Here is a 72,089-nt window from a genome sequence, read left to right on the forward strand (position 1 = left end):
CGGCAATTAGAGCAACAGCAAGGGAAAAATCACCTTTCTTTTCTACTGATTTGGAGTATTGTCACTAAGGGGAATTTAAAAACAGCCTTGCACAGGCACTTTAGGCTCAGACTCCACATTAGCAGAGTCCCACAATTCTTTCCCATCCTTTTTTTTTTAACCCAAAAGCATTCCTACAAATGAGCCAAGTAAAGTAAGCCAGACTCTCTGGCCCAGTTCATTTTTTTTTAAATAATATTTATTAAACTTTCCAATAAAAACATACAAATACAAAACAACCACAATAAAAACAAACACAAACAAAAAACAACAAGTATAATTCCAAAACTTATTTTCTCAACCTATTTCCCCCGACTTCCTCATACCTCACCGTTTTGTATTCTAATTTCATTATCCCATCAGCAACTCCATTCCCTTATTTCCCAAAAGTTTTTTACAAATTCCATTCCTTTTCTTACTCTAATGTCTCTGAAAACCACAATATTTTTAAGTCCATGTCAATCTAACATTCTTTAATCTTATAGTATTTGTTGAGATAGTCCTTAAATTTCTTCCAATCTTCTTCCACTGTCTCTTTCTCCTGGTCTCGGATTCTGCCCGTCATCTCTGCAAGTCCCATGTAGTCTGTCATCTTCATCTGCCATTCTTCCAGAGTGGGTAGGTCTGATGTCTTCCAATACTTTGCAATAAGGATCCTTGCTGCTGTTGTGGCATATAAAAACAAGGTTCTGTCCTTCTTTAACACCACATGGCTGACCATACCCAGGAGAAAAGCCTCTGGTTTCTTCAAGAAAGTGTATTTAAACATCTTTTTCATTTCATTATATATCATTTCCCAGAAAGCCTTAATCCTTGGGCACGTCCACCAGAGGTGAAAGAATGAGCCTTCATTTTCTTTACACTTCCAACATTTGTTATCTGGCAAGTGGTAAATTTTTGCAAGCTTGACTGGGGTCATGTACCACCTATAGATCATTTTCATAATATTTTCTCTCAAGGCGTTACACGCCGTAAATTTCATGCCGGTGGTCCACAACCTTTCCCAGTCAGCAAACATAATGTTATGACCAATATCTTGCGCCCACTTCATCATAGCTGATTTAACTGTTTCATCCTGCGTATTCCATTTCAGCAGCAAGTTATACATTTTTGATAAATTCTTAGTATTGGGTTCTAACAGTTCTGTTTCCAATTTAGATTTCTCCACCTGGAAGCCAATTTTCTTATCCATCTTGTAGACCTCCATTATTTGGTAATAGTGGAGCCAATCTCTCACTTTATCCTTTAATTTCTCAAAACTCTGCAATTTTAAGTTACTACCCCCCTGTTCTAATATTTCCCAATATTTCGGCCATATACATTCCATATTAAGTTTTTTCACAGCTTTTGCCTCCATTGGTGAGAGCCACCTTGGAGTTTTGTTCTCCAGTAGGTCTTTATATCTGATCCAAACATTGTACAATGCTTTCCTGACAATATGATTTTAAAGCCTTTATGAACCTTAACTTTGTCATACCACAAATATGCATGCCACCCAAAAAAGTTGTTAAAACCTTCTAAATCTAAAATGTCTGTGTTCTTAAGGAGCAGCCAATCCTTCAACCAGCAGAAAGCTGCTGATTCATAGTAAAGTTTCAAGTCTGGCAGGGCAAATCCCCCCCTTTCCTTTGCATCAGTTAAAATCTTTAATTTTATTCTGGGTTTTTTGCCCTGCCAGATAAATTTAGAAATATCTCGCTGCCGTGCCTTAAAACACTCCATCTTGTCAACAATTTGCAGTGTTTGAAACAAAAATAACATTCTAGGCAATACATTCATCTTAATAGCTGCTATTCGACCAGACAAAGAAAGCTTCAAGTTTGACCAAATTTCTAAGTCTTTTTTCAATTGGTTCCAACATTTCTCATAATTGTCTTTAAATAAGTTCATATTTTTAGCTGTCATATTAATCCCCAAATATTTTACACTCTTAACCACAGTTAACCCTGTTTCATCCTGAAACCTCTCCTTCTCTCTTACTGTTAAGTTTTTCTCTAATACCTTAGTCTTTAATTTATTTAATTTAAATCCTGCCACTTGACCAAACTCTTGAATTAATTCTAAAACCCTTTTCGTACTGGATTCCGGCTCTTGCAATGTAAGTACCAAATCATCTGCAAATGCTCTCAATTTATATTGTCTCGCTCCGACCTGAACCCCTTTAACCAGCTGGTCTTTTCTTATCATGTTCAGCAAAACCTCCAGGACCAAAATAAAAAGTAGTGGGGAAATTGGGCACCCCTGACGTGTCCCTTTTTCTATCCTAAGTTCTTCTATAATAACATTATTTACAATTAGCTTTGCTTTTTGTTCAGAATAAATTGCGCCTATACCGTTTTCAAAACCTTGGCCTACCCCCATCCCAGTTCAAAACCCCATGTTGCATTTTCCCTTGCAGTGAAAGCACAGTAAGAGAGGATTGGGTTAAGCCAGGGGTCAGCAAACTTTTTCAGCAGGCGGGCCAGTCCACTGTCCCTCAGAACTTGTGGGGAGCTGGACTATAGTTTGAAAAAATAAATAAAAAATGAACAAATTCCTATGCCCTCAAAATAACCCAGAGATGCATTTTAAATAAAAGCACACATTCTACTCATGTAAAAACACGCTGATTCCTGAACCATTGGCGGGCCGGATTTAGAAGGTGATTGGGCCGCATCCAGCCCATGGGCCTTAGGTTGCCTACCCCTGCCCTACCAGGTTTGCTGCTCCTTCTCCTTTCTCCTCTGCATGTATCGGGTGCACGGGTGTGATAAAAAAGTTGGTTTTGCTGGACAAGTTGGAATAACAAGTGTTTCTTTTCTTTCTTTCTTTGCCTGCCAGCAAATGGTTAATGAACAGCAGCCTCTGATTGGCTGTGGTTCCAGGAGGGAGAGTTTAAAAGGAGAGCATCTGAGAGACGGTTGGTTGGTTGGTTGGTTGGTTGGTTGGTTGGTTGAGAGGGTTGGTTGAAGTGGGTTGGAATAGAGGTTGGAGAGGTCGGGAGATAGGTAGGGAGACAGGTTAGGAGATAGATTGAGGTAGAAAGAGTGAATGCGAGAAAGAGTTGGTTCTGGGGGAAAAACAAGTTCCCACTCTGAGTGTATTGTGAAGGACAGAGTGTGGGGTCCTGTAGGAGGAATAGACCGGAATTTTACTGGGAGGCAGAGGCTGAGCCAGGAGAAGTAGGAGCTGGAAAGGAACAGCCTACTTAGGACTCAAATCTAGTCTGGAGGGGAGAGATTCTTCTAAGGAAAAGAAGAAACTCCTAAACCCAGTGCAGGGAGGGGGTGTGGAGAGCCCTTGGGTCTATTGCTTAAGGTACCTCAGCAGCGGGATTGTTAAAGGGGGTGGATAACTGAAAGGATCACCGTATAAAGGAACCAAACCTATAATGCAAAAACAATTGAGGACGAATTAAAATGTAATCGTACTGTATGCCTGAAGTAACCTAAGTTTAATTCATTTGTGTTAAACACTATCTTGCCTTAAATAAATCTTTACTGTTTATGTAAAGAAAGCCTGTCTGAGACTCCAACTTACTAAATACCCCCTCACAAAGGTCCTCTGCAGGATACTCTGGGCTATAATTTTAAGAGGAAAGGGTTGTTCAGTGAGGTGGGGGCGATTTATCTAAATGAGAGCAGGCCCAACGGCGTGTGAGGAAAAAGTGCCATCACACCCTTCGCTGACTTGGGCCCCAGGTTATGGGTGCCCAATGGTGCCCGTGATGCAATGTAACGTCAAGATGTCACATTGCATCAGTGGTGCGGTGGCACTTCCAAGGCATCTTGGGGTCTTGAAGGTGATGTCTGAGGCCTTGCGAGACCTCCGATGCGACTTCCGATTTCTACTGGAAGTCATGTTCGGAGGCCTGACCTCTGAATGTTATCTGGGAGGTCATGTTGGAGCTCCAACATGACTTCCAGTTGAAACCGGAAGTTGCGTCAAAGCCCTGCGTTGTGGGTGCTTAGCTTTTTGTGGGTGCTCTGGCACTCAGGGCCCCCCCTGGATTTTGTGCCTATGATCCTGTGCAACATGTGAGCCGTATGCATGAAAGAGGCAAGTTGAGAACGATTTCTCCTTGCACTGCACTGTTCCATTCTGTTAAATGTACATTGGTACCCTATGGAGTGTGTTGTTTATTGCAGCACTAATTAAGTGCGCGCCATTCCAAGAAAGTGTTAACTAATGCAAGTAACATCTGCTCACAACGCGCACATCTGTCCCATCCCATCTTTTATCTTCTCCCTTGTGGGGGATTGCATGCAGGCTATGGTGATTCTATTTGGTAGAGCCGTTTGCTTCAAGTTTTTAAGTCTGTGTGTTTTCCTCTTCTCAATCCTTCTCCTTTGCGCCTTTGTTTTCAGACTCTTTCTCACCTGTCTTTCAGTAGCTAATATGCATGCTCAATGATATTATATGAAAAAAGAGAGAGTAAGATTGCAGCATGTCTCCGAACGCTACTTGCTAGGAATCACAAGTGGGGAGAGTGCTGTTGTGTCTGCTTCCTGTAGGCGTCTGTTGGCCATTGTGAGAATGGAATACTGAACTAGATGGGCCGTTGGCCTGTTCCAGCAGACTCCTCTTATGTACTTGGGATAAACACAACACCCAATCAATGCAGTTATCTTGACTCGTAAACAAGGCTTTGTCATTTGGTTCCTTTTATTATCTCTTACCCCCACCTCTTCACCATCTTTCCTCCCTGGGTGCCCAGAAAACAGTGGAACCTCGGTTGTCGAACATAATCCATTCTGGGAGACCGTTCAACTTCTGAAATGTTCAACAACCAAGGCGCAAAGGGAGAATGACAATTTCAGTGGTGAAAATTGAAAAACACGCTGCGGAAGCCATTCGACTTCCAAGGCGTGTTCGAAAACAGAAGCAATTACTTCTGACTTTTCAGCGTTCCAAAACCGAAACGTCCAGCTTCCGGGACACTCAAAAACTGAGGTTCTACTGTATTAATAAATGTATTCCTGGAACCACCTGACATCATCAAGCATGAAGGCTTACAACTCAAGTGTCACATTGTAGATCTAACACAATATATAGATAACATTTCACTAAATTGGTCTTAATGGAGGATTGTAAGTTAACTAACACAACATCCTAAAAGAGAGAGAGAAAGAGACTATCTCTTTGGGAAGCTAAAATCAGGACAAAAGTAGCCAAGTAGGTATTTATGGGAAGGAGGCTTTCTTTAATTGAGGTTCCTCAAATGAATAGTCATGTTTCTATCCAAACTCCTTCGAATGCTGAGAGGACCAGCATCAGTGCATGGAGGTTGCTGTGGTGAAGTGGTCCGTACAGTGCCTGTAGGGGGGCTGAGGAGCACCCCTGCTGGCCCCGCCCTAACGTTCCCTCTCCTTGCTTTATTCCACACCTGAGCTTCTTGCATTGAGATGGGTGGTCTGAAGGGGGCTTCTAAATGTATTCAGCTGAATGCTCCTAGACATCACCATGCAATGGAGAACATTGTGTTATTAGGGGTGATTATTTCTGGGAAGTTTTGAAGCATGATAATCTGCACACATTTTGAAGCCCCCTCCAGATTTTGCCACTTATTGTGGGAAGACTAGGGGTGTAGAGGATGGGACCAGCATGTGCAGGGATGTTGGGGACACGAGTCACTGTTGTTTCTGATAAATAGAAGACCAGCATTTGAAAACTCTTATTCACATTAGGTTAAAAAAAAATTCTTCGTACTGCTTACTGAGATACCCCCTTACATATATTTCAGCAATACAAAAGTCAGGGTGTGGATCTCGTAAAACAATTTTCTAACCCAAGAAACGAAGTTTAGATCCAAAGCAATTTTCACTGAACATACCCTTTTCACCTTCAGGAACGGAGAGGAAATTGTCTTCCTTGGGTTACTTCCAAGACTATTAATTTAATGTAATGTGCGAGAGTGAATATCTCCATTCTTTTGAGTGGCAATTTATATTTCATATAGCTTTGGCATTGTTCAAAAGTGTTTGTAATATCTTGGCAGCCATTGTCTGACTACAATACCATTATTAAGTCTATCGCCTAACTAATAATCTATTTTTCAGACAGCTTTTAGAGTCATCTATGTATTTATTCTTATGGGTCTACGCTGATAAATCTCTGCATCCAGTTTCTCACTTCAGATAATGGGTTGGCACCTATCACTTCATTGTCCTCATACAGATACTGAAACATGCAAGGCATGTAAGGCGAAACTGTGGCCCTTCAGATGTTGCTGGACTACACCTCCCATGATCCCTGAACATTGGTCATGATGGAAGCATAATGGAAGCAGCCTTTGGAGGGTCACAATTTCCCCAATCCTCCTTTGGTTGCTGGTAAAATTCTCCTGAGCCAGAAGTAGAAATGAACATAATGAACTTATAAAAGCCCATATCAAAATGAGAAGTCAGCTGTTAAAGCCCTTGAGTTCTTCTTTGGCTCAACTCAAAGTTTGCTTCCTTGCAGTCTGTGACCTTGGGTATTTCCCCCCTCCACGAGTTTCTGTACAGGAAGTGATGTTAGCTGGGAGGAATACACACAGGACAGCAGGTAGTGAGCATGGTGCCAGTTCAGCTTTCCTCACCTGTGTATCCCCTTTGCTCTTAAAAAGATTGACCTTGCACTCCCTACTTTATTGGTGATTGGAAAAGATGCCAGTTTAAAGAGACAGTTCTGTCCCTGTCACATCAAGTTTGGCCCTTAGCATTAGACAGCAAGCAAAGGAGAAAAACACTAGAGATTTTAATCACAAAAAGGAATTAGGCTACATGAAATTTCAGCCTGTGGTGTTCCCTCTCTCCAAGATGGTAATCCAGGATGACTTATCTCTGATTAGTCACAGCTCCTTGAATGGTTTATTCTTTCCCCCCACTTTGTATATTAATGATCTCCATTATCTGAGACATATCTGTTTAGAATTGCTGAATGTTGCAGGCAAATGGGCTGGGACCTTCTGCTTGGAATGCTGTGCTTCTTTCCATCCATCTATTATTTATTTTAACTCTCAGCATCTAAAAGAAAGAATACATGAGTAAAGTGTTGAACCTGGATTTATTTAAACCAATGATGCATTATATGCTTATAGCAGGGTCATAAAAAGAGGGGTTCTTAGCTTATGCTCTATGGCTATGCCATGTGTTGTGAAAGCAGACGTGTTCCCATCATTTTGGCATAATGGCTGTGTTAGCTTTTTGGGCTGAAGTTGAAACTGCTTGTGTGACTAAGCTTGGGGACATGCCATAGCTCAGTGGAAGGAATATATGACTGGTGGAATTCAAGAGGAAGATTACTCCCACATAAAGGATGCCACTACAGAAAGATAATTTTGGATTTCTAGGCATCCTGATAATCATATATAGGACAGGGAGAAAGCTTGTTCTTCTTCCTGTGCCAAATGAATGATTATTATTCACCATTTCTGAATAGGTGGGAAAGGGCTGCGGCAGCTGTTTGCTAATCCTTTTGGAGAAAGAGTGTAGGACAGACAGGAAGGTCCCCCTGTTGCAATTAGTCATAAGTTATTGCTCCAGCTTCACCTGCAATGTTCAGTGCTTACAGCTAAATATCTTTACTAATATGTCACAATATGAATGACTGAAGAATTACTTAGGGATAAATCATCACACCAACTAGAAGAATGGAACGCTACAATGATTAAATCTAAATTCATCATCTAATGTGTCAGTGGTGTAACTCCAAAGGCAGCTGAATTAGAATAACTCAATATCTCAGTGTAACTTTCCTGCAGCTTTAGCAAACTTTAATTATTTGTAGCTTTTAACTGCATCGTAAATATTTTAACTTTGACATCGTTATAGGGGAGGTATGTGGTCTATCTATTCCTACCATACCTGTAAAATCGATTGCACTTAAGTGCATGTCCTCATCAAACCTTTCAATGACCAAGGTTTATTAGCTGGTATGAATAAGAGTTTGAGAGGTAATACCCTGCATGGAAGATCCTATTGAAGCTGAAGTTTCAAGTAAAGGCATTCTGAGCAATGTCATTTCCAGGTTTGGGGGCACTTTGGATAAGATACCTTTCTTCCTTGATCTGGTCCACCTCCTTCTTGTTGCTTCATGGGTTCAAATCCCCACGAAGCTTATGAAGCTCACTGGGTGACCTTGGGCCAGTCACTGCCGTTCAGCCTAAAATACCGCACAGGATTGGGGGGGGGGATTAAATGAGGAGTAGAACCATGTATACCACCTTGTGCTTCTTGGAGAAAAAGGTGGAATATAAATTATATATATATAATTATATAAAAATACAAATATTTCCCCTTCTTGGGCAGGGTCCTGGAGTGTATGGTTGCAGGCCAGGGTTTTATCTATAAGATAAAATTATTATTATCATTGCATATTTATTTTTATCTTGCCTTTTCCCCTGACTCAAGGTGGCATACAGATAAAAATGAGAACTGCTAAAAACAAAGAATAATAATAATAATAATAGTAGAAACAAAACAATTAAATATTGATAGAATTCAATCTGTCTCTCTCTCTCTCCCTCTCTCCCTCCACACACACACACACATATATCTCACACAAATAATTACAATAAAAACAGCATGTTACCAGCCCTGCTGGTCAATTGTAGTCAATTCCCAAAACCATTGGAACAAAAAAGTCTTCATCCACTGGCAGAAGGACAACAAGGAGGGAACCAGTCCAATTTCTCTTGAGAAGTTCTTCCGGAGTCTGGGAGCTGATTTGCTAGATCTGGGTGGGAATTTGAACCATAGCCCCCTGGCAGATAAGGGATGCAGGTGGTGCTGTGGTCTAAACCACTGAGCCTAGGGCTTGCCGATCGGAAGGTTGGCAGCTTGAATCCCCGCGACAGGGTGAGCTCCCGTTGCTCGGTCCCAGCTCCTGCCAACCTAGCAGTTTGAAAGCACGTCAAAGTGCAAGTAGATAAATACTGTATGTACCTGTCTGGCGGGAAGGTAAATGGTGTTTCCGTGTGCTGCTCTGGTTTCATCAGAAGCAGCTTAATCATGCTGGCCACATGACCCAGAAAAACTGTCTGCGGACAAACATTGGCTCCCTTGGCCTGTAAAGCGAGATGAGCGCCACAACCCCAGAGTCATTCATGACTGGACTTAACTGTCGGGGGTCCTTTACCTTTACCCCCTGGCAGATGCAAGTTATTTTATTCTCAAAATGCTTTGGAAACATTTTACAGCAAGCCACTGCCAGCTTGACCAGTCTTTCAGGTTAGACAGTAAAATAGCTCATACTACACGCTACCCCCCCCCCAGAAAAACCTCCTCCTCTCTACCAGACTGCTGATTGTGGGCACAATGCAAGGTATGCCACCTTCAATGCCTTCCCTGCAACTGAGTAGGCATGATAATGAGCACTCCACTAGTGTTCTGCTGCATTTGTCTAGACTTTTCCTCCACTTGCATTCAAACTGTGTCCCAGCTTGTTTCATTGCCCTGAGCTGTAGTGTAAACCAAAGAGACTGCCAGACTCTATGGAAGAGGGTGCTCAGGGGTGATTATGTCAACAGCCTGGGCCTTCTGCAGATTTTACAGATGAGCCGAAGCTTCAGCAGGAGCTCCAGTTATAACAGTAAAAAAATATGGCAAGTGTGCTGTGTTATTAACGTGTTGCTGAAACTTTCTGCTGCTGGAGAACTGAGAAGAAACCCCAGAAAGTCTCAGGGGTTCGTAGTGGGCCCTCTGCACAGGCCTCGGCCACAACAGATGCCCAGTGTTGCTGACCCCTGATATTGATTCAGGGTCAAAGTTCATGCGTTTAACATCTTTGCCACAACAGCTGATTTCTTCCCCCTTCTTCTATGAAATGCAATCTTTCAACTTCCAGTTGTTCCCACAGCAGCAACAACAAAAATGAATGCAGTTATAAAATCCTGTGATGTGATTTAATGAGAATTTCAGGGTCCATCTGGAGCTTGCAGAGATCTCTGTGGGCGAAATCTGCAAGTCCCATTTCACACTTAACAACAGAAGTAGGGAAAGAATAATCAAAACTTTCTCAGTTATCTCCCAGACTCTTGCTAATGTATGAAAAACTCCGCCAGAAAAATAGTGAACAATTTTTTGGACCATGAGATCTGGAAAGGGAAATAATATCCCCAAAGGTATCATCTGAATTGCATGATTTAAAAACAACAGGAAAACATGTTGCATTTTTAAAACACACACACACACACACACACACCCCTGAGGGCTGGAATGTTTAATTAGTTAATCAACTAAATCTTTAGTTGACTCATCTACAGTGACAAATTTAACCCAAGAGGCCTATTTTGGCTCATGGTTTTAGAGCTGAACTAGACATGATGCTGTAGATCTATGTAAATGCAACCATGTGTTACTATGTTTTCTCCAGGACCCATTATGCTTGTCTGAAACTAGGGTTGCTCAACAACTTTTCTGTATGTATTTTCACTGTTTGAAATATGGCAACCCTACTGAAACTTACTTGCTCATACAGTATTTAGAGAATGGTAGTTTGTGTTTTGCCAACAAAGGTCCATATAGTTAAAGCTATGGTTTTCCCAGTAGTGATGTATGGAAGTGAGAGCTGGACCATAAAGAAGGCTGATCGCCGAAGAATTGATGCTTTTGAATTATGCTGGAAGAGACTCTTGAGAGTCCCATGGACTGCAAGAAGATCAAACCTCTTCATTCTGAAGGAAATCAGCCCTGAGTGCTCACTGGAAAGACAGATCGTGAAGCTGAGGCTGCAATACTTTGGTCACCTCATGAGAAGAGAAGACTCCCTGGAAAAGACCCTGATGTTGGGAAAGATGGAGGGCACAAGGAGAAGGGGATGACAGAGGACGAGATGGTTGGACAGTATTCTCGAAGCTACCAGCATGAGTTTGACCAAACTGCGGGAGGCAGTGGAAGACAGGAGTGCCTGGCATGCTCTGGTCCATGGGGTCACGAAGAGTCGGACACGACTAAACAACAAGAACAACAGTTTGTGTTTATTAAATTTCAAATACTCTCACCCTTCCTTCACTATCTGCACCTCAACATATAATATGGTAATGTTATGACACTAAAAATTTTCTTAGTTGGCTACATGAAACTGCTGGGGCCAAACTAGACAGTAAGTGAAACAGTTGTTGATAATGATGAAAACCAGCTGTTCTGAGTTATACAGATTGGTGAGCAGCGATTGGTCCCTGGGGTCAGCTGACTGAATGCTCAGATAAGCTGGCACTGCAGCCTAGGTGGGAGGCCTTGAAGTACAGATATCAATTTGCTGGGCTTCCAATGGAAAACAAGCACTTCCTTCAAAACGTGTAGGGCTCAGAAGTCTGTGAGGGTTTCATGTGGCTGGTGGCCAAAACAGAAAAAAGGGGGGGAACTTTCATTTTAATAAAGGATTATGCCTTTAACATTTTATATGGAATTCCTCTCCCACCATGAAATATTGGAAAGAGGAGATGCATCATTGTTTAATATATTGCAAAGACAGTGGCCATTATGGATCATCACGCCCATCAAACCCAGAACACAAATATGTTAACATCTTGCAGATAGATCATTATTTGGCTAAAAAAGAAACAGGGCAGATGCGTTGAAAGCAGCTAACATGGATGCCCCCCCCCCAATGCTTTTAGTCTCAGTAGATACTACATTTCAATGTCACAGGCAGGACGCAATATCAATAAATGAAAAATTAACCGTGAGGCGGTCAGGCATGCTAAGCTACACTTAAGGCATATGAAGTTGTTTTTCAGTAAGCAAATCATTGCTTCTTCTGGATTGCAAAGTCAAGTGTGGAGGTAACCTGGACTGCACAGTGTTTCAAATGCTTATTAAAGAATTGGCTGTAATGAAATTTTATTCGGAAAGCTTGAGGCTAGTTGAACTTTTTCTTTAATATAAAGGAATGTTCTTGGAGAACTCACAAGGGAGTGAATCTGTTGGGAATTATTAAAAAGAAGAAGAAGAGGTAACAGGAATAAGTATTTATATTTTCTGTATCTAGGATCTTTAAAGATAAAAAGCTATACGGAGAGATAAAAGGAAGTAATTCTGAAATAAACAATGGGTTAGTTTTGCTAAGGTGGTGCCAGAGATTCAAACAAATCCTGAATGAGGTGAGGTAGGATGGCTTGGAAGAATTTTGAACAGAAGAAAGCCCTGTAGTGCTTCATGGTGCCACAGTGATCTAGCCTTTAAAAAAAATAAAATAAAAAAAATGTTGCAGGAAATGTGGAGGGGTGGAGAGAGGAGCACCTTTATAAAACTGGGACTTATGCCTCCAAATTAAGGAAAACTCCATTTCCAATCATCTTTCAGGACCAAAAAGGTTTCACCTCCGTATATAATTGCCCTCATTCCCCGCCCCCCATTCTCAGTTGCCCTGTGCTTACCCACAGTGATTTCATCAGACTGTGTCCTCTGAGATTCCTGAACACTGTTTACCTTTGCTCATGCAAATATCCATAAAGGGTTAAGAAAATTGTTTTTAAAAAATTATTTCAGGAATTATTCACATTTTTCACAGAAAAAAAGCATCATGACTTGTGAAATGACATACTTCTCTGTAACTGGGAAGTCACAATTTGTCACAGCTCCTTGGTAGATGTTAATCATACGTTTGCAGCAGGATTGCAATATTTAATAGATGCTGGGTTCAACCTTTACTCTTCTTACCAACCCTATGGCTGGTATACCCAAAGTGAGAGTAAATTAGAAAACTCTTTGAATAAATACATTTTATCAGTAACCCAGACTAATCAATAAAGTTACATTGAATTACTTTAGCACATGTTTGGATCAAATTGGTAGGGACTGGAAGGCATCTTTACATTTAAATTGTGCTGATTAGCTGGTTTTACCTTAATAACTCTATGATAGTGACTGCCTTATCTTGCCCTTAATTTTAAAATTAATGAAGTAATCATTTATCCTGGTCTCTTTCTGTGTTCTGCCCAATTACTTTAGTGTTGAATGGTACTTTGCATTTTTGCTGGTCCATTAGTCCTCATATCATGCTCTTTCTGGACTTCTCTGCTCCACTAAGGAATAATTACACAGAGACTTTTAGCGTCTTTATAACCTTGGAACATAAATTTCCCTTTTTCAAATAGTTTAACCTGATATATAAATGTCACTTGGCTCAGTGACCAGCTTTTCTTTCATCTTGTTTGTTTTTTCTCCCTTTTCTATTCTAGTTGTCTCAATTTGTCAATGAACCAAATTTTACATAAGGGAATAATCCTGTCATCTCCTTAGCAAAATACTTTAGCCCATCAGACCAGACCGTTTGGAATAGTGAATAGTCTTCCTTATTCTGGCAGGCTCAAAAGTTTTTTATTTTATAGAGTGCATCCAATAATGCAAAAGCTTCACTATGATTTTCATTTTATAAAAGGGGTCAGTTTTGCCCTTTTGCCCTTCAGGACTTCTATCGCTGGTACAACGTTTTCTTGGGGTGCAGGCATGGATTGTAGTTGTAAATTCTAAATGAGAGATTGTCCTCTCATCTTTTTTTAAAATGTCATATCCTTGGTGGGCTAAAATCTTTTAGCAGCACTTGTTATTTGGAGCTTTTTGGCTGTGAATCTTATACCCAAAGGATATTTCTAAGCTGCCACATGTAGTGCATAAAGACTTAATGGTGGGATTGGAAGAATCTACTGGAAAACAAGCTTTGTACTTACGGACCCTTGTTACATTCTCTATCTAACACCTTCATCCCAGGTCTTCCACCTCTCTCTGTGCTTGCCTTGTTCCTTATTCTATTATTTCCTCTGCTACTGACGTCTGCCCCTACTCCTAGCATTGCCTATTATTGTTTCCATCCAGTTTAAGAGGTTTCTTTCATGAATTCCCTAGATCTTTGTCTTCTCCTTGGTGATAACCACTTGCCCAGTTCCTTGTGACTTGGTGTTTCAGACAGCCTAAACAAACTGTGTCTGCTAAAACCATGTCCCAACCCTAGGTTCCTCATTTAGACATCTATTGCCACAAAAATCCCTGTGTTCAACTTTCTGTTGAAAAACCTTGCCCAACCATTCTGTATGTTCTAAGCTTGACTTCTACTCATTCTGTCCTAACTGCTGCTAGTTATGAATCCGTGTTAGTGCCATGATTCCATGTCCCTGTAATTCACCCTGTAATTAATAAAAAAATCCATTGTCTATATAAATAAATACATATTAATGTGTCCATGTTATTCCAGTCCTTCTCTTATATCCTCCCTCTCACCCTGCCCCAGGCAGGTAAAATATCTGCTATCACAATGGGTGAAAGATATTGATTATCACATAACCTCCAACATTTCTCTGATGAAAATAGGCACATCCTATACCATAACAACAATAATAATAACAACGATAATTTGACAAAGCTACTCTGGGCAGTTTCCAGCATATAAGAAAACATTAAACATTAAAAAAACTTTCTTATACAGGGCTGCCTTCAGATGTCTTCTAAAGGTTGTGTATTTACTTATTTCTTTGGTTCAGGGGTTGCCTAACTTCATACCTCCAATGAAAACAGGGACCTCCTACCATACCTTTCAACATTTCTCTGATAAAAAAAGGGATATCCTAAGGAAAACTGCTTCCATAAAACCAGGACTGTACCTGGAAAATAGGGACACTTAGAGGGTCTGTTATCAGAGCTTTATGTTCTCCATTACTTTTGGGTTGTTGCAGATCCATAAGAAGACTATGTTAATTATCTGAGGTGGTTATTTATCCCAAAATTTAGGGGCCCACCTTATGAACTTTGGCACCATCCCTACCAATTGTATTTATTGGATGGATTTCTGTTCCAGAAATGGGACAAATAAGCAAAGTTTGGCAATTTCTACTTCAATTTTCTCTTTCTTTCTTTCTTTCTTTCTTTCTTTTTCTTTCTTTGGAATTCTCTGATATACCTACTCAGGGGCTTTAATGCTTTTGAAAATCGAATGGTAGCCAAATAGTTAAATGCAAAAGTAAATTCTGTGTGTTTCACCTGTGGGGGCTTTGTGAAATAAATAAGGAAGTAGTAAGTTGTTTGTCAGATGTTTCCTTTAAAGACCAACCTGTTGGACTTATTTAGGTGCTCACAGCATTTATAGATTGAATGAAAAACACATTTTAAAGCTAGGAGGCATTTAGTCTGAGCATTTTAGTCTGAGCTCTGGCAGGCTGCAGCAGAAGGACACCACTCAAGGGGGCAGGGAAATTAGTTCCTTTTTATAGGCTCTCCTCTTCTGCCACCAAAAAGCTTTCATTTGCTTTACTTTGTCTGAATTCCTTCTAGGCTCATTAGTGTCAATACTTGATGGGAAGATTGAAAGTCTGTAGATCAAGACAAGGCAACCTTCCTGCTCTGCAGAGGCAAAAGGTTAAGTAGATCAAAGGTGACAAGTGGACAAGGATTCTTATTAACAGAATCATTAAGCTCCTATATACATGCCACGGCTGTCTCAGTCACAACTGGCTTGCCATTACACATTTCAAAAGTAGTTATGTGGAAAGCTGGTAGTGGGGAATAATCAAGTTGCCATGGATACTGATCTACAATGTCTGGCTGCTATTGTCTGATCATCATAACATCCCACATGAACTTGCCCAGTTGCTAAATTACAGTGCCCAACTCTGGACTGCCCACTCTGAATCCCTGAAGTGAGATGAATGGCTACCAAAGCTAGGGCCTGCTAAGCGGTGGCACCTCAGATACAGAACTCCTTCCCCGTATCAGTTTGCCTGGCAACAGATATGGGAACCATTAGGCACCAGCTGGAAGAAAAAGTTAATTTAAATTAACTTTTAGTGGTTCTCAGTGAACCAATGACTTTTTATGTTCTCCTGAAAGCCACCCAGAGTGGCTGGGGAAACCCAGTCAAATAGGTGGAGTATTATTATTATTATTATTATTATTATTAGGTGTGAATGATTCTGTTGCTACTGAAAAAAATATGCTACTGCTTCATTTTGCTTCATTTATTCTTCTTGACTTTAAACATGTGCTGCAAAGCACCTTGGTAATTCTGTACTAAAAGAAAACATTGTAAAGAAACAAAAAGAGGTTTTTACCATTTGTCTGCTTTACAATTTTACCCTCATGGTGGCTTGACATACACCAAAAATTCAAATTCCTGAATTCAATTTTTTTTTAAACTTTTACATATGAATCGCAAACAGGAAAATATGAAATAGGAGCAGTTAATTCAGGAGTCTAATGCGGAGACACATCGATTTATCACCAAGAGGAAGTCTAACTATAAGTAGGGGCTGTGACGGTGTGTCACACTTCACAGTGTGAAGATCAGGGGTTGCATTCAAAGGAGCACGGAGGAGATTGTTCCTTCAGTGCAGTGGATTATTCCAGATGGAATATACTCTCACTTTTCTGTCTGCGTGCTATTCTGGAGGTTCTCCCAGGCTTCCAAAGCAGATTTGGAGAAGCCATGTGGGGCATGCATAATAATAATAATAATAATAAATAATAATAATAATAATAATTTTATTATTTATACCCCACCCATCTGGCTGGATTCCCCCACGCAGAGGGGGAGTCCCATTGCTCTATTGGGAATCATTCTCAAGGGAGAGAAGACTTGTCAGTTGCTTTAAATGTGGAGGAGGCTAACATTCTCCTTTCCCTTCCTCCCCCACAACAAACACTCTGTAAGGTGAGTGGGGCTGAGAGACTTCAGAGAAGTGTGACTAGCCCAAAGTCACCCAGCAGCTGCATGAGGAGGAGCAGAGACGCGAACCCGGTTCACCAGATTACGAGTCTACCGCTCTTAACCACTACACCACACTGGCTCTGGTGGTGATGGTATCCTGCTTCAGAAAATATTAATGGGTCTTTGACCCTCTGCAACCCAGGACCACTACATATCTGCTTTTATATTCCAGTTTTGAACCAGCAGCCACCCTCAGTAGTCCCTAATATGCCTGGAGCGAACTTGAAGCAGGGTTCTGTCCTCATGAAGACAAGTCACTGTTCCAATTGGAAACTGGGTGGCGATGATGAAATGCCTTTTAAATGATCTGTCATCCTGCTCATGGCTGCTTTCCTTTTAACATTGATTTTTCCTTCCTCGAGCCCAAGCACTTGATAGTTTATGCCTGCTGCCAGTAAGAATAAACTACCACCCACTTTGTTCATGACAGCCGAAATCAACATTAAGTGCAAAGGGGCTGAATATGGGATAAAAGATCCCTTTCAAGGCTCCTTTACTTTATTTCCAGGCTGCTGCTGCTGGAGCAATTGGAACTAATTGACATCCTTGTTGGCAGCCTATGGGCCGAACACAGAAGGGAAGGATGAAATAGGCATGAAATCCGAACAAAGTGCCCATTGGAAATAGAGCTTTCCAGCCAGAGTTAAATCTCACTGATGGGGCAATGGGGAGAAGCCACTTACTCTTCCTGCTAATCCCTTTAATTCTCATTTATACAGTAAGTTAGTTCCTACACACACATTCAAACCTTCTATAACCTCTATTGAGACAAGTAAAGGGGTATTATCAGAGTTCAAGGACTCATTCCATCCAGGCTAAAACATGAAAGGAGGGTGTGAAGCACAGCCAATGAGGGGTGTGGCCTGTGAAAGGGGGTGTGGCCTGCAGAGAGTCCTGAGAGTAAGAGTGAGAAGCTTGGAGGCCTGCATTTGCCTTTCACTGGGAGCTTAGGCTTCCCATTCCTGGTCTACAGAGATGTGAGAAAAGAAGATGCCATGGTACAAAGCTGTAGATGTGAGGAAAGAAGTTGCTACAGCACAGAGCTATAGTACTCCCATGCTTTCCTTTCTCCTTTGAACAGGTGTGTGATTCCTTTTGAATCACTGTCAGATGTGCACCTAACCCATCCCATTGGTCATTCCAGCAGAAAGCAAGTTGTGGTTTATAAAATGATGATGCGGTTATCGTGAGATGGGTTGAAATTTTATAAAGAAAAAATGTAGTTTGTTGTCATGGTGACTTTATATCATCTTGGTGCCCTCCATAATTTTCACACCAAAGTATGTTGTACTAGTTTACTGTTGAATGTTATCATGGAACCAATGATGATTTATTGGTATTCAAGTAATAGTCCTACTGCTTTTGTGAAATCTGAGAACATCACTTCTGCCACATAACAAATAACTTCATGTTCTGCCTACCTGTAGTGACGAATGAGATTTCTTAGAAATGTTGACAAATGTTCTTTGATCTCCATACAAAGCGTCTGCTGTTTATCCACATCAGTTATTAGTCAGAAGCAAAGAAGTTAACAGATTCAGATATTGTGGCCAGAGGCCGCGGTGAAATGAATCCTTTGTAAAGCATCTATGCTGGTAGTCCTCACAACATTCTTTAGTATTGATGCTGGCAAAATTCTCCTGATCCATGCTTGGAAACAAACTCTGAGACTCTTAAAAGCTAGCCTCAATTGAGAGGCGAGTTTGTAAAGCTTTGAAGTTTTCTAGCCCGATAAAAAATCATGGCTCCTCCTCCAGCCAATTCCCCAGTTTCAAAACTCATCCCTGCTTCTCTTTCAAGTAGGGGAGACAGTGGAAGTAGCTGCAATAGTGAGGAAAGAGAAGAAACAGAATTCCACCCCCCATCACTCTCTTTTTCATCACCACGCTACTCAGAGCATCAAAGCACAAAAGCTTAAGGGATAATGGGTATAGAGCCCCTGGGAGAACTACATCTCCCTTGATTCCTTAGGCTTTTGTGGCCTAAGAACATAAGTGCATAAGAGAGCCTTGCTGGATTAGGTCAAAGGCTATCAGGTCCAGCATCCTGTTCCTACAGTGACCAACCTGATGCCCATGGGAAGCGCACAAACAGGATTTGAGCACAATAACCCTCTCCCTACAACTGGTATATGTCCTCTGACATTGGAGGCAGAGTTTAGACCCTGTTCATTAAGCCACTGGGAGTGGTCATCAGAAAATACAGGTCATCAGTAGGGTAATGATACCCTGCTTTATTTTCTCTGTAATATCTGAGTCCAGAGAGGCCATGCAAGGCCTAGCAATGGATTTGATGGTCCATTCAGGCTGGATGAGGGCCAATAAACCAGAACATATGCATGGGGAGGAGGAGAGGGAGAGAAAGTCCTGTTGCACAAATGGAAGTTGTTCTGCTTGAGTGCCTTTTTCACTTTATTACATTTATATCCCACTTTTCTTCCATCGTGGAAGGTGGTCCAGGATGGTCTCCCATCCAGGCATTGATGAGACATAGATCTGCTTAATTTTAGCAGCTGGTGGCCTCAGATGCCTTCAGACCATTCTTTTGAAAGATCTCTGACCATTTCTTGAGCTATTCTGAGCTGAGCCTAGTTCAGTTTGCCCATCTCTGTTGTTTGGCTGTGGTTTATTATATGTGAAGAAATGCTTCCTTAGAATAATGACTATTTTGGTACAGAAGGTAGGCATTCTTTCATCTGTGTTGGCATGGCGCTGAAGACAGAAGGGTCAGGATAGCCAACTACAACAATATACAAGGGAAGCAGGCATTCTTGTGCATATAATCACACACAACACACAAACACACAAGCATGTTGAGGCAGCATAGCTTTCTAAAGAAAATGGTGTTGTTGAGGCCCATTTCTATAAATATTGGATTCAGAAGTAATTGTCCCTCAATTTACTAGGACTAAATCCCAAGGTAAGTATGTATGAGATTGCAGTAGTCTGTTAAAAGCTTGTTTTGTATTGTTAAATAATCCTTTTCATTGCCAATCAAAATAGTTTCCAGCTTTAGAAAGCCTCAGTGCCTCCGTTATTCAACTGTAATTGGCTAGAACATCCCATGTGTTTTTTATTGTCTGAAATCTAGCACTGAATACAATGTTGTTCTGAACACCCATTAAATGTAATTGTTTAACTGTAATGATCTTGGTGTCAGCTACTTGGATTAATGAAGTCTTTCAGACTGCATTAAAGCGGGACAATTTAACAACTAATTTCATATTCACTATATAAAACCATTTCTGTCTTTAAAAAAGCAGATGTGTGTGTTCGTGCGAGTGTGCGTGCTTTCTGTGACATTCAAAAGAAAGCAAGTTCAATGTGAAAAGTACTAAGAATCAGAACTCTAATTCAATAATAAAATGGAATGTAATTCTTCCCTTGGTAGTTCCCCAGCTGGTTCCTCCCACCATTCCTGTGTGCCCAGCCAGCCCATGAAAATGGGTAAATGCCACTGCTTTCTCCACTAAAATAGTGAATGTATATGTAAGGCAATTGGGAAATGGACAGCATTATCTCGGCATTCCTATTTAGCATGGTTGTTGTGCAAAAGCAAAAAAAATGGGGTTCATCCCATGTGATTATCCAAAGAGCATATCAGAGCATGTGAAGAGCATGCTAGTTTGGAACTTACATGGAGGTGCCATTTGTGTGAATTATTATAATGGGATATATGCAGCAGTCATCCTGGTTTTTGTGACCTGGTGGCGCTTGAATAAATGTAATCAGGATGACACAGAACCAGTGATTTGTCACCAATGCTGCCTCCACAGAAGTTTAGGCCAGCCATGAATCCAGAAGCAGCCTTGTGTTGTCCCCAGATAATTGTTTCAGGGCAACTGCATGTTTTCAACTTGCTCTGTGACTCTTGCTTGATCCAATTGTCTTCAATGACTTCTACTACCATGCTATTAAAGAAGCACTTTAAGTAGCTAATCAACAGCACTGGCAATACTATCTGATAACCAAGTTGAGTATTGGATTTACTCATATAAAGCACCATAACTTGCATGCATTTCCCGCCCCCCTCTGTCCTGTCATCTCCCTGCATGATCTACTTTTCAGTTTATAGCTGCCAATGAGACCTTCTATTTTTGAATCTAAGATACTGCCTTATACTGAGTCAGAAGATTGGTCCATTTAGCTCAGCACTGCCAACATAGACTGACAGCAACTTCTCCCATCCCTACCCAGAGATGCCAGGACTGGACATCCTACATGCAAAGCAGATGCTCTATCCCTCAGCTATGGCACCTTGGTAACCTATTTGCCCCTAATTTTCTATCTATATCTTATGAGGTTGTGTTGTTTTTTAAAGCTCAGTTCCTGGTAGAGTGAGACGAAGGAAATCTAGTGTTAATTTTTCAGCAGGGGGAAACAGACAACAGCTCATCCTTAATCACTTTCTGTAAATGTTCTGTGATGGCTGCCTGAAGCATGACATGCCAGTTGCTTTAAAAACATGCTGATGGGAGGATGTCTACATTTCAGAACTTGTTTTACATTTCTAGGGCACAAAGTTACCTTCTGTTGTCTATATTATGTGAGATTTTGGTGGTACTTTCTGCAAAGGAACAGTAGCCTGTAAGTAGCAATAAGTCTTTGTTGTTGTTGTTGTTGTTGTTGTTGTATTTTGTCATCCAGTCCTGCTTGGCACACAGGAGAAAGTTTGTGAAAGGGGTTATTAGTTCCCACCTACCACCCACACAACCACCCACCTGCCATATTGATGAAACATTTGTTGAGTCTTGCTTTGAAATTCAAGTCATGTTTTGCACCATTCCATTCCAAGGCCTTTGGGGGAGGGGCTGCCCCCCATGCATAGAGGGGAAAAAAAGTCCTTTGCTTTGCGATAACTGATCTGTGCTAGTCAGTGACAAAATCTACAGAATAATCTACAGGGAAGCCTATTTGTATAAGCCTCATTGAAAAGAATGAAATTTCTATAAGGACAGCTTTCCTTCATTTCAATGGGTTTGTAGAGAAATATCCTTAGATTGACCCTATCCATTGTTCCTCGTGAGATTTCTTTCTGACAGCATTTCCGTTCAGGAAACAGGGAGCCAAATTTCTTTAGGGAATGGGGTCTGCGTCACATTAGGCAAGATTCTTATACAGATGTCACACCAGTCTTCACCATGCAACAAATGCACAGACACCTATTGGTTACAAATATACTTGGTAAAAAGGACACGGGTGGTGCTGTGGTCTAAACCACTGAGCCTCTTGGGCTTGCCAGTCAGAAGGTCGGCAGTTCGAAACCCCTCAATGGGGTGAACTCCCGTTGCTCGGTCCCTCTCCTGCCAACCTAGCAGTTTGAAAGCATGCCCAAAAGTGCAAGTAGATAAATAGGTACCACTCCAATGGGAAGGTAAATGGCATTTCTGTGCGCTGCTCTGGTTTCGGTGTTCAGTTGCGCCAGAGTGCTGCAACCCCAGAGTTGTTTCATGACTGGACTTAACTGTCAGGGGTCCTTTACCTTTATCCTTGGTAGAAATCTGTGGTGGTTTCCCACTCCATGTAAATGCATGCATACCCATATATATTATACACGAGTGTGGCTTTGATAGAATGGTAGAGTTGGAAGGGACCCTAAGGGTCAACTAGTCCACCCCTGCAGTGCAGAACTCTCACATAAAGCATCCATTGGCGATGGCTATCCAACCTCTGCTTAAAAGCTTCCAGGGAAGGGAAGTCCGCCACCTCCATTCTACTGCTGAACAACTCTTACTGTTGGAAACTTCTTCCTGATGTTTAGCCGGAATCATCTTTCTTGTAACTTGAAGCCATTGGTTCAAGTTCCACCCTCCGGAGCAGGAGAAAGCAAGCTTGCTTGTTTTAGGAAATGTGTTTGTGTGAGAGGTCGCCTTTTATTTCGAGCTACACGCAATGGTTTTTCAGTGGAAAGTGGTTCCTCTAAAATGTTAGTATTTTCAAGAAATCTTGAAGGTCTGTATGTGAGGGGGAGAGGGTGTTCATTTTATTGAAATGAGTATGTAATAAATTCCTTGACAGATACACTATACGTAGTGTTATTTGCCTAAGGAAAATGTCATAACAACTTAGTAGCTCTTTCCCCTTGGTACTTCACTGATGTCTTAGGGAAGCGAAACCTGATATACAAGCAGATATCATTTTTTACATCTTGCAGCTGCGCTAGGATGCATAGGGAATTGCATTGTACCAATTAAGACCATTGATGCATCTAATTCAGTATTATCTATGCTGATTGGAAGCAGCTATCCAGGGTTTCAGGAAAGGGTTTCTCCCAACTCGAACCTGAAATACCAGGTAGATATGTATTGAATTGCGGGACGTGGATGGCACTGTGGGTTAAACCACAGAGCCTAGGACTTGCTAACCAGAAGGTCGGCGGTTCGAATCCCCATGACGGGGTGAGCTCCCGTTGCTTGGTCCCTGCTCCTGCCAACCTAGCAGTTCGAAAGCAAGTGCAAGTAGATAAATAGGTACCGCTCTGGCGGGAAGGTAAACGGCATTTCCGTGTGCTGCTCTGGTTCACCAGAAGCGGCTTAGTTATGCTGGCCACATGACCCGGAAACTGTACGCCGGCTCCCTCGGCCAATAAAGTGAGATGAGCGCCGCAACCCCAGAGTCGGTCACGACTGGACCTAATGGTCAGGGGTCCCTTTACCTTTACCTATGTATTGAGTTGCAGTGTATGTTGCTTGAGGAATTGCGAGTTTCAACTATTTTGCCTCATTCTGCAGACTTTATCAATGCAGAAAAGAAAACATTAGCCATATTTCACAACGGAGAAAGACCTGAATTTTGAAGAGGAGAAGTAGAAGACTGCAAGGCATCTTTAAAGGCCACACAAACAAAATTATTTGCAGCCAGTCTCTGTGGTGCTGTGCAGCAGGTATAATTTAAGCTCCATTTCAGTTAAAAGACCCCCTGAAGGAACCATGTTTTTGTAAATAAAGATAGGTGAAGAGATTATTAACCTAGTGGCTGCTGTCTCTTCATTTCCTCCAATAAAGGAAATAAGCTACTTCTTGGGTCCAAGGCTGGTTGCAGTTCAGCACTGCAACAGTTTGAACAGAGGAAAATATTAGTCATTTGAAGAAAGCACCTGAGGAGAGGGCAACAACTGGCCAATGGGGCAATTTCATTGCATGTCGGTGTGTGTTTTCAAAAGAAAAACACATTAGCTGCTGAAAGGAACCCCAGGAGAGAGTAATGGTGGAGAAACAAAGTCATTTATCCTTTGTTAGTCTTTCAAAAGAAAAGAAGAGATTTTTGTCATTTAGAATGTCCAAGAAAAGAGCAACTTTGAGCAGCAGAGCAATTATTTCTTTGCTGTGTGCATGAAGGAGAGAAAAAGCGCCAGCCAGTCAGAAAAACCTCAGCAGGCTTTGAATGCATGACCTTCACTTTATTAATGAGGCCTACATAGATAGTTATAGAGACCAGCAGCAAATAAAATTGAGCATATCCTTAGGGTAGGTCCTGCACTCTACTTCTGACAACAAAATTTCACTCTGAAACAGAGCCATCCTGAGGGATCTTGGAACCAAATTAAAGGGGCAGACACATGCCCCATAAGTGTCCTGGGAAAAAACCCCCATACAACAGGACAGCCCATTTTCTCATGAAAGCACAGCAGCCATTTTGGGTGTCCTGATATCAAATTGCATGATATCTTACCCTGGAAAAAAATATTTTGGGGGGCTGCAATCTTGCACAGTACCACAAAGCATGCATTTTTGGACACCATGTGAACATGGCCCCCCAAAAGTGCTTTGGGGTTTCATGATCTCATGTGAGTCACGCGACTCAGTCAGGAGCATGGGCGGGAAAACAAATGTCACGGTTTTGGGAGTCAAGATATTGGAGGGCATGTAGACATTTTGAAGCAGAACTGCTGGTTCAGACCAGAGACCTATCTAGTCCAGCACCCTGTTTTCCACAGTGGCCAATAAGATGCCTATGGGAAGCCCAGCAGCAGCTCAGCAGAACTTTCCCACTTGTATTCCCTAGTAACTTGGATTCAAGGGCACACTGCCTTTGATACTTGAGGTAATATATAGCTAACAGGACTAGTAGCCACTGATATTTCCTTACAGTTAGAATATGGTTCAGCAGTACTTGTAATGTGGACTGGTAACTTCAGTTGCATAGTAAACAGACAAATCTGGAAGTTAGGCCCCTCATAACAACTATCTAGTTCTAAGATAGTGCTGAAGATGGATCTAACCACAGGATAGGAGACCACCCAATGTCAATGATAGGGCTGTTAATTTTCCTGGCATTTTGGAGCTTGAGTGAGCATGGAAAACCTTCAATGCAATATGTTAAACCGCTTTTCTTTTTGGTCAATTGCAGTTGGATCACTGCAATGTGCTCTGTGTAGGGCTACCATTGGGCTTGAGGCTTCAACTGGGTCAGAATATAGCAGCTAGGTGGCTTGCGGGGGGGGGGGTAAAGATTCTAACCCTTGCTTGTGAGATTTGCACTCGCTGCCAGTTTGCTACTGGGCCAAGGGTGCAGTATATATTGGTACTAATATATAAGGCCCAATACAGCTTAGGACCAGACCACCTTATCCCTTATGCACTCAGTGGATCACAGCTTTAGGGAACTTTTTAATGTTTGATGTTTTATCGTTTTTTTAGTATTCTGTTGGAAGATGCCCAGTGTGGCTGGGGAAACCCAGCCAGATGGACGGGGTATAAATATATTATTATTATTATTATTATTATTATTATTATTATTATTATTATTATTATTGCCTCTGCAAGAGCCAACAATTTCTGATGCCTCCATAACATGGAGCAGGACTTTTAGTGTGTTCTGTGGAGTAGTATTTCCTCCGCACTTTTTGGAAACAGCTGGAGACATTTTTGTTACCATGGGCTTCCCCAGCTGGATAACTGGGCCTTTTACTACAAACATCTACTTGTTAGGGTTTTAGGTTTTCTTTTAATGTACTTGAGGTTTTTTTTTTTTTTAAAAAAAAAATAATTTTAAAGTGCAAATAGCTTTAAGACAGCAGGTTAGAAGGTGATTAATAAACTAAGTATCATAATAATGATGATGATAATAATAATATATTGATCAGCTTGTGCCTTCCACAATATCCTTTCAGTGTCAGGTGAAGACTTTTTTCATTTTCTCAGACCTTTTAACCAACTTTATGGCTCAGGTTAAATAGGTTTTATCTCTGCTATGGGGTTTCAGGCAGCTGCAGCATTTTATAGATTTGTATTCTAGTATGTGCTTTATGCGTTTTTAATTTATGCATTTGCTTCTGTTTGCTACCCTGGGAACTTCATTGAAGGGTGGGCCATAAATGACCCGAATGAACGAATAAACAAATAAATAACACACGGCTGCTGAACAACATTTGGCTGGCAATAGCTTTCGAAGCCAGCAACAGAATGTGCAAGGCCTATAAAACCAAATCACATAAAATAGAAAAGAGCTCTGGTGCAGACAGTCTCCAGACACAAAAGCAGCAGTCTCTGCTATAGTGATGCAGAAGGTGCCAAATACAAACTTGCTGTGGGTCCTCAACACCTGATTTGTGCTCTCTGTCTGGCCTAATTCCACCTGTTCTAGGAAGGGGGGGGCGGTCCCTGACTTACTCCTGCTGCTCTGTCCAAGATAGTGGCATAGCATGGGTTGACAGTGCCCGGGGCCATGCAGAGGGGTTTGCCTGGCTGGGATGGAGGGAGACAGACAGAGTATGCATATGCATTCAACTGCTTAAAGGTGTCTGCATCATGCAGAACATTGCAGCCGCAGGGATAAGATAAGAAGAGCTGTTCCATTGTCTAGAGAGGTCACTTCCTGGTTTGCCTGGAGAAGCTGTTTTCAACTGAGCCCAGTGACAGAAGCATGAAGCTGCATTGAGGCAGCACCAGGTGTTGAACATTTGCGCCCCCTAACAATTTTGTGCCCGGGGTAACCGCCCCTGTGCTCCGCCACCCTATGCCACTGGTTCAAGATATACAAACTGCTCCTGCTGCTAGAGACCACCAGGATGTGGTATTGTCCAAGGATTGTTGCTGAGGTCAAGATTTAGTTTTGAAGATACGTTATCTTTTTGCTGTTATCTAGAGTATGTTCTTCTCTTTTTATTTTTAGATCTTATGAATGTATAGCAATAGGAGAAGGCATTCACCTTTCACCTCCTGCACGGTTGCAGGCTGCCACAGCTGATTCTATGAACTGGGTCCCAGGGGAAGAATGTTGCCCTCCCAACACCACCTGCTGCTGGTCATAACATCAACAGCCAAGGTCATTCAAGCACTGTATTATTTGTTGGTTCAAATGGAGCAGGGCAGTTGCTTCATTTGCTGGGCTGGCAACTTTCTGAGCCATTCTCTCACACAGGAGGGAATCAGTCCATAGTAGCTGACAAAAGAGCTACAATGGCTGCTATTTAAATGCTGGAGTGTCACTGTTTGCAGAGAAACAAACAACCAGGCACCTCTGGTATTGCCTGAAACAGAGGACGTGTGGGGTTCTCTTTAGCTTCTTTTGGTTCTTAGCAGAATCTTTCGGCTTATCTTAATTGGTAGCATTTGAAAATGTGTAGTGACCTTTTCCAGCAGCCTCTTGTTCATTGGAATCAGCCTGCTTATATCCTCAAAGGATGAAGCTCATACATCTCACCAACTGCTGGATGGCCCAAAGGAGCAGCATTGACATGCACTGCAATCAAGCAACTGCAGAAATGCAGGCATCTGCTTTAGGGGTGCTAAGCAGCCGACTCAACAAAAGCTATGTGCACTTCAGATGAATAGCAATGACAAAGCCTGCTAAGGGAAATCTGCATCTCGCTTTAATTTCTTCATGAAGGCTCTAAGTGGTGTGTTTATGAATAAGGTATGATACTTGGCCTGCAAATAGGTATGTATGCTTGGCTTTCAGGAACGATAGAGAATAATTGTTGTACGTCTTTTGGAAAGGAGCCACCCATAGTCTTTTACATAACTGTTTTGTAGAGCAAAGCTTTTCATGCGATTGAGAAGCGAGTACGCAGGGATCACCTCTGCCCCCCCACCCCGCCGTCTTATTCATTAAAGTGCATATTGTGAATTGATCAATGTCAAGGATTTTCTTCCGAAAACAGCTTCCTATATAGCAAGAGTCAAATCTACCGCCTACAATTCCTTTGTCAAACACGCATCAGAATAAATTATTAAACATGTAGTTTGAATACAAATAGCTATAATAATTCCAGAAATACAACCAGATTTCTATTCTGAAAATGGGAGAAATGAGCATGACAACCAGTATTGTGTGATTTTTGATTGATTGGCTGCAAAATGTTGCAGGTGGTAAAAGATTCATTTTACAGAACCAGTTTATATATATATATATATATATATATATATATATATATATACACACACACACCCAATTAATACTAATTGGCCGCCAAGTTGATTATAGTTAGGGGCAGACTTAGCTAGTAGCTTGCAAAAGTGAAGTCCTTTGACCATAATTAGGAGGGACTGGCAATACTACAGGCCTGCAGAAAATGTGATCTACCCAGATGAATGCAGACCATTAGCCACACATAACAAAAACTTCTGCCAGAGTGCATATTACTTTTTCCAAGTTCCCAAAGCATCTCACATACATTATCTCAGTAACCCTTACAGCAGTCCTGTAAAATAGGTCAGGGTTGTATCATCCATGGCTTAAAGATGGAAACTGGGAAAGAGGCTGAGAGATGGTTGGTTGTCTAAGGCTTCTAACAAGGTTGTGGCAAATGTGACATTGGAACAGGTAGCTATGGAATAAGACTTTTAGAAAAATAAAACATAGTTTTGCTACACTGTAGATGATGTTTGCACCTTTTCTGCAACATGTTGCTGATGCTAACAGACCAAAATGTGCAAGTAACAATGTTGGCCACTCATTGTATGCACAGCTTCTGCAAACATTGTCACCAAATATCCTTTGTGTGCACTTGTGCTATATTATATGGTATACTCCAAAACACATGTATTGGGGGGGGGGGTCGTTAACATGGAGCTGCAATACACCACCAGGAATTAAGGCTCCCAGAAGGGACCAAAAATGAGCGTATAGGGCATGGGTAGGCAAATGAAGGCCTGGGGTCGGATCTGGCCTGATCGCCTTCTAAATCCAGCCCGCGGACAGTCCAGGAATGTTTTTACATGAGTAGAATGTGTGCTTTTATTTAAAATGCATCTCTGGGTTGTTTGTGGGGCATAGGAATTCGTTCATTTTTAATTCCCCCCCCCCAAAATATAGTCCGCTCCCCCCCAAGGTCTGAGAGACAGTTGACCGGCCCTCTGCTGAAAAAGTTTGTGACCCCTGATATAGGTAAGGTTACCAGATTTTTTTCAATGAATCTGGGTACACTTTTCAACTTCAATGGATTTTTATGGGGACTGATTTGTAAATCCGGGGACTGTCCCCAGGAAACGGGGATGTCTGGTAACCTTAATATAGGGGACTCAAATATGTGATTTATTACAAAGGTAGATTGGGGGTGGGTAAGCATATTGAACTTTTAACAAATCAAACCAGCAATGATTGTGTTAAAACAGAAGAGAAGGCTCTGGAGAGTGGATGTGATGAAAGAGAAAGACATGTGGAAGACTGGGGTTTCATCCAGACTTTCTTTTGTGTTGCATTTCTCAGCATAAATCCACATTTTAAAGCTCTGTGTCCAAGTGGACAATCCCCCCCCCCCTTACTGCTGAATCAGTCTGTGGAAATCCCCAGTCACCATTTGTTCCAATTCAGCGTTAAAGAGCAAGTTTTCCTGGGGAAATTGGCAGGGTGAAAAAAAGAGAAAAGTGCTTGGACAGAGCTTTAAAGCACAGACCAGTGCCTAGAAAGCATGAGGCAAATGGTAAGCATGGATGAGCCCTGAGAAAGAACCAATGAGGTATGTCAACTATGGCAAATAAGAGACTGAGACAGATGAAGGAAAGGCTCTGAATTGTAAATAAACCGTTAGAGGTGGGACATGAGAGGCCTCATCCTCAGCAAACCTACCAGTGGCTACTAGCCACAAAGACAGTGGTCTGCTTCCACTGTCAGAAGCAGAAGGCCTCTGGATACCAGTTGTTGGGAATCACAAGTGGAGAGAACGCTGATTATGGGCTTTTCATAGACATCTGGTTGGCCACCTTGAGAAAAGGATGGTAGATTGGATGAGCTTTGGGTTACGAGCCTCTAAGTCAGTGTTAGGTCAGTGTTAAAGGTAAAGCCCAGATGACTCTGGGGTTATGGCGCTCATCTCGCTTTACAAGCCAAGGGAGCCAGCGGTTTTCTGCAGACAGTTTTTCCAGGTCATATGGCCAGCATGACTAAGCCACTTTCTGGCGAAACCAGAGCAGTGCATGGAAATGCCATTTACCTTCCTGACAGAGCGGTACCTATTTATCTGCTTGCACTTTTTGGTGTGCTTTCGAATGAGCAATGGAAGTTCACCCCGTCACAGGGACTCGAACCGCTGACCTTCTGACTGGCAAACCCAAGAGGCTCAGCGGTTTAGACCATGCCAAGGTTGCAGGTTCGATGCCTGTATGGGGCAGCTGCACATTCCTGCATTGTGTTTTGGAAGAAGAAGAAGAGTTTTGATTTGATATCCCACCTTTCACTCCCTTTAGAATCATAGAATCATAGAGTTGGAAGAGACTAGAAGGGCCATCAAGTCCAACCCCCTGCCAAGCAGGAAACACCATCAGAGCACTCCTGACATATGGTTGTCAAGCCTCTGCTTGAAGACCTCCAAAGAAGGAGACTCCACCACACTCCTTGGCAGCAAATTCCACTGTCAAACAGCTCTTACTGTCAGGAAGTTCTTCCTAATGTTTAGGTGGAATCTTCTTTCTTGTAGTTTGGAACCATTGCTCCGTGTCCGCTTCTCTGGAGCAGCAGAAAACAACCTTTCTCCCTCCTCTATGTGACATCCTTTTATATATTTGAACATGGTTATCATATCACCCCTTAACCTCCTCTTCTCCAGGCTAAACATGCCCAGCTACCCTTAGCCGTTCCTCATAAGGCATCGTTTCCAGGCCTTGGACCATTTTGGTTGCCCTCCTTTGGACACGTTCCAGTTTGTCAGTGTCCTTCTTGAACTGTGGTGCCCAGAACTGGACACAGTACTCCAGGTGAGGTCTGACCAGAGCAGAATACAGTGGCACTATTACTTCCCTTGATCTAGATGCTATACTCCTATTGATGCAGCCCAAAATTGCATTGGCTTTTTTAGCTGCCGTGTCACACTGTTGGCTCATGTCAAGTTTGTGGTCAACCAAGACTCCTAGATCCTTTTCACATGTACTGCTCTCAAGCCAGGTGTCACCCATCTTGTATTTGTGCCTCTCATTTTTTTTTGCCCAAGTGCAATACTTTACATTTCTCCCTGTTAAAATTCATCTTGTTTGTTTTGGCCCAGTTCTCTAATCTGTCAAGGTCATTTTGAAGTGTGATCCTGTCCTCTGGGGTGTTAGCCACCCCTCCCAGTTTGGTGTCATCTGCAAATTTGATCAGGATGCCCTTGAGTCTATCATCCAAGTCGTTGATAAAGATGTTGAATAAGACCGGGCCCAAGACAAAACCCTGTGGCACCCCACTAGTCACTCTTCTCCAGGATGAAGAGGAACCATTGATGAGCACCCTTTAGGTTCGGTCAGTCAGCCAGTTACAAATCCACTGAGTGGTAGCATAGTCAAGACCGCATTTTACCAGCTTCTTTACAAGAATATCAAGGGGCACCTTGTCAAATGCCTTGCTGAAATCAAGGTAGGCTACATCCACTGCTTTCCCTTCATCTACCAGTGTTGACATTCTGTCAAAAAACGAGATCAGGTTAGTCTGACATGACTTATTTTTCAGAAATCCATGCTGACTATTGGTGATCACAGCATTCCTTTCTAGGTGCTCACAGACTGTTTGCTTAATGATCTGCTCCAGAATCTTCCCTGGTATTGATGTCAGAGTGACTGGGCGGTAATTATTTGGGTCCTCTCTTTTCCCCTTTTTGAAAATAGGGACAACATTTGCCCTCCTCCAGTCTGCCGGGACTTTGCCTGTTCTCCAGGAATTCTCAAAGATGACTGCCAGTGGTTCTGAGATCACATCTGCCAGTTCTTTTAATACTCTTGGATGCAGTTCATCTGGCCCTGGAGACTTGAATACATCTAAACTAGCCAAGTATTCTTGTACTATCTCCTTAGTTATTCTGGGCTGTATTTCCTCTGCTGAATCATTTGCTCCAAATTCTTCAGGTCGGGCATTGTTTTCTTTATCGGAGAAGACTGAGGCAAAGAAGGCATTGAGGAGTTCAGCCCTTTTTGTGTCCCCTGTTTGCATTTCACCATCTTCTCCTCTGAGTGACCCCACTGTTTCTTTGTTCTTCCTTTTGCTACGAACATACCCATAAAAGCCTTTTTTATTGCTTTTAACCTCTCTAGCAAGCCTGAGTTCATTCTGTGCTTTAGCTTTTCAGACTTTGTGTCTACACGTGCTGGCTATTTGTTTGAATTCCTCTTTGGTGGTTTCCCCCCTTTTCCATTTTTTGTACACATCAGCATGAATATTGCACATCTCCAGAATGCTGTACTTTACAAGGGGACCTTTCTTACCAGTGAAAGTGTGACATTTGTGGGTGAACAGTCAATTCTTTGAGAAGGCCCGAGGCCTCAAACGAATGATATGTGTCGCTAAAATGCACATTTGCATCATTTTTGGGTTACTTTATGGTTTGAAACAAGGACTTCAAAGACGCTTCGAGTGGGCAAAAGAAGGCTTTGAAGTTATCTGGAGGTAATGACTCAAAATTAGCATTTCAAAGGAATTTCATCATTGCAGATAAAATTGAACAATTCCTTCAAACAAGATGATCCAGTCCTTAATTGAATAAGCAGAGAAAGCTCCATGGGATTAGCAGAATCAAGTGGTATAATTTTATTGTTTTCCCAAAGGAGGAATTATGTCATGTGGACCAAATATTATTGAGTAATGCTTAGGCGCCGCATAATGTAAGCAGCATCTAATTGTCAGTAAAAATGTGGTCTTATCTCTGAGGATGATGAACACTCTTGGGCAGGGGAAATCGCAGGTGGAGATAAACCTCTTCATAAGCATTTCAAAACTTGTTAAATAAACCTTAATATGACTGTTCTTCATGATCAAGACATGTTGAATTAATTAATAATAAACACAAGCTTGCAAAATTAACATCAGCCAAAGTTAATTTCAAAGCTGGCTCTTCCAGGTAATGCATTATTACCTGAGGCATATGGGCAAGAGAAGATGCTATAACCCTGTCTCCATGTACCTTTCCGTATTCCTGAAAAAAACTAGTTTATGGAGAGTGTTTTGAGTTTAAAATCACCAGGAAAGTTCTTGTTCAGCCAAAAAGAAGACTGCAACACACTCTCGGACTAATTAATATCACTTCATAATAATTACCACCATTGCAGTCCTCTTGTTCCATAAATATACAGTGGTACCTCGGGTTACATACGCTTCAGGTAACATACGCTTCAGGTTACAGACTCCGCTAACCCAGAAATAGTACCTCAGGTTAAGAACTTTGCTTCAGGATGAGAACAGAAATCGTGCTCTGGCGGTGCGGCGGCAGCAGGAGGCCCCATTAGCTAAAGTGGTGCTTCAGGTTAAGAACAGTTTCAGGTTAAGAACGGACCTCTGGAATGAATTAAGTACTCAACCCAAGGTACCACTGTATAGCATAGAAGTAATGATGGGAGGCCCCAGGTCCCCTCAATCGCGAGGGTGAGGTGGCATGTGTGCCCCTTTCAAGTTGGCCTCCTTGGTGTATTGTTGTTGTTGTTGTTTTGCCAGGTTCCATACTTTTTACTATATGGTCCTATTGCAGTGAAAACTATTCACACAAATCTGTTAGAAATAAATGTGACAACTTCACCATAACTACTTTGATTTTGATGGGGCTTAGCTAACTTCCTTTGGATCGGAGCTCGCAGGTTTAAAAATGTAAATCAAATCAATAAATAAATCATCTTATGGTTGTACTCATTATTTCTTAAAAAATGAATCTATCAATGAAAAGAAATCAAGAAAATATATGCATTTTGCCAAGAAGCCAAATCCTATCAGTTCTGTAGCTTGGGAAATGGAATCTACATATTAGCAGAGCCGTGCTCAAGATGGTAAGTGCTATAATGTTATTTTCTGCTTCCTGTAGATATTTGTGATTGATAGCACATTTGCAGATGTACTGTTACATTTTTCTATTTTTAAAGACTCCTGTCTGCAAAGAAGTACATTTGGACAGCTAGGATGAACAGAGAAGTTTCTTTAAGCAAGCCAATGATTTGCATCTATAAGAAAAGGAAAAGGAATTTGTCAAGTGGCATCTTTTCAATTCACTTTCCAGGCAAAAAAGAAAATATCATGTGCTGAAAACTGTGTAGCTAAGTATATAAGTTTTCCTTTGGAAGATAAGGACACTCAAAATATCATATATATTTTCTGGTCTACATCATAGTTTCACAACTGATTTCTTTTTATGACAAGATAAATGGATATAAATTCTATAGCTCTTTAATATATACCATTCTTATACTATTTCATAAAAAATCATGTATTTAAATAATGGAAATATGGACACCCAGCTCACTGGGTCATGCAGAAGTTCTAAGGTCAATCCTCAGCATCTTTAATGAAAGGACTGAACTAGCAGAGCACCAAAAGTTATTTACAAGAGACCCTATGTATTTATTTAGTGTTTATTCCCCCTTGCCTTTATTCCACTAAGGAACTCAAAAGTATTGTACATGGAGTTCCCAGATGGTCACATTAACTCAACTCATACCTGCTTAGCATCAGCAAGGTGTCTTCATGAAGGACCATTAGGGTGGGGAGCCTGTGAGGCCCTTCAGTTATTGGTGCATTACAGCTCCTACCATCCCTGATCTTGGGCCTTGTTGGCTGGAGCTACACCTGTGTAACTGTTCTGTGCTGAATAACAAGGCAAACTGGGGCGATTCAGGGTGATTTTACCACTTCCTGAGTCAACAAAGAGCTCCGAGTCAGCTCAAGCTTCCCTCATGCAACTTGTTTTTTTTTGCTTGTATTCTCTGTTTTTTCTCTGCTATAGCTCTGTGTTTTTCTGTGTTTCTGCCATGTACACCAGTAGGTGCTGTGTTTCGGTGTAATGCTTTTTGGACCTTTTGAGCTCCTGTAGTTTGCATGCTGTTGCAGGGAGAGTCTCTTTTTCCATTCCTATTATACAGTGATAAAGGACAGTTGTCAAAACAAAATAAAAAATTCCTTCCAGTAGCACCTTAAAGACCAACTAAGTTAGTTCTAGGTATGAGCTTTCATGTGCATGCACACTTCTTCAGATCTTTAAGGTGCTACTGGAAGGAATTTTTTATTTTGTTTTGACTATGGCAGACCAACACGGCTACCTATCTGTAACAAGGACAGTTGTGTTTGAGAGGTCTGCTTCAACACAACAATTTCCCAGCTCAGAGTCCATGGGCTTTGAAAGCAGTGAGGCTGACTGAACACTGTCCACATTCCCTCCCCACCCCCAATATGAAACTAATATGGATTGTGGAGTTTTAGTTGGCCTAATAAAGATATTGGCCAAATATGGATTATGTAGGAGAGGGAAGTACTTCTAACAAATTATACTGCTATCATCAAGCACAGCTCCAGATATCTCCCATAAGGCAGATTTCAGGTTCAGTTGCCATGTCCCTTGCAAGTGAACTTCCAAGTATTACTGCCTCACAAGTTCCATTGATGTATCTGTGGCATCTGCTTGGCAACAAAGCTTGGTCAATTGTTTCTGTTTGCTGAATCCTCTTTGCCCCTCTTTGCCCTGCGGCCTCATATTGATGTAACCTTACGCAGATAGCATTATGTGCCCATGTTTTGATTATTTTAATGCATACTCCAGATAAGCGAAACAGCTCGGTGGCTCAGTTGACTTTAATGGAGTTGCTACAGTTTCAGAGTGTAGTGTTAGCATTTTAGCCGGTCTCAACGTTATCCAGGAATTAGGCTAATTGAAAAAGCCAAATAAAGTTAACAATCAACAATTATCCAATTAAAGCAGGACAAGATCAAATGACTAAATAAGATTAAAGCTCCACTGGCTATTATTAGAGCGACGGCATAATTGAATTGCAATATTCATCCACATCAGAGACTAAAAGTTTCTGGCAGGCAAGCAGGCAGGCTCAGAGCAAGCAGTTGTTCTGCTTCATCACCACCCTTCGTAAAAAGAAGTGTCTGGCCCATTTAAATATGTACTTTGCTTGAAAAAGACAGATTCACCGATATTAATTAGCGAGATTACTCTTTTCATTTTCCTGCACCTGAAGCCATATTCTCTCTGTAGCCCACATAAAAATGCTTCTGTTGTCTTTAGGTAAGGATGCAAAAAGATACTGTTTTCCTTTCTACCCTATACTTGTAATATGCAGCACTGGTTCTGTTTGCTGCGTTTCATCTTCTGTCGAAAAGTACCTTATTTCTCTTGACTGTAAGTTGCATAAATTACATTGTCCTTGTGTTATTCAACCCCATTCATTTCAATGGAAAGGACGTACAGTGCACAAATGTGAAAAAGTAATGGATTACAATGATGTATTTTTGGTTGCCTGAAAGCAACAGCACTGGATTCCGATCATATTCTCTGGATTGTTTTTTTATTATGGACTGGGGATGAATAGCCAAACGTCAGTGATTTCTGCTCCCATCCCCCCCCCCGAATTCTCCAATATTTCTGCCTTTAGAAAACTTTCTGATGTCTCTAGTCCTAAGAAAACATTTTCCCACTGAGCTCAACTGGACTTTCTTCTGAATAGAAATGCATAAGATTGCCATGTACGTAAGCGAAGGAACATTTCAGCAACAGAACAAACTGTGAAAACTGGGGAAGCTTCAGGGAAAGATTTGTTGTTGTTTAGTCAGCGTAGTCGTGTTTGACTCTCCGTGACCCCATGAACCAGAGCATGCCTTGGAAACTCTCTTTCTTCTCAAAACTTCTCCTTTTTTATGTCCATAGAGTTTTATTGGCAAAAAACTTCAGGGAAGTTTTTAATCTGTGATATTTTAGTGTATTTTGGGTTTCTATGGAAGCCGCCCAGAGTGGCTGGGGAAACCCAGCCAGATGGGCGGGGTACAAATAATAATTTATTATTATTATTATTATTATTATTATTATTATTATTATTATTATTATTAAATACTGGTTTGCCAGTTCCTTCTCCAGGTGGATCACATTTAGTCTAACTCTCGGCTATGACCTGTTCGTCTTCGGGTGCCCTGCATGGCATAGCTCATAGCTTCTCTGAGTTCAAGCCCCTCCCATTCAAGCCCCTTCGCCATGGCAATGCAGTGATCCATGAAGGGGAGGGAAGGATTAGGGTGGCACAATTGGCTCAAGGCATTGAAGAAAATGGTGTCCCCTCCCATTCCATGGCTGGACTTGCAGTTAAATTTAACTTCAACACTGGTGATGGGTTATCATCCTCCATTATATCTGTGGGAGGTAGGGGCAGCTGGGCAGCTTGGACTGGTTTGCAGGCACACATAGCTCTGTCCTCCAAAAACCTGCTATCACCTCCTGTTGCCTTAGGTGGCTGGATTACTCTGCTGACCCACAGGGCTGCTCCAGAGGAGTAAAATGTCTTGACTGGTGAAGGGCATTGGTGTATTTGAAAGCGTAGTAGTGCATATGGAAGTTTCTCGACTGAATTCCTGGCATCTTCTGATAGAATTTAGGACTGCTGTGTGGGACTCTGGAGAGCCAGTCAGTAGATGAAAATAATCACTTGACTTGGAAAAAGTTAGCTTCCCATGCACATAAGTAGTAGGTTAATATGACCCACAAAGTTTCTGTCTGAGTCATACACACTACAATTGTCATATCTTTATCACAAATATTTCAATTACATCAAGGATTGTGCCAACAAAAATAGTTGCCATGGGTACACCCAGACATTCTCCCTAGAGACCATGACAGGACCAGGCCTGTCAAGATGGTTCTCATATCAGTGAGTGCTTGACTTCAGATTGATCCCAGTTGGTAAGATAACCACTTGTTCCTGGTACATTGAGGCAACTGTTACTTAAGAAGATCAGAATGAGCGAGGATTAACTGTACTCTCAATTAGTTTGTTATCAGTACTGTCTGGGAGTGAAAGGAAAGAGACCAAATTATAGGTGGGATAAATTAAGATGCGGATTCATTGTGGTATGGTTTTATTGTTATGTTTTTATTCACCCTGTGTTTCTAGAATGCCTAGGTACACCCACCCACACCCACCCACCCACCCATATCTCCATCATACTATGTTTGAACATTAGTCCATCTAACTCCATGCTGTTTATACTGATTGTCAATGACTAGGGTTTCAGACAGTAGGATTTCTCACCCCTACCTGAGGATGTCAGGAATTGACCATTTGCACACTGAATATGTACTCAACAACTGAGTCACTGCCCTTTCCCAAATTTCCCAAATTTGATGAGGTGCCTCATCAGCACAATAAATTAATAAGATCTCAATAAGGTTCCTAAAAGTTGCAAGATACAGGTTACAGTCCTAAAGCATTGACTTGGAAGCAAGCTTCATTGAAATAATTAGGGGAAAATGATAAGTACAGGAAGTGCATTCAGTATCTGGCACCAAAGACTTATCCCCATTTGCCAGAGGATGTTTTTTCGGTGTGCGAGCGCATGTGTGTGTGTTTGCTCCTTGTTCTGTGTCAAATCTTTAATCTTCCTGATTTACTGAAGCAGACCTAAGATGACAGTCAGATATATTTTCTTTTAAAATAATAGTTTACCTCAGACAAGCAGCACCCAAAAGGACACTTCCTGCTGGCAACCTTTCCCTCTCGGTAGACGTATATTGCAGTCACAAATACTCAACTCTATTCTAAGCATATTTGCGTGACAGGAGCCAGGAGAAATCAGTTTTACATAAGGAAGAGAGAAAATAGTATGTTCCCTTACAGGCAAAAGGCATTGAGACAGATCTGCCTGGAAGCAGGGTGGGTGGGAGAGAGAGCCCTTAAAATAATAATGATGGAGGGGGGATTCTTTCCACCTCCTGAGCATCTTGCCCTGCACTGGCAATGTCACTAGTCAGCAGGCTAAAGTACTTTTAAGATTTTTCTTAAAGAGCTGCAGCGAGAAAGGCTTTAGCACTGAACGACAAGGAGGTTAAAGACAAGCAAGTCAACACAGTCTTCGGTTTCTACAGGTCCTAATGCGATGGATATATATTTTGTGTGGGAATGTTCTGGAGTGCAGGAGAGGATATATTGACTAATTATATCCTTATCCAACTTGTGCTAACAAGTTCCCAAAATATCAGCAGAGTTTATGACATTCCCCTTTAAGTTCGCAACGGTAACGCCTGCACAGGTTCGCCCTCTTAAAATACAAGACACGACACAGTCTTTATAAAAGTATAAAAGAGTTTACTCACGTTCTGTTCACAATATGATCCCAGAAGGCATACAGCTTTAAAAAGGTTACATACACTTAGAATCTATCTTATAGGAAGATAGTACTGTCCTCTCTTGGCTGAGAGCCAAGAGGGCATGTTGCTCCTTCAGAAGATGAAGATGAGAGAGAGGCAAGAGAGAGAATGGCTGCCTGCCCCGTGCTTTTATCATTACCTGCACAGGTGAGGCCACACCCACCTCTGGTCACATGCGGAGGAAGTCCGTCCCCAGGAAGTTTACCTGCTTGCTGGACAGACATCCCTCCCCATGTTCTAACATGTACACTCTAGGAATGTCGTCATTGACTGCTCCTGTGTTTACATCCCACATTTTGTTCCCTCTACATGGTACCCCTGAACAGGGCCAAATGCAGGATTTAGGGGGGCTAGGCAAAGTGCATTCTTGCAGCATTCTCTTCTTTTGGTGAACCATGGTGGCTGGCAGCAGTAATGCCAGGTGGCTGAAACTGAGGCCCCATCTGACTTCCCCCAAGGAATTGTAGTTTGTTAATGGTGCTGAAAAATCTGTATAGTTAAAGCCATGGTTTTCCCAGTAGTGATGTATGGAAGTGAGAGCTGGACCATCAAGAAGGCTGATCGCCGAAGAATGGATGCTTTTGAATTATGGTGCTGGAGGAGACTCTTGAGAGTCCCATGGACTGCAAGAAGATCAAACGTATCCATTCTTAAGGAAATCAGCCCTGAGTGCTCACTGGAAGGACAGACCATGAAGCTGAGGCTCCAACACTTTGGCCACCTCATGAGAAGAGAAGACTCCCTGGAGAAGACTCTGATGTTGGGAAAGATGGAGGGCACAAGGAGAAGGGGACGACAGAGGACGAGATGGTTGGGCAGTGTTCTCGAACATACTAGCATGAGTTTGGCCAACCTGCGGGAGGTAGTGGAAGACAGGAGTGCTTGGCATGCTCTGGTCGATGGGGTCACAAAGAGTCGGACACGACTAAACGACTAAACAACAAGTGTGCTAAGAGTTGTTAGGAGACCCCTATTCCCCTCACAGAGTTCCCAGAGTGGTTTAGCAATCAATCCCTCTTCCCAGGGAACTTTGGTAACTGTAGCTCTCTGAGTGAAGCAGAGGACTCTCAAGAACTCTCAGCTCTCTTAAACTACAATTCCCATGATTCTTTGGAGGAACAAGAACAGGGATCTTGTCAGTGTACAAACCACCACATTCCCTAAACACCTTCCTGACTGAGGTCATGGAGGTGGCCTTTGATTTGGTGTTGGAGAATCCCAGGAAGTTTACTGTTCACTGAAAGACTTCACTGTTCATTTTAACCCTGCCTTGTCTGGGGGGCAGATCAGGGCTTCATGGCTGCCCTGACAACCATGGGTGCTGTCTCAATACATCATGCACCCAACACATACCACTACTCCTGGTTTTTGGTTCAGAGGGCAATTGGGAAGGATCTAGTGCTCAGAGGGGATGAATGTTGCCCTGTTGTCATTCCCTATCATTCCCTGGTGAAGTCTGGATTGGCTATGACTGGCACCCACCCACCCACTCACCCAGGTTGGGTATCCCAGGCTGGTATACACAGCTCATATCTACTAGAAGCCATAAGTTAAATATGGTGGATCCAACACTGTGGAACTCTTTTCCACTTGAAGTTAGGAAGACACCCCCCTTATTGTACTTCAGGTAGATGACAAAGACTTTCTTATTTAGGGTAGAGTTCAGGTTTCCTGTTTGAGTTTGTGATGAGTTCGTATTGTTTTATTCTCTGTATGATTTGTCTTTATACATGCTAATGTCTGAGTGGTATATAAATAAATACAATTGATAAATGCAGTAGATTGTATCCAATGCTTGTCAGTGAATATGACTAAGATTTATTAATGTCAAGGGGTCTACAACCCAGTAAAATCTTCTACATGTTTACTCAAAAGTAAGCCAAAAGTGGGGCTTACTCTCAAGTAAGTGTGCACTACTACTGATGAATTTTGTCTCCCAAAGTAAGAAATGCTTCAGTTTAGGCAAGTTGAATCTACAGTTGTATATGTATGACTCCCGAAGGCAATTTGTAGAGCCATTTGTAGAGCCATCCATAATGTGAAAGCATATCATCAGCTTTTCAGAGCTCCAGGAGAATGTTTATGGCAATTATTTGTCATAATAAGATCCATTATCCCTACATCTTACTAGAATATTGATTAGTTACCAAAGGAGTATTCAGTAGCATCAGTGTTGCCCTTGAAATGCAAAGTTGCTGCTTTCAGATTTGGGAAGAACATGGTATGGCCACCGAACATTATGAAGAGGATTTCTAAACCATATGAAATTTCTTTTTTATGAAAAGCAATGCAGTTTCAGTGGTTTTAACACCATTCCTAATGCCCAGATAAGAGTGTTCAAAAATGCTTTTTTAAAATCTAAGTAGGTTGCTTTTTATATTGGATACAATGGTTCACTCTTTTTATTAGAATTCCCATGACCTACTGATGTGTTGTCAAATTTCAAAGCAAGAATGCATATTATTTAAAGGACAAAAAGTAAAGCATGAAACGATGCTGACTATGTACTGGTTGATATCCAACTGTCCTACTTGCATAACATACTTGCATAACTTGTGCAAATAGGACCATATTCCCCTGCCCACTGCAGCTCTTTATACATACCCAACATTTGCTCTAATCTATAGTGTAGGTGGACCCTCTGGAGCATATTGGGGGTATTGGGGTACTGCAGAGACGGGAGAAGGATGGTGAAATTCCATTGCATCTGCTAATATGACTTTGGATCTCATCCAATATATCATCATGTTAGAAGAGTTTCATCAACTTCCATTTAGCTTCTGAACCCAGTTTTCACAAAGAAAACCACAAGTGGCCTGGGATATCTCAAAGATTGTTTTCTAGCGCAGGTATCTTACCATTAGCTGAGATAATATTCAGAGTCCCTTCCCTAGGAGACCTTGGAGTAGACAGGTATTTTTTATCCCTGTAGTCGCACCCAGACTCTGGCATGCTCTCCCTAAACATGTTCATCTGATAACTTGATTGCTACATTTTAGATGCCAGACAAAATCTGTTCTGTTCTCATGGGCTTTTTAGTGGTATCTAGGTTTTTGTTTTAATTAGTTTTAGATGCTGTTTATTTTCTGATTTGTGTGTTTTCATTTTTTCTCAGTGTTTTCATTATGTCTTTATGTGGATTTGTAGGCAGTCATGTTTACTAACCTTTTTCAGTTAGTGTCATAGCTGTCAACTTTCCCCCTTTTTAAAGGGAAATTCCCTTATTCTGAATAGGATTCCTCGCAAGAAAAGGGAAAAGTTGACAGCTATGGTTAGTGTCTCCTGTAAGGCTTTGTTGTTGTTGTTGTTGTTAATAACCATATGGTGTTGATTTGACCCAATTCTTGATTTCTTATGCGTTATGGAAAGAAAAACTGAGGATCAGATCCCTTCTTTCCAATTTGGTGGAAGGTCTTGTTTAAATGGAGCAAAAGTTTCCACAATTCAGTGTCCTGAAAAAAATGTAATTGCTACGCTGATGACTCTAAAGAAGTCCTTTACTCGATAGCTTCAGAACAATCTGATTAAAGACTGGGCATTGAGCTAAGACTTTATCTATTACTTTAGGTAGCTACTGCATCTTCCTAAATCACCTATAGATTTGAATGATGACTACACATATTGCTGATGGGGAAGGGGGAAAAATACCCCTCTATGATTTGGCAGCCATTCCTAATGATGAATTTTTATAATTTTCACACTCTACCTAAAAGATAAATTAATCATTTAAATAGCACCCTTCATGTGAACATCTTAGAGTGCTTTTCCAAAGTTAAAACCATATAAACTTGAAGTCAAAAGAAGCAATAAGAAAAGCAAGTGTTCAGTGCTCATAAAAATCAAAAGAAGTAGGTCTGAATTAGAACAAATGTAGGATCTGATGACTGGCAAGAAACACTGGCTCATATGAAATAATCTGGAGAAGTGAATTTTGCTGGGAAGATGGGAAAAGCCTTTGAGATCCCCATGAAACTTTACTGAAACAAGAGACTTTTCACAAACAGTATAAGCTTCTATAGCCTTGGAGAGGGTTCTACAACCATCGCCACAGCATCCTCTCCCAGGTAATTCTTGTTTTTTTTTTTTTTTATTTAGAAAAAAAGCATCAGCAGGTAGAACTAAGGCTAATCTAGCTCTGTAACTGTGTCAACATTTATATAATAGACATAGAGAATTCCATATGTTGTTTTATTGGTATTGTTGGTATTGGTTTTTGTACTTGTCCAAAATACATTAATAATATAATATAATATAATATAATATAATATAATATAATATAATATAATATAATAATATAATAATCACTTAGGAATATAAATCAATTATTAATATTTATTTTAAGTATAGATAACTAAATGACGCGTCTAAATAGGTTTTCTGAAATAAAAGGTTTTAGGTTGGGGACTAAGTGGACAATCCTATGGCAAGATGTGTGATGGTGATTCTTGGCTCAACCATTGCTAAGCTCCCAACCTCAGCTCAGCTGTTGATACACTGGTGTAACTGCCTTATCCCAGTTCAGTGGAGGCTCAGCCAGCTTTGAGTTCCCCAAAGGGATGTGGCATGGGCAGGGCAGTGTGTATGTGTGCTATAGGCTGAATCCTAAGACCATTCAACTCAGTTATGTGATCTGGCAACCCAGCATAGAATATTAATGTTATGAGTTGCGGGGGGGGGGGCATGGTGGTGTAGGTTGTATTCAGAGACCCTTCTAATCCCTGAACCCTGCAAACTGTGAAATATAAGCCAGGCCAGCTTCCTGAACTTAATTCAGCTTCGGTTCGTCCTGCAATTATGGGAAGTACAGTGGTACCTCAGGTTACATATGCCTCTGGTTACAGACTCTGCTAACCCAGAAATAGTACGTCAGGTTAAGAACTTTGCTTCAGGATGAGAACAGAAATTGTGCTCTGGCAGCGCGGTGGCAGCGGGAGGCCCCATTAGCTAAAGTGGTGCTTCAGGTTAAGAACAGTTTCAGGTTAAGAACGGACCTCCGGAACGAATTAAGTACTTAACCCGAGGTACCACTGTACTTGAAGGTGTAGATCAGGTATTTCTGAACTAATTCAGGGAACCTTCTTGAACTTAGTTCATTCCAAGCATTCCTATCAGAGCTGAAAGTGGTAGCAGTGTATTGCTACTATATCTCTGGTTTATCTCAAATGGCGGTAGGTCTTCTACTGATTCTTTTATCATAAAGTGGTGAAGCTCTTCATCTATTAATGATGAAAATAAACTCCTCACTGAACTCTTACTCTAAACCCATCTATCTCATTCAGTGACAACGCAATTGTAAAGGGATCCTTTTTAATAGCTACCACTACCCAAAGAACGTTGCTGCTCCCCAACAAGACTCAAGGTACTCAGTCTATTGGCTTTTCATGTGTGTGACAAATTGTCTCAGATAGTTTTATTCTTTTGTGTCTTGTTAATTCAGAACCACGCTTTTCTACAAAGAGAAATGTACTGAAGATGTTATCTTTGAACTGGGTTCTGGATGAATGGTTTCATTTGTATTATTACATTGTAGCTGGAAGGCTATATGTTAACTTGAAATGTTGATGATTTGAAGAGATGAATTAAAAGTCGCTTCATACGCCATTGCAGCCTTGGACTCTTCCGTTAGCTACAATATATTCTGCTTTTAAATAAAGGCATACTTATATTTGAAAGAAAAACACCAAACCTCATCATGTCCTGATTCCACAAAGCAGGAATGGGGGAATCTCCAGTTGTTGTTGGATACCAACTCCTATCAGTCCCAGCCAGAAATGCCCAAAGGTCAGGGATGATAGGAGTTGTGGTTCAACAACATCCGAACAGCCAAAGCTTCTCCATCTCTGCCATTAACTATGAAGCCGCCCAATATGTATGCAAAACTAGGGCTGCATTACAGTACCAATGAGAGGTGAGTCAAAGCATCAAGGTGGATAACCTGAACATTACCTTCAGAGCTAAACGAGTGCAATGACTCTACTGAAAAGCATCGTGTTTGAGGGCAGCTCAGACAATATCGCAGCTTTAGAGAGTTACCACCAAATTTTGCAGAGAGCAAAATATGACTACAAACCAGCAGCCCCCTGTTCAGCAAAATGATCATGGGGTGCAAAAGGTGCTTTGATAGGACAAGTCCCTAAAATTCACAAGAGTCTGTAGAGTAGCCCCTTGATGGCTGCAAGAAAAAGAAATCTTGCTTTCCCCCTGTTTTTCCAGTCCCCCCCCCCCAATTTCCAGTGTTCCCTGGGAGGAGAGATTGATTGCCAAACCACTATGGGAATTGTTCTGTGGGAGGAATAGGGGTCTCCTAACAACTCTCAGCACCCTTAGCAATCTACATTTCCCCCCTTTTTTGGAGGAAGCCATGACTCTTTATAGTACAGATTGGGGCCTTCATCATGTTCATTCATAGGTCTACTCTGAGTAAAATTTAGTTGATTACCACTCATTTATTTCCCCTGGATTTTGCAGTGGCTTCATTCTGACTGAACCCACAATGCACTGCCACTTTTCACATTTTCCTGGAGTTCAGTGGCATGTTCTTCATATTATTTTCAATTGTACAAATAGAGAGAAGCAAAATGCCCATGTACAAGCTGAATGCTATACACATCCTTAAGAATGAATTAAGTTGCACTGAGGCAAGCCTGAGTGGCTTTCAATGTAGGAGGGAGATTTAGGGAATTGTCTACTACAAGGGATTTCAAAGATGTAGGGCAAGCGTTCTAAAAGATTTGAGGTACAAGCCATTAGCACACACAGAGAGATAATCCCCTGGTGTCTTCCTCAAACAGACTATCAGTTTCAGAAAATCTCCAGGATTTGGATTACTCTGTTAGAGATGAAAGAAGCCAGTCTGAAACACACTGAAAATGAAATCCTACATCTCCTGACTTTTGTAGCACCACAGTATATCCCCCTGAGATGTGCAGATCTATATTTAAATTACTGTATACACAAACATAAGCCAGTTTCTACAATATGGGAGAGAAACACAATCTGTTTGATGTCGTCTGTGTATAGTTTTGTTCAGTTGGTTGTGTGACTCCCTGTTGAAGGTACATCAGTGGAAACTCTGGGCTTATGGCTTTGTGATGTGTGAAACAGCCCTGACAATCTCTGCTTTCATTTCCCCACTCAGATATGGGATTCCCAAGAAAATGGAGCTCCAGACTCCCTTTCACCACCACATATTACTTAACTGTGCAGAGAGCAGCAGGACGGTAGAATACCTGGATTTTAATTTTGCAAAATCACTACATGAAAATATTTTATAGCTGGATCTGACAATGAGATGAGTTGTTGTCGTCTTGTTGTTACCCAACCTTCATCAGAAGGTTCCAGGGTAGGTGACAACAATATATAATACAGCATAAAAACTGTTTAAAACAAGTTACAATCACAACTAGTGTGTGTGTGTGTGTGTGTGTGTGTGTATCCTACATATATATACCTCAAGTGTCAAAGGCCAGGATAAATTAGTATGTCTTCAGCATACAACAAAAACTGTACAATGTAGGTGCTGGACACACTTCTGTGGGGAGCTAATTCCACATTTTAGGAACTATCACAAAGAATGCCCTCTGCTAGGTCACACCTGTCCTCACCTCTGAGGGCAAAGGAACCATCATGAGGGACCTTCTGAGAGGGTCTGTAGAGAAGGAAGCAGTCTGTCTAATGCATGGGGCCTAAGTCATTTAGGGCTTTAAACACTAGCATGAGCACCTTGGATTGGGACCAGAAATCAACCAGCAACCAGAATTGGCAAGTAGTTTCCCACACATTTGTGAATTCACATTGGTGGGTTGTAGAAACATTGTGACAAACCCAACCCCTAACTTAGGGGCATCCACAATACCTACTTCCTATGCCTATGAAGTTTGAGGCCATATTGAAGGTCTAGTTGGCAACAGAGGATTTTCCATCATGAGCCTACTCCCTCCTTATCCACTGTTGGGTATTCACGATGAATTTCATTGTGAAAAGTGGTACAGCCACAGGGATGCTGAGTTATCCTGGATCTCAATGCCTAGAATGCCCATCTTGTAATAAAACATACACATCAACTATTCTCACATTGTGGATTTTTGACGTAGAGGGAATTATGTGACAATCCTATGAAGGAAACTTATAACATGGGAAGCAGCCCTAAATGATTCCTTTTCCGGTTAGGAGGCAGCTTTCCCTGGCTTAATGACAGAAGGAAGGGAGTACACTCTGAAGCCATCCAGATTTGTGGAAGGTTGCAAGATAATATCACTATGCTTTGGCCCAGGCTTGCAATATGAGGCAGGAAATTGAAGGAACGGAAAGGTAAGGGGGACGGAACAATCAGAGTGTTTTGGGTATTGTGAGGAGGAGGAAGGGAGGTGTTTTGGGGAAAAATAGCATCAAAATATCATTTAGAAACCTAATCAGTTACCAGAAAGATATCTACCATGGGGAAATCAAATTGCACTATGTGTCTGCCTGGCAGAGAAATCCAAGTCTCACATCAATGACATCTTTGTGTAGCTGCACTTTCTCAAAAACCCTTTTCAGGAGATACATAAAAGCCTGTACTTTGAGTATGCTAAAAAGAAAGTCAGTGGGGATACAAAAACCTGATGCTTGGGGGTAAGCAAAAGCACCATTGAGACAGCTGTCATCCAGCAGAATAGCAGTTGATCAGGAAACTCCAGTGGGGCTAGACTTAAGCATTTCAGTGGTAGCATTGTAATACTTGCTCTGCCAAACAAGAAAAGGATGTCTTAATTCTACAAAGTGAACTGGATGTAAGTGAGCTTCTGATATTTGTTCTTTGCGATGAGTGTTCCCTCTTTTCTCAAACAGAAAAGCATTTATGCCCCTTTGTACTTTCAGGACAGAATCAGTTGAAGCATTGCCTGCAGCCCTGATTAGCAACCAAGCCTTGCTTTCAAGTGAGCTACAGGACTGGCAAAATTAGCCTGAATCAGTTCTGTACTACCTGAAGCATGGGCAAGGAGTTTGTGCATGCACGCAATACAATGCATGTGCATGTGCATGTGCACATGTACACACACATGAACATGCATGCACACTTCTTGCCTTTGTGAATGGACAGCCATACTTTTTGGCAAAAGCTTTTCAAACTGTTGCTGAGTGGAGTTATATTTCTAACCTGTGGATTGTTAAACACAATCTAGAGGGCCTTCTCGGTAGTGGCGCCCACCCTGTGGAACGCCCTCCCATCAGATGTCAAGGAAATAAACAACTATCTGGCTTTTAGAAGACATCTGAAGGCAGTCCTGTTTAGGGAAGTTTATAATGTTTGATCTTTTATCGCTTATGATGATGATGATGGGAGCCACCCAGAGTGGCTAGGAAAACCCAGCCAGATCGGTGGGGTATAAATAAATTACTACTACTACTACTACTACTATTACTTCATGTTTCATGTGGCCCCACCTTTAAGCCTGAGATGAGAAAATGTGGCGCAAATGTCTGGTGTCCAAACAACTCACTTATCAATCTCTAACTTCATTTATTGTCTAAAATCACTGAGCAGTCAGGCTGGCTCATTCAACAGAAATTGCATAGATGAGTACCTGCACATTTTGCTTCATAACTTTCTAGAAGGGTTGGAAACTTACTTTTTCTTTTTAAATAGTAGCTCAGAGTCTGGCACCCCTGTTCTGGGCCTTCACCAGCAATGAGTTGGAGATCCCTGCCCTAATGGAATAGCCTCCACTGACTTTTATTGGCAATTCACCGTTTGTGGTCACATTTCAAAGGAATCCTCCAAATTAACAATGTAACTTACCTGGGAATATAACCCCTGTGTAAATGGGGAGTTGCCTGTACTTAAGTGTTCACAGTAGTGGACTGTTTGATGGCTGTGCCCGGTTACCTCCTTGAACCCCGACCCGGTCTAATGGGCACCAGCCACCACTGAGTGACAATGCTTGGATTTTCCATTTTAGAAGGTTTTATTCAAGTACTTCTTATTTTTTTGATAACCAAGCAATCCTTGAAGACTGTTTAAATGGGGAGGAGGCAATAATGCAGAACTAAGGGAAGGTATACGCAAAGAATTTAAAACCATTATGCACAAGTTTACATTTAAACTGACAATTCATCATACCCTGAAATGTTATTCAAACTTCTAAGCACCCGAAATGTATGGCTTATTGATCCTCAAAACTGATAAATGTTTAATATGTTATTGCAGAAAGCTAATGTATCGCAAATCACATTTGGACAGGCTGTCTGCCCCAATTTCATGACTCCATTAATGCTCACTCAGGGTTTGCCTTTTGATCCAGCAGTTTCAGTGATAAAGTGCCCTAGTAGCCTTGACTAGACCTGATTTCAGAATAGGTAGCAACCCATTACACGTAAGTCAATGCTCTGGAAAGGCTTAAATGGCCTGCATGCATTTGCTGTCTCTGGCACACAGTGGAATGTTTATGGAGGAGGCAGGTTCAGTTATTTGTAAAGAGACTAGACACATATGGTCATGAATAAGCATGGGTGGGAAAAAAATAGAGAATTCTCTCCTGACCCTGAACAAAAAGTGATGCATGATAACCTTATATTTAAATAATAATAATAATAATAATAATAATAATAATAATAATAATAATAATTTTTTATTTATACCCCGCCAGAACCGGGCTCAGAGCGGCTAACACCAATAAAATTACAATAAAACATAATAGGAAAACAAAAAACAACAGTTAATTAAAATACGGGTTAAAATACAATTTAAAATGCAGCCTCATTTTAGTAGTAGCCCATAAATCAAAACCATAAGGGGAGGGAAACATAAGGGTCAGACTGAATCCAAACCAAAGGCCAGGTGGAACAGCTCTGTCTTGCAGGCCCTGCGGAAAGATGTCAAATCCTGCAGGGCCCTGGTCTCTTGTGACAGAGCATTCCACCAAGTTGTGGCCAGTACTGAAAAGGCCCTGGGCCCTAGTTGAGACCAATCTAACCACCTTGCGGCTTGGGACCTCCAAAGTGTTGTTATTTGTGGACCTTAAGGTCCTCTGTGGGTCATACCAGGAGAAGTGGTCCCGTAGGTACAATGGCATATGAACCTTGTGCAAATCCGCTTCACACTGTGATATCTAACCATGACTATCTAGGGGCAGTTTCAAACATTACTCTTTGACTGTAGTCCTATTTGGCTGTTTCCCCTTCACACAATTACAATTATGCAAGAGGCAAGACCGGGTCATGCCCCACTGTTGCGCCCTTGTGCCCCAAACCATGCATCTGGCAAATGCTGTAATGGCAACTTTTGCACCAGGGAGCCTGCTCTCAGAGGCAGAGCTAGCTGCTCCGGCACCTGGAGTAGGGCACATGCTGTGCACCTGGGGACGTGGCCATGGGGAAGGGGCAAGCATCCTAGGGGGTGAGATGCCCATGGGGGTGGAGCAAGCCCCCCATGGGGGGCTGCTTCCTGGGCAGGAGGTGGGGAGGGAGTCATGCCGCTTTGCCAGCAACCTTCCTTCCTTCCCTCTTCCTTTTGCCAGCTCGGGGGAGGCTCCCCCCCCCAGGAAGCAGCCCAGAAGTGGGGGGCAACAGCACACCACCTGCCCATGACTCCCAAGCCTCCCCGAGCTGTCAAAATGAAGGAGGAAGGGAGGAGGGCTGCCAGCAAGGCGGACAGCTCCGCCCCTTCTCCCAATGGCTCAGTGTAGGCTTGGGAGTTGTGGGTGGGTAGTGCACCGAATGCCAGCCCCCTCAGTGATGACACCTGGGGCAAGCCGCCCCCACTGCCCCCCTTCCTCCACCCCTGCCTGCTCTAAGCATTTAGGCTCCCTGATTTAGAGTTTAGGGTTACATGTGGCTTTGAATAAACACTCACAAACTTTTTATTGATAATAACCAGTCAGATAAACTAAGGATTTATACAATTTTGTAACATGCAGAGAATAACATCTGTAGAGAAAACAGAGATTGGAACTGAGGGAAGTCGGGGGGGAGGGGAGGGTGGGTTGTTTTATGGGGGTGGGTGGGTGGGAAATGGGGGGGAAATTAAGGATGATATGTTTTAAGATAATATGTTTTGTTTAAATTCCTAATAAAAATATTTTTTTAAAAAAATGAGTTTAGGGTTACATGTAAGTGAATAATCTTCATGGGGGATGACATCGTTAAAAAGTACCATGGGAAACTGTTGATGTACAATAGTATTGTGATGACATTTCTGTGTTCGAAAAGAGCTAGGCTCAGTTGGCGTCTTGCAGTCTGATTACGAGGCAGTGAATTATGATTGGTAAGTTCTTCATGATTCTACCATTTTAAGTATCTTAGCTGAGAGATGGAAAGTGGAGCAGGGCTGTTCCTGCCCCTGACATCACAAGCCTCATCGGCAGTGCAATGTTGTGGTTTCACAACATCATTCAGCTTGGCCACAGTAGTCCTTCGAAACTGTAATCCTTCAAAACTGGATTGCTGCAGTGTGCTATATGTGGAGTTTTACTTGGACTTGATCTGGAAGCTGCAGCTAGTGCAGAATGCTGCAGCACAATTGCTGACAGAAGTGAGACCCTGTCAGCATATAGCACCTTTCCCCAGGGACTTGCACTGGTCGCTGCTTTGCTACCAGGTCAAGCTCACGGCGCAACTATTAGTATATAAAGCCCTTATAAAGATTGCCTTATCCCATATATGCCCATGTTGACTTGCAGAACTGGCACTCTTACAGGTGCCACATAATACCCATTCTCCATTTGCAAGAAATCAATCTTTAGTGAGGTAGGACCCACAATTTGGAAGTCTGTGCCTATTGGCATCAGACAGGCACCTCTTTATGGCACCTGATAAAAATAGCTTTGTTTATATAAACCTATGTAGAATGTTTGCATGCTTTTTTATGTTTTTAGGCTATTTCTGATTTTAATTATGATTGGAAGGTTTTTAATTTAAGGGGTTTTACTGATAATTTTACTGGTTGTTGGTTTTTTTTTGCTTTTTTGCAAACTGCTTTAAGGTTTTCCTTTTTAACAATCAAGCAGCATATACGTTTTATGAAAGAAATAAATGTGAAGGGAGGAAGTTCTGTACATACAGCTACATGCATGCACACAAAATCTTTGCACGTATTCATGGGAGAATCTTTGTGTGCACGGCAGCAGTAGATTCACAATCTCCCCTTTTCACATTTCATGCCAAAAAGTGTAAACATTGGAGCAAGGCATGTAGCTAGCTCCTGCTCTGAACATTTAGTCTATGCATGGAGACAGCTCCATGCAAAATGCTTATATCTGTATCTCTGGTATTTTAGTGACAGGTTAACTTTTGTACTGTTGGAATGTGTTAGAATTTCTATGCCCCATAGGTGGCCTTGACATCTGTATGCCATGTTTGACAATGCTCGAATAAGGACAAATAATTTCTCTCTGCAATCGCCTTGCCAATGTGATGACCCATTTTTCTGTTTTTCATTTATTTTTCATTGACTGTTTGTGTGATCTGTGACCTTCTGCTTTAGCTGCTACATCCTTTTATAATAACAGAATTGTGTTTTTACTTTAACAGAGTGTTTAATGTTTTCCAAAACGTTCACAATCTACTGTCTGAATTTTCCTTAAATGTGCTCTTCTTGATCTAACTGCTAAGGACAGTATAGTCTTCAGGGCAAAAGAAATGGAAAGGCATTTAGAACTGACACGGTGAGGCATGAATTCTCATGAGGATGCATGCAAAATATCCACCACCACCTGTGCAATGACTTTTGTACTCAACATGTAATGTAAATCTGGTAGAACTGAATTATTTGAAAAGGGGCGTGTGTGCAATGGTCTCCTGTTATTACCATTTGGGGAGAAAGTGTAAATATCAGGCTTGCTAAAATTGGAATGGCCATAGTTCACCAAAAGAAGAAAGAAAAATAAATAAGACTTGGCACAACTGAAAGGAGCGAAAATTTGTGTTCCATGGTTATCATACTTGAGCAGGAACATATATTTTCTTAACTATCAACATTAGAATCAGATATAAACCATAGTTTCTGTTAATTTGTCTCTTTCTCTGTTGGGGTCATGGGCCCGAGGTAACTGGAATCTCTGAGTCACTGGAATCTGCTTCCATTTGTAATTTGGGTTCTGAGCTACTCTGAACTGCTCTGCAGGTTCTCCCAACATGGGGAGCCCATGGGGAGGCACACAAGGGGAGGAGAGGGGAGTAGTTCTGTGAGTGGCTTCCCTTGCAATAGCTTCCCTAATCCGCATAATGAGGTGGAACAACTGTGTGCAAGAGCTATATCAATACAGCATAATAACACTACCTGTTAATGGTTGAACCAGAAAATGCTATCTGAAGCTCCTATTAAAACTATTCAGTTAGTGGCTATTCAAAAATGTATGCTTGTTTGCTGGGTAGGGAGTACATTTGCTGGGATTTTAATTAAAATCTAGATTTATATGTCTTCCATTTATTCTTCTCTTGCAGTTTGCAACACAATCAATTTTTGGCCTTCAGAATGGAACTGGATAGAAATAAAAAAATAAAGGACTCAAACAACCGGGGGGGGGGGGGGATAAGATCATGAGATCTTCCTGCAAGTTCCTGCTAATGGCTACTAATGTTTAAAACAGATACTATATTACCATTATGAGAAATGGCAGTAGAATTTCCATCGTTGGAAAGGAAAAATATTTAAGATTTATCCTTATGTTTCTGTGCCTTCTTTGTTATACATTCATGCAGGACAAAGGAGGTAACTCTTATTTCCAACTGGAAAGCTAGTTTCTTCTAACTTTTAGGTTCCTCCCTGCAGGTATTAAATCCAAAACAATTTTTTTTTGAGTTTGCTAGCTACGCAGGAAAGGATGGCCTTGTATACCAATATGAAAAGAATATTACAAGTGGGAATGTCAATAAAATGTAGAAGTGAGGAGTGCTCCTGTTCACTGTTCTAATCAGTCAACCATGCCCTCCAAGCATAGAATCTTAGAGTTGGAAGGGATTATGAGTCTCATTCTCTACTGAATGAGCTGATAAGATACAGTGGTACCTTGGGTTACATATGCTTCAGGTTATATACGCTTCAGGTTACAGACTCCACTAACCCAGAAATAGTGCTTCAGGTTAAGAACTTTGCTTCAGGATGAGAACAGAAATTGTGCTCCAGCGGCACAGCAGCAGCAGCAGGCCCCCATTAGCTAAAGTGGTGCTTCAGGTTAAGAACAGTTTCAGGTTAAGAACGGACCTCTGGAATGAATTAAGTACTTAACCCGAGGTACCTACCATTGTACTCCCATTCCATTCTCTCTCCCACCTGTTTCCCCTTCCTCTCTCCTTCCTCTCCCAGTCAGTCAGAATTCCATGGCCACTGAGCATGCTCTGTTCCTACTGTCCTGTTTTGTGTGTATAACCCCTCCCCCCAAAAAGAACTTACAAGCCGTGCTGTAGTCCAATAAAGTCCAGCATCCTGTTCTCACAGTGGACAAGCAGATGCTTGTGGGGAAACCCACAAGCAAGACTTAAGTGTACTAGCACTCTCCCTGTTTGTGAATCCCAACAGTTGTCATTCGGAGGCAATACTGCCTCCGGCAGTGGAGTTAGAATATAGCCACCAGGGTTAGCAAGCCATGAATACTCCATGAATTTGTTTAATCTTTTAAACCCATCCAAGCTGGTGGCCATCACTACCTCTTGTTTGCTATGCAAATACACACTTTCTTTTGCCTGTCCTCAATCATCCAATGTTCAGCTTCCTTGGATGTCCCTGAGTGCTAGCGTTATGAGAAAGAGAGACGCCTTCCTATAGTGTGTAGTTGGTGCCATTTTGGCCAATGCTCACCTCTGAACTTCAGAAATGTGTCTAAGATCGCTGGACAGCACTACACAGTAGCTGCAGACCTCCCAGATTCTGACTTGCAGTATTCCATGTGAATACTGACCTGGAGTATTTAGTGTGAGCTGAAGCCATTCTGTTCTGGACACAGCCCCTTCCAGCCTGCAATGTGAAGATCAAACTGCATTTGCTTTAATTATTTTTACCTTAATTGTTCTTTGGCTTCTATAATATAAGTGACACTGTCCTGGAATACTGCAGGATAAGGGGAGATTTATAGTGTAAAAAGCAAAGAAGTAAGTAAGTAAGTAAGTAAGTAAGTACGTTAATAGGGCATTGCCTTGGAGTTTTCACTACCTCAGATTTGTATTCAGTCTTTTGATACTTCCCCCTTGCACATGAGTACTGTGGTTTTGGCTCCATAACTGTGGCCCAAACCTTGAAATTGAACTTACGTTGCTGGTAAGAAATGAGGACTTTATAGCTTGAAAGGGTTTGTCTGCCCACACACGGTACAAAATGTTCAAATTGCACTGTTGCTTAAGTAAAGATCGCTAAACTGTACCAATCTGATTAAGAAGTAATTGGCTTATATTGGTTATCCAGATGTTAAGGGGGGGGTGTAAGAAAGAAGAAAAATTGTAAACCGGAAAGAAGAATTGTAAATCTCAGAAAGAAAACCTGAGGTTTTAGTCAACTTCGTTAGTTCAGAGTAGTTTGCAAGGCATGAAACACACACACACAACACAAAAAGTTATCTTGGTTTCCAACCCTAATTTTAATGCCAAGATGGATGATGTGCTTTGCTTGGGAGGCCACATTTGAAATAGTCCTGTGGCATTTTTGCAGATTTAATGGATGCAATCTACATAAACTGCATATCAATTTCATGGATGTGATGGATGTCTAAGTATGGTTGGTGGAAATGTTGCACTTAATGGTGTAATATTCTTAGCTCCAAACTGACATTCTGGATGTCATATCAACTTCAGATAGAGTATACTGGCTTAAATCCAAATGTTCCAGTTTTAAAGAGCACAGGCTGCTCTTTCTTAAGGATGCCTTGGTTAAATTCCCTGCTGGACTTACAGTGATTTTTGTGTGTGTGTGGAGAATTGTGCATATTAGTAGCCCTTGCTTTTCCTAAACTGCATGCTTGATAAACAACCCAGTTCACAATGCAGTTACACTACAACACTTAAATGAAAGATGATCGATTAAAAGGGGGTCCACACATGTATGCACATTATTTTGTTCTTTGAGGAGGAAGGGTGGGGTATAAATGAACCTTTGGCTAATTAAACAACCAACGGCCTTTTAAACTGTCGAGGGTTATTGTTTGTTATTGTGCTATTTTATTATTGTTATTATTTGTTTCTATACAAAGGTCCATATAGTTAAATCAGCCCCGAGTGCTCACTGGAAGGACAGATCATGAAGCTGAGGCTCCAATACTTTGGCCACTTCATGAGAAGAGAAGACTCTCTGGAAAAGACCCTGATGTTGGGAAAGATGGAGGGCACAAGGAGAAGGGGACGACAGAGGACGAGATGGTTGGACAGTGTTCTCGAAGCTACCAGCATGAGTTTGACCAAACTGTGGGAGGCAGTGGAAGACAGGAGTGCCTGGCATGCTCTGGTCCATGGGGTCACGAAGAGTCGGACGTGACTAAACGACAACAAATATATTGTAAACTGCCTTGTGATCATTGGTTGAATGGTGGTACAGAAATTTTACAAACAAACAAATGAATAATAAAAATAAACAAAAATAAATTCAATAAATAAATAAGTTGATATCTCTGCACTTGATTACTGGACACTCATGGCCAGCAACTAGATGTGTGAATGTCTCCATTGAAAAAGAACCAAAAGAATCTAGGGGATGGTCAGGAATCAATTCCTAGGGTGGCAGCAAGAACAATCAATGAACTTCCTCCAGCCATGATCCCCCCCCCTTACTAAACAGTCTGAGAATTGTTAAACTAGATGAAAGAACTGCACATACAGTAGGAGCATATGAACTTGCCTTTTATTGAGAAAGATAATTGGTCCATCCAGCTCAGTATTGCAGACTCGCGTGCAGGAAGTGTGCAGCCCAGCCCAGGGCATGACTAAGGGAAGAAATAAGACACAGGACATTGCTATTAGATTGAAATTGGCTGCAACTTTATTGACTACAGATGTAAGTAGGCTTTGGAGAAGGCATTGGGTATGTATCCAGCATCAAGCCCCCCACCTGCTGGTTGATTGAAAAGACTAGGTCAACACTGGATTGAGAGTTGCCCTATGCCATATGTCACATCAGAGTTATCTCATTGGGGCCACCATTTTGAAGGGTGCTATGGACCCCCTCCCCTCGTATGGACTCTTGGATAGAGACACCACCTCCCAGACCTCTTTAGCAGGATGCCCTATAGGTTAATGATCCAACCCAATGCCTTATCTACCAAAAGTTGTGATGGTTGCTATGAGATAGGCGAAAGCTGCCAAACCATGCAGCAGTGCGGAGAGGCACTGATAGCCCCTGGACTGGACCATGGCCACAACATTGGGGATCATGTTTGATCGTCTCCGGTCTGCAGGGCCCTCACCTGTTCTCCAATAATTTCCTCAAAGATTATAGACAGTGGCTCTGAGATTACATTCACAAGCTCCTTTAGTGTCAGGCTGCAAGGCAAGGCTTACCTTCCCCCTCTCTGTAGATAACAGCACGAAGCGAAAGTAGTCTTTTGCAGCAACAAGAGAGGTTGATTGAACACAGCACAAACATTCAGGGTCCTTTCTTATTGTGCAGGTGCTCCCAATGGAGTTTCTCCCACTTCCCTCTACTTACTTCTGTCTTCCCATCTCCTCACCACGTGATCCCTCCACCACTGGGCCTTCTGAGAGGCTACCCTATCCAGATGCCTGGCTCTTGGGCTCATGGGGTGCATACTTTCTAGTGAGGGAGATTCAACCAGCTCTCTCTCTCTATTCCTGTTCCTCTCCCCTTGGTTGCTATTCTCCCAGCTCAGCCCAACTGTCAGTTCCCGAACTGTGCCCTTCCGTGAACCATTGCTCTAGATTGATAGGCACAGTCTGACCCCTCCCTCTCCTTCTGTAATTCTCATAGAACTCTAGCCCAATGGTTGCCATTAATTCAATTCTGAATTGATTTTAGAATGTGCTTTAATTAATTGACTGCTATTTAATGTAAATTGTGCTATATTTACTGTTGTTAGTCGCTCTGAGCCCGGCTTTGGCCAGGGAGGGAGGGCTATAAATAAATTATTATTATTATTATTATTATTATTATTATTATTATTATTATTATACTATCCTCCTGCTCCAGAGGAGCTCCTTTGAGCAGAGGGAGAGGGGGGCTCCCACCATTCTTCCTCAGAGCAATGCCCTTCAGTCTGCTTCCTGACATTTAGTACCCTTGGGAGCAGCTTATGAACAGCATCCAAGAATTCCAAAGAAGCTTGTGGATGTAATCCCAGAGCTTCTGTATATAACCTTTGAGAATGCCTGGAGATTTGAATTCACTAAAAGGAGCTTTTAGTTCTCTTACCACATCTTTTCCTGTTTTGGGCTGCACTTCCCTCCTTGCATCCATCCAGTTCAATGACAGTCTCCACCACCAGAACTGGGCAATGGCTCAAGCAAGATGGAGAATGCCAAATCTGGATTCCAGATCCCAGGAAACAGATCCAAAGACCACTCCTTTATAATGTTAGCTTGGGTGGAAGGCATCTTGTGACTCTAAATCAAGCCTGTATGAATATCAGAGCAGAGTCCTCTAGGGAATCTCATTTTTGCTACCTGCCCAGAATTCTGTCTGTTGACCTGGAACTTCAAACAATAGGTGGGAGATCAAGCACTGGGTAGATTACCATATGTGGCTGGCAGGTTGCATTTGGTTTGATGGGTCACATTAAATGGATACTGAGCTTATCATGGAGGAGATGTGAATCTGAAGAAGCTGCTTCTTTTCCAAACAGAAAGGAAGGTTTTTTTAATAAAACAAACAAACCATGGTGTGTGTGTGTGTGTGTGTGTGTGTGTGTGGTGTGGAGGTCTACTTTGAAGGACTGGTGAAATCTATTTCTTGATCATAGGAAGTTGGCTGCAAAACTCATGGCTTAATTTGACTAATAGCAATGTATGAATGAACTCACTGTGTGCCACCAAAAGAAGATGCAATTTTCTTAGTGGATAATATATCCATTTCAAGAGTCTTGGGATCTGGCACCCTTCTGCCCTTAACCTATTAACACCTCCACTCCAAGTTCTTAGAGTAATGATGCCACTAAAATTATCTGTCTTTGCCTATAATTTAGCTAATAGTGTCATCCTTGCCAAACGTCCCCTTTTACATCCACCCCAATCATCTAACCCAAAGGCTGAACCTCCCCTGTACTCCTGAAAATGGCCGAGTCTCTTTCCTGCGCCTGCAATTAGTTGAACAAAAGCCTGTGACGTGTAATGTAGAGTTTTGCCCTCATATTATGGCCCTACCTGCTCTATGCATTTAAACAGTAATGGCTTTCTCCAAAGAATCCAAATGGTAGTTTGTTAAGGGTACAGATTGTTGCTGGGAGACCCCCATTCTCCACCCAGAGCTAGGATTCCCAGAGTTTCTTGAGAAGGCGGAATGATTGTTAAAGAACTTGCGACTTGTAGTTCTGAGTCCCCTTAACAACAATCTTTACCCTTAACAAACTACAGTTCCCAGGATACCGTAGCTTGCAACTGTAGTATTCTGACCACTCATTGGCTATAATAGTTATGGGTATGGGAAATTTCATTTTTATATGGCTCATATTGCAGATATTAATACTACACAGCTTGAAGTGGCTGGATGCATAAAAACTGACTCCTTTTGGAATGAATCATTGCTCAGACCCATGCGATTAGATTGCAGAATTTCTTCAGAACAGAACAAAAACACCAAAGATGCATCCAAATAATTCCGTACAATATCTTGTGCAAGTCCAGCACAGGTTCACCTTCTTAGAAATAAAACAAACTTATAATCAGAGCTGAGAAACACAGCTCTTATTCCCAGGCTCATTTAGCCTGCATTCCAACCCCTTAGGCTATGAAGTTCCTGGGAACAAAGAATAAGGGAAATGGATATTTCAAAATGGATATTTGCAACCAAATACCTTTTTCACCTGATCTAAAGTTAAACACTCATGTTAGCTAGCAGAAAACAACAATAGTTAAATCTCAACCCATTCAGGAGTTCAGAAAACACTTAGCATACTTCAGTGGAATTTTCCAATGTTAATCCTTTCAGGAATACACACAGGCATTTTACAACCCAGTGTGAACAATTAACAATTATACTTAACAGCCCAGTGGTATTGATAGAAAAGTATAAAACACACTTGCCTCCCGATGCCCTCCTTCCCAGTTTCCCTTTCTCTCTACAAGCAATATAAAATTATCCAGCATATGAATACTTGTACTCGTCCTTTATTTCTCCTGACACTACCTTTTAGTTCTCCAGTATGTAACTGCATGCTATTCTCCCCCCCTTCTCTTTTACACAAAACTAATAGTCCCTCAGGAGATGCTGCCAGAAATGAAATAATTCATACTTAAATGCAGGCTTAAGCCATTTGAGTTCAGTCATCTACTTTTGAGTTTGCACCTCATTTTCTCATCCTGTTCTCCCAACCATAAAGCCTTGCAAGAAACAACAATAGGTACATTCTGGAGAGGAAGGGGGGGGGGAATACCCCTTCCTAAACATTAGAAGAAGAGAAAAAACCCAAACCATCACAAAATGTCTCTGTTCCAAAGCACACGAGAGGCTTATGAGCCACTCTGGGAAGGTAAGAGGAACAAGGTCATTTCGAAGGCAATAAAAGTTTGTTTTTTATTTCCTTTTTTCCTGACTCATTGGAAGCATTATGAAACTCTCACTGCAATATGCTGGCAATAAAGATGGGAGAAGGAAGCCTCTCTTACAATCTGTGCCTTTCTAGCACCGCTGTACTCACAAACTCAAGCCACCTGTTTTGCTTTGTTTTATATGGAACTATCATGACTAGCTGCCTCCAGACAAGTTTCCTGTCATGTCAGCTACATGCAAATAAAACCCATAAGAACAATAGATTTCGCTCCCCCCCCCCACTGCTGCCGTTATGCGCACTTAATCGTTAGCTCTAGGGCCTGTTCATTAGATTCCATCTCTGTGCAGAAAATCCCCTGAGAAATTTCACTAGTTTAATCTAGTGAATGCCGGCAAATATTCAGAATTTGGGGAAGGTGGTGGAGGAAATGAGCTCCCTGGTTTGAAAAACCTGGCCCTGTTATGAGCTGAGCAAAAAGTGTGTGGGGGGGTATACTTTTTTATTTATTTTTTGCACTTTTTACTAAATGATCATAACACCAATGCCTTGTGCTGATTAAAAACAAGACAGCAATACAGTAAATACTAGAAAGCATGTGTGTGCCAGCCCTGTTATGAGCTGAGCAAAAAGTGTGTGTGGGGGGGGGGATAACTTTGACATTCTGGGCTGGCTTGTAATATGCTTGCTACCAGCCAATCTTCCTTGTTGCGGGGCTTTTTTTTCAGCTGGAATTCACTGGAACTCAGTTTTGGATTTGGATTTGATATCCCGCCTTTCACTCCCTTTAAGGAGTCTCAAAGCGGCTAACATTCTCCTTTCCCTTCCTCCCCCACAACAAACACTCTGTGAGGTGAGTGGGGCTGACAGACTTCAGAGAAGTGTGACTAGCCCAAGGTCACCCAGCAGCTGCATGTGGAGGAGCGGAGATGCGAACCCGGTTCACCAGATTACGAGTCTACCGCTCTTAACCACTACACCACACGGCACCTCTCAGGTGGGCACCATTGCCATTCTATGAGAACGAGGGAGGTGTTCATGGTGAGTTCTGGCACCTCTTTTTGAAGAAAAATAGCACTGCCTGCCAGTAACCTCCGATCCCAAGCCTTTTACATGGGGAATGGACCGGTATTGGACAGGGCTGGCTGATAATAGTAGAGGCCTTGCAGGTCTGTCTGGACTCCGTTGAGCATGCCAGGGATGCATGGGAACTCCATGAGGGGAAAGTATTGTCACTGGGATGCAAGGGAACTGTTTCTTCCATTGCCTCCTGATTGAAGGTACTGAGCAAAACATTGGGAACTGCCTTGCTTATTAAAGGGTAACTTCATGGCCCAACTTACTCAACCAAGATGCATTGGGAGCTATAGTTATCATGCACCCCAGTGACAGAATACACTCCTGGCCATTCTTAGGTACATACAGTTCTTAAAGATAAGGCTCACAAGGCCCGCCTTTCACCATTCAGCTTTCCCTTACACCAGTCCCACCCACCCCCCTTTTATAATAATATTTTTAATTGATGGGATGGTTTTGGAAGAGAGGGAAATCTTCCTGGGCTCAGTCTTTCTGTAGTTTCTCAGAGAATTCAAGGAAAGACTCTTGATCCCCCCCCCCCCCGCTCCCCGAACACAATGTATGTAAGATTTTTGTAGAATTGGAGTCTTGGGCTTATAAGCTTTGACCACTATCTGAAGATCTTCATCAGCCCTAGGATTCTTAATAGGGCATAGAATGGCTTTCATAGAAACAAAATTAGAAGCGACTGCTGAGAATCATTTAGTCCAGGCACGTCCAACAACCAAGAGACTGTGATCTACTCCCAGTATAAAAAAAAACTGACAGTGACCTACCTATTGTCATTGGAGGGAGCAGGACTATGGTGGGTGGATTGCCCAGAGTTGTTGAGCTATTTTGGGGTAAGATGGTGCAGAGTTTTTGAGCTTTTTTAGTTAACTTTTTGTACACTTTATTTAATCAACAAGGATCCCGTAATCTACCAGGATCAGCCAAGGATCTATCGGTAGATCGCAATCTACTGGTTAGACATGTCTGATTTAGTCCAACCCCCTGCAATGCAGGGATATGCTACTGTCCATTATGGGATGGAACCTGCAACTTTGGTGTTGCCAGCACCATGCCTTAACCGACTGAACTATTCAATTGGTGCAAGTGAAAGATATATCATAGAATCATAGAATCATAGAGTTGGAAGAGACCACAAGGGCCATCGAGTCCAACCCCCTGCCAAGCAGGAAACACCATCAGAGCACTCCTGACATATGGTTGTCAAGCCTCTGCTTAAAGACCTCCAAAGAAGGAGACTCCACCACACACCTTGGCAGCAAATTCCACTGTCGAACAGCTCTTACTGTCAGGAAGTTCTTCCTAATGTTTAGGTGGAATCTTTTTTCTTGTAGATTGGAACCATTGCTCTGTGTCCGCTTCTCTGGAGCAGCAGAAAACAACCTTTCTCCCTCCTCTATGTGACATCCTTTTATATATTTGAACATGGCTATCATATCACCCCTTAACCTCCTCTTCTCCAGGCTAAACATGCCCAGCTCCCTTAGCCGTTCCTCATAAGGCATCGTTTCCAGGCCTTTGACCATTTTGGTTGCCCTCCTCTGGACACGTTCCAGTTTGTCAGTGTCCTTCTTGAACTGTGGTGCCCAGAACTGGACACAGTACTCCAGGTGAGGTCTGACCAGAGCAGAATACAGTGGCACTATTACTTCCCTTGATTTAGATGCAATACTCCTATTGATGCAGCCCAGAATTGCATTGGCTTTTTTAGCTGCCGCGTCACACTGTTGGCTCATGTCAAGTTTGTGGTCATCCAAGACTCCTAGATATACTGTGGTACTCACAGTATATCAATGCTAACAGCATACATTATTAGAGATTCCCATCTCCCCCTGGATCCTGGTGGGGATATGCAGAAAATTTTGCTAGTCTTACTAAAACACTTTTTGCTTTCCTCACAATTCCCCTGATGTTTTACCCAAGCAGCCCACCTTGTAATTTCACTTTAGGAGAATGTAATAGCATCTTTAATCCCAGCAAAGTTCACTGTAATTTGGGAGTACTCTGCAGTGGTAGAAATGATGACTTTTGTCTTTGGGCCAATTCACCCATGAATGAACATGCCTGATATGGCTGTAGAGTAGCTGAGGTCACAGGGATTCAGTCTTTGACTCAGATACTCTATTCTTGACTTGTTCTGATTCTTGGAAATGCAACTTCAATCTCTGCTACTTAACTGACTGAAAGCATGTGCTTTCCTTCTCTCTGATGATTACCCTAAGTAGGCTAATTCTCAACGGAGTTTTTTTCTTAAAGGAAGAGAGTTGCATTACATGTGCAAGTATTAAATTAGAAAGTATTCCAGAAGGTTGAAAGCATATCTTAAAATGCCAGGGTGATGTTCACTTTCTAAATGCCGCAACACTGATGTAGAACCAAAGTGTATGGCTCTATTTGTGACATTCTTCTTTCTTCAGAAACAATATTCTTTATGCAAGCTGGAAGAACATTTAAACTTGTCAATTATATGGGGAAATGTGTGAACATGTGCAGAGGAGGGCAACCATGATGAAGAATGGTCTGTAAACCAATCCTTATGAGGAATGGGTGAGGGAGTTGGGTAAGTTTAGCTAGGATGAGACTAAGAGGACACATTATAGCCAGCTTCAAATATCTAAAGGGTTGTCACATGGAAGAGGAAGCATGCTTGTTTTCTCCTGCTCTAGAGGGTAGAACTTGAACCAATGGCTTCAAGTTACAGGAAAGGAGATTCCAATGAAACATCAGGAAGTAGTAAGTGTGTTGTAGTGGTTAAGAGTGGTGGACTCGTAATCTGGTAAACCAGGTTCGCTTCCCCGCTCCTCCACATGCAGCTGCTGGGTGACCTTGGGCTAGTCACACTTCTCTGAAGTCTCTCAGCCTCACTCACCTCACAGAGTGTTTGTTGTGGGGGAGGAAGGGAAAGGCGAATGTTAGCTGCTTTGAGACTCCTTAGGGTAGTGATAAAGTGGGATATCAATTCCAAACTCTTAAGAGCTGTTTGACTCCCTTGAAAAGTGGTTCAGTGTCGGAGTCCTGCCGTCATAGATGGTGCTTAGCATAGTATAGAAAGAAGACACAGAGAGGCAGCAAGTATTTTCATAATGGAGGGGCAGCTCTTTGAACCTCTCCTTTCCCCGGTAACTTTTATTATCCTTTGTCCTCACCAACAGCATGGTCATCTGGCAATGTCTCACATTACATGCCTGGTCAAGGTTTGACACTTCCCTCACCATATGAGGAAACACCGCCCAGAGGAAACACAACTCCATTTAAGGTCCTAATACATTGTAAAGCACAGAGTGCTGATCAGCCGAGGTCAGGGGGCACCCTGTGGTATTTACAAGCCTCTGCCTTGGCTTTATGACTCCCACAGTTGAGATGCCAGCATAGCAGGGAGTTGGACTAGACGACCCTCAGGGTACCTTCCAATTCTAAAATTTTGATTCTTTGATTCTATGAAATCAGGATGAATTCAGGGTGAAGGCTCACTGAAAACAAATCAGGAAAAAAAATGCTCAGTAAAGACCAGACGTAATCTAACCACCATGTAAGCTTTGTGCAAGCATATTGGGATGAATGTATTTAGTGTTAATTCCAGGAAAAATGATTTATAGAATACAACTGGATGCAGTCATTTTGTTGGACGAATACTGCTTGCCATTCATTTGCAAGGAATCTAGATACAGAAGGGATTTTCTCCCCTGGTAGCATTCTGCAGTGCCAACTCGTGGAGCAAGACTCCACAGAGTTAACTAGAACAGTGTCAGCACGCTGAAAACGTCAGGAAATTGATAAGAATAACTTTCTTTCTTAAAGATGACATGGGGACATGATTTCAAATGTCAGGCATCAATTGGGAGAACAGCAATCACACCATTAATCATCTATACGCGACTATAGGCTCCCCCCCCCCAAGCAAAGAGATGTCCTTAGGTTTACCACCAGAGAATTACATGAAATGGAAAGGCTAAAAGCAGCATATAACTCTCAGGGGAAGGCTAATTCTCATCTATGAACAAACATAAAAGCCTGCCACATATAGCCCAGTATAGTTTGTTTTCACTGACATGAACTCCATGGGATCTCAGACAGAGGTCTTATTATTTGGCAAAGTGAGGTCGATGCCTGAGGCAGCAGATGCTGCAGAAAGACAGTGAAATATTAAAGGACAGTACAATGTGTTGACATTATTATTATTTCAATATATTGTCCATCCTTCTCCATAAGGACCTCTGGTAGGTTACAATAATTTAAAATAGAATTCACACACACACACACTTAATATATTACCTTCCTCCCAGTGCAGGAACCAAGGAAGCTCACAGCTTAAATTAAAATGGACACAACTAAAGCACATATAATAAAAATAAACATTAAGAAACAATTAAAGTTTTTAATATGTGACATTTTAGTGTATTTTTCATCTTTGTTGGAAGCAGCCCAGAGTGGCTGGGGAAACCCAGCCAGATGGGCGGGGTACAAATAATAAATTATTATTATTATTATTATTATTATTATTATTATTATTATTATTATTATACACACAGAGAAATACAGAGGAATTATGGGAGGACATCTTCATTTTTTTTTTTTAATATTTTTATTGGTTTTACAGAATAAGAAAAAGAAAAAAGATAAAGTACAAAAGTTTCATAATTCATATTTCTTTTACAAAAATCTTTTGGACTTCCCCACATCTTCCCGAATCTGCATTATTTATAGTATCAACTTCAGCATTTTGTTATCTTATTTCATCACTTATTGTATCTTTCATTTTGTCATATTACCCATTTCAACATATTTATAACCCAATGTTCATAATACAAAACCTTCAGCTATTTATTATCTTATTTCATTACTTATTGTATCTTTCAATTCATCATGTTACCAAGATCGAAATTATTGTAACCCTAATCTTATGTATTTTAATTAAAACATAATGCAATAAAGATTTTTCTTAATTCCACCTCTAACTTCTTGTGCCTTAGTTTTCATTTCACCTAATTGCAATTGCTGGGGCTAGTATTTCCTAAAAAGTGCATTTTCTTAACATTCATACAACTTGTAGTGTTTTTGCAAATAGTCCTTGAATTTTTTCCAGTCCTCTTCCATTGTTTCTTCTCCCAAGTCTCGGATTCTGCCAGTCATTTCAGCCAGCTCCATATAATCCATCAACTGCGTCTGCCATTCCTCCAGTGTGGGTAAATCTTGTGTCTTCCAACACTTTGCGATGAGAATTCTTGCTGCTGTTGTAGCATACATAAAAAAAGTTCTATCCTTCTTTAACACATTCTGGTCTACAATGCCCAGAAGGAAGGCCTCCGGTTTCTTGGGTAAGGTATATCTAAGTACCTTTTTTAACTCATTATATATCATTTCCCAAAAGGCCTTCACTTTCGGACATGTCCACCAGAGGTGAAAGAATGTCCCTTCCGCCTCTTTACACTTCCAACACTTATTATCAGACAGGTGGTATATCTTAGCAAGCTTGACTGGGGTCATGTACCACCGGTATATCATTTTCATAATATTTTCTTTCAGGGCACTACATGCCGTGAATTTCATTCCGGTGTTCCATAACCTTTCCCAGTCATCAAACATAATGTTATGTCCAATATCCTGTGCCCACTTTATCATGGCGGATTTGACTATCTCATCCTGTGTATTCCATTTAAACAGCAAGTTATACATTCTTGAGAGTAATTTGTCTTTAGGTTCTAACAATTCTGTCTCTAATTTCGATTTTTCCACCTGGAACCCAACCTTTTTGTCTATTTTAAAAATTTCCCGAATTTGAGCATAATGCAACCAGTCTCGCACCTTGTTTTTTACACTTTCAAAACTCTGCAGCTTCCAATTGTCACCAACTTTTTCAATTAGTTCCCAATATTTTGGCCAGTAGGCCTCCATGTTAAGTCTCTTACGTGCCTTGGCCTCCGCCGGTGAAAGCCACCTTGGTGTTTTACTCTCCAATAAGTCTTTATATTTTGTCCAGACCATAAAAATTGCTCTTCTAACAATATGGTTTTTGAACATTTTGTGAACTTTAACCTTGTCATACCACAAATACGCATGCCACCCAAAAGCGTTATCAAACCCTTCCAGATCTAGGACATCAGTGTTCTCTAACAAAAACCAATCTTTCATCCAGCAGAAGGCTGTAGATTCATAATATAACCTCAAGTCTGGCAGGGCAAATCCCCCCCTTTCCTTCGCATCTGTTAGTATTTTAAACTTAATTCGGGGCTTTTTGCCCTGCCAAACAAACTTAGAAATATCCTTCTGCCACTTTCCAAAACATTCCACTTTGTCCACAATCTGCAGGGTCTGAAACAAAAATAACATTTTCGGCAAAACATTCATCTTTATAGCTGCTATTCGGCCTAACAAGGAAAGTTTTAGTCTTGTCCAAATTTCCAAATCCCTTTTAATTTCTGACCAACATTTCTCATAGTTATCCTTAAACAAATTCAAGTTTTTAGAAGTCAGATACACCCCTAGGTATTTCACCTTTTTAACCACATTTAATCCTGTCTCTTTCAAAAACTCATCTGCTTCTGTAGATGTTAAATTCTTTACTAGAACCTTAGTTTTTTGCTTATTCAACTTAAATCCCGCCACCCGACCATAATCAGAGATTAGATCTAAAACTCTTTTTGTGCTAGGGACTGGCTCCTGTAATGTTAATACCAAGTCATCTGCAAATGCTTTCAATTTATATTGTTTCACTCCGACCTCAATACCCCGAACTGACCGGTCCTTTCTAATCATGTTCAGAAGCACCTCCAGGACCGAAATAAACAATAATGGGGATAGGGGGCACCCCTGTCGTGTCCCTTTTTCAATATTAAATTCCTCCGTCACCACATTGTTTACTATCAATTTAGCTTTTTGTTCTGAATATATTGCTTCTATACCATTTTCAAACCCCCGTCCCACTCCCATCCCTTCCAAATTTTTCTTCATGAACATCCAAGAAATGTTGTCAAAGGCTTTCTCCGCGTCAATAAAAATTAACACCGCTCTAGTGTTAATATTTGTTTGTAAGAGTTCCAAAATGTCAATAATGTTTCTTGTGTTGTCAAACAAATGCCTACCCGGGAGAAAGCCTGCTTGATCTTTGTGAATCACTTCATTCAATACTTTTTTAAGTCTACTAGCCAAAATATCTGCAAAAATTTTGTAATCCACATTTAGGAGTGAGATGGGACGGTAGTTCTTAAGTTGAGTCTTTTCAGTTTCTGTTTTGGGGATCAATGTGATGAAAGCTTCTTTCCACGTTTCTGGTGCCTTCTTACCCTCCATGATCTGGTTGCATACCTCCATCAAGGGTTGTATCAAATAGTCCTTCAAAACCTTATAATATTTGGAGGTAAGTCCATCAGGGCCTGGAGATTTGCCTAGTTGGAGGTTCTGTATGGCACTCTCAATTTCCTGCTGTGAAATTTTAACATTCAGGGTTGTTCTCATTTCCTGGGAAATTTTTTGTAATCCGTTAGTTTTAATAAATTGATCCATCTCAGATTCTTTCTGCGGCCCTTGTGCATAAAGATCTTTGAAATATCTCTGGAAACATTTTCTAATTTCTTCAGGTTTCTGAACCATTCTCCCTTCAATCTCTAGATTTGTAACTGTATTTAGTTTTTGTCTTTTTTTCAACTGCCATGCTAGCAGTTTCCCACACTTGTTGGCTGATTCGAAAGATCTTTGTCTCATTTGTTTAATTTTCCACTCCACTTCTTGATTTATCAGTTTCATGTATTGGGCTTGGAAAAATTTCACTTCTCTCAGCACTTCCTTAGACTTGGGCCTAGATCTTAATTTTCTTTCTCCTTCACTTATTCTCTCCAGTATCTTCTGCTTCTTTTCATTCCAGAGTCTTTTCTTTACAGTGTTTTGTTGTATTAGAAACCCTCTCATAACCGCTTTACTTGCATCCCAGATTGTTCTTTTTTCCACCGTAGTGTTTAGATTTATCTCAAAATAATCTTTTAAAGTTTTTTGGGCCTTCTTCACAATCTCCTGATCTCTAAATAAAGTGTCATTCATTTTCCATCGAAAGGATCCGGTTATGTTTAGTCTCAATTCCATTTTCAAAGCATTGTGGTCGGAGCAAGTTTTTGGGCAAATTTCCACTTTTCTAGTTTTAGGTGCCAGTCCTTTAGTTGTCCATATTTGGTCGATTCGTGTCCATGACAGATGAGCTTCAGAAAAGAAAGTTCCTTCTTTTCCTAAGGGGTTCTTGACTCTCCATATATCGATCAGATCCATATTGTCCGTCATTTCAAAAAAAGTTTTAGGTAGTCTGCCATCTTTTGTTATATTTGCACTTTGCGACTTATCCATGTTTACAGAAACGACCCCATTCATATCTCCCAGCATAATGATGTTGTTATAGTCTAAATAGTCCAGTAAAGTCTCATGCAGCTTCTTAAAAAATTCCGATTTTCCATCATTTGGTGCATAGATTCCTAATATCAGAAATTTTTCTCCGTGTGTGTAGATTTCAATAGCCAAAATTCTGCCTTGTTCATCTTTAAATAGAAATTTCGGTGACAGGTTCTCCTTTGCATATATCACCACTCCTCTTTTCTTAACTCTGTCCGAAGAAATAAATTCTTGGCCTAGCCTTTTATTAATTAACACTTTCCGATGGAGCCTTGTCACATGTGTTTCTTGCAGGCAAATAATGTCCAATTGTTCTTTCTTCAAAATATGAAATACCTTCCTTCTTTTTTCCGGAGAATTTCCACCATTTATATTCCAACTAAGAAGTTGCAGAGACATCCTGAATCAATTTGTAGGCCTTACAATGGGGTGTTTAGGATTCCCCCGTTCCCGGCGGTGGTAAAGATGGTCCAGCTCCAGGCTGTTTAGTTTCTGGTAATGGAGGTGGCCAAGACGCAACTGCACCTTTCTGGAGGTCTTCCCCGTGGTCGTGAAGAAACTTCTGCTGGTCCTCTGGTGTTCTAATTCTTACTTTCCTTCCTTTATAACTGAATGATAGTCCTTGCGGAAACTCCCACCTGTAAGGGATTGTGTTGTTTCTCAGCAACTTTGTATGGGAGGACATCTTCAGAGTAGGCCCAGATGATCTCCATTGTCAAATGGAACATGGTAGCCCATCCCTCACGATGGATCTTGAAACTTTCCTTTTTCATGATGAGGGCAGCCTTTAAGTCTGTCCCAAATCCCAAGGACACCCTGTGACAGTCAATCTCTCTTCTGAGGCAACTCTGGAATCTGTACTTCTGAGAGAAGAATAAGGGGTTCTAACAACTCTCCGCATCTTTAACAAGCTATAATTCCCAGGATCCCTACGGGAATGCCATGACTCTTTAAAGTGCTAGAATACTGCTTTGAATGTATACTGCCTACCATTGAGGTCTCTTCCAACTCTACGATTCAGGCTCCAAGTCTGAGAAAAGCAAAGTAGGAGTGCATAAAATTATTATGCATAGAGGTGCCCTCTGAGAACTCAAAGGCATCATTGTGGGAATCAACCTTTCCATAAGATCTGGGCCCTGTGAGCTATTTCTGCAAAGCCTAGAAGATATATTCTCTTACAAAACTCAAAGATCTATTTGGCCACCAATAATGAAAGGCCACAGAGCAAATATCTGATTATAAGCTGGGAAGGCAGGTCAGAGTTCAACAGGAGTAGTGTTAGCTATCCAAGTACAAGCAAACACTATGTATATTTTGTGTACATTGTTCACAGCATAAATTATCCTGGCATAACGATGGTTGTAGAAATCTGAACCCCATCCAAAATTACGCAATGGAATTTATCTGGCTAATTTTGTGTGTGTCAGAATATACAAAGTCAGCAAAGAAACAAATGCATTTTATGTTTTCTTTTCCCATGTGCAGGAGGAATACATATATCTTTAAAGTAACATCAACTTGGTTTTTGGTTCACTTCTCAGGCTACGTTAAGGTCAGCAATTTTATTACTGCAGCAAACCTCATAGGATATAATATAATTATGAACCATTTGTTTCCACGGTGGTATGGAAGCTCTACTGAAGGGCCACGTGACATCTTGATCTTTCATGGTCTAGAGGGGAGTTCTGCTTGCAGTTTTACAGAAAAGGTATTTTGTAGAGCTGAACAAAAACCACTCATGAGTCCCTGTAAACATTTCTGGGTGTGTATGTGTGGCAGACTTTTTTTTTTCATGCCTTGCAA

The sequence above is a fragment of the Podarcis erhardii genome (assembly GCF_964252035.2).
Source record: "Podarcis erhardii genome assembly, chromosome: 8".
Classification (NCBI taxonomy): Eukaryota; Metazoa; Chordata; class Lepidosauria; order Squamata; family Lacertidae; genus Podarcis; species Podarcis erhardii.